This window comes from Ostrea edulis, chromosome 8, assembly GCF_947568905.1.
Source record: "Ostrea edulis chromosome 8, xbOstEdul1.1, whole genome shotgun sequence".
Taxonomy (NCBI): Eukaryota; Metazoa; Mollusca; class Bivalvia; order Ostreida; family Ostreidae; genus Ostrea; species Ostrea edulis.
The window spans coordinates 32800995-32873083 of record NC_079171.1 but is presented as its reverse complement, the minus strand read 5'-3'; the positions used below and the strand labels follow the sequence as shown (position 1 = coordinate 32873083).

The following is a 72089-nucleotide window of genomic DNA, read 5'->3' as shown; positions in this document are numbered from 1 at the left end:
TTGTGTTGGCATCCCAACACAGTTATAGCTCGTTGTTATTTTCTTCTTATTCTTATTATTCCTCTTCTTTAGTAAGAAATTTGTCCGACCGATTTTGTGAACGTGCTTCGAAAGATCCACTTCAAACTTTGTGAGCTGATAGGGGATCACTAGGAGGGGTGCATTCAACATTTCAAAATGGCCGCTGTTTCAAGATGGCGGCCAAAAAACGTCAAAAACTCAAGGTTGTCGGATTTCAACTAAATTCTATTTCTAGGGTAATTTAGTGACCCCAAGTCCATTTCCACCATCAAATTTTTTTTTGAGCCGCCATTTTCAAAATGGCCGCCATATACCGAAATATTTGAAAGTGTTAAAAACTCTACAACATTTGCGTTCTGGGGTAAATGGAGGGTCCACAATTCATTTCTAGCATCAGTATTTCCTTCCAATCAATTTTCAAATGTTTCAAAATGGCCGTCATTGAAGAAAATGGCGGCCAAAAATCAAGACCGTCGGATTTCAACCAAATTCAGTTTTTATGGTTTTTTGATAATCCTGAGTGCATATCTGGCATCAAAAAGCATTTCTGACATGGGGAGGTGTTCGGAGACATTTGTGTTGGCATCCCAACACAGTTATAGCTCGTTATTATTATTTTCTTCTTCTTATTTTTCCTCTTATTTAGTGAGAAATTTGTCCGCACGATTATATGAACACTCTTCGACTGATCGACTTCAAACTTTCTGAGCTGATAGGGGGCCACTAGGAGGGGTGCGATCAGCTGTTCAAATTTTCAAAATGGCCGCCATTTCAAGATGGCGGCCAAAAAACGTCAAAAACTCAAGGTTGTCGGATTTCAACCAAATTCTATTTCTAGGGTAATTTAGTGACCCCAAGTCCATTTCCACCATCAAAATATTTTTTGAGCCGCCATTTTCAAAATGGCCGCCATATACCGAAACATTTGAAAGTGTTAAAATCTCTACAACATTTGGGTTCTGGCGTAAATGGAGGGTCCACAATTCATTTCTAGCATCAGTATTTCCTTCCAATCTATTTTCAAATGTTTCAAAATGGCCGCCATTGAAGTAAATGGCGGCCAAAAATCAAGTCCATCGGATTTCAACCAAATTCAGTTTCTAGAGTTCTTTGAGGATCCTGAGTGCATATCTGGCATCAAGAACCATTTCTGACATGGGGAGGTGTTCGGAGACATTTGTGTTGGCATCCCAACACAGTTATAGCTCGTTATTATTATTTTTCTCCGGACTTTTTTGTCCGGGAGTGTTCTCAGAAACTACAAAAGGGATCAATATGAAACTTCCCAGGATGATAGTATAGCGTTTGTAGATGTGCAGAACGATATTCATTTTGCATGCACATGCATGCACGCGCGCGCACGTGCATTGCAATTTTGGTACAAAAATGAAATATCAGAATATTGAAGGGATCGATATGAAACCTTAATAGGATGATAGTATAGCATTTGTAGATGTGAAAAATGATATTTACATGTATTTTGTCTGCACGCGCGTGCATCCAAATTTTTGTACACTAACTTTGGAATCAGTCTAACTTTTTTGTTGTTCATTCAAATGGCTTGATATTCATATCATAGGTAGATATTAAGACCCTTAACTGATTTGCATCGTCAAAATTACCAATTTGCACGCGCATGCACGTGTGCTTCTTTTTGATTGGATAATACTAAAACGTTTGTTACTATCTTATTTATAAAGCGAATGACTTGATATTCACAGTATAGGTAGATAATAGGTGTATCTATATATTATTGTAATAAAACATGCCAACGCACACACGCATGCGCGTGCATCATTTTTCAAATGTTCAATTTTTAAAGGACGATAACGTTTTTGTTTTTCATCAAATTCTGATGATATTAGGGGTTTGGATGTGTCTTGGTACTCCTTACAAATTGCTTGGTTAAAATTACTGCTCAGCACGTGCATGCACGTGTGCTGAATTCTGATTGGACTATTTTAAAATCGCTATAACTTCCTTATATTTGATGGAAACGTTATGAAATTCATACTGTGGGTATATGATAGAAATGCCTGTTGAATGACATCAACAAAACTACGGAATCAAACACGCGTGCCCGTGTATGCACGTGCAATGCTTTCTTTCTTTTCTTGGTACTGAAATGACAATATTGAACGCACTACATGTAATTAAAGGCTAAAATAAAAAGATTTTTTGCTATAAAATTACAATGACATCAGTTTTGAATTGGGGGAGGTTTGTGGAACATATGTAACGGTCCCCGTTACAATTAGAACTAGTTTTGTTTAGTTTTAACGGCCTTTTTCATTGTATACGGAATGTATTATTGTTGTTTATAATTGTTTGCTTTGAAAAAGAGAAAAAAGTCGAGGCTAAATGTGACGTCACAATGCACAGTTTACGTCGCCTTGCGTTTTATTTCCCGCGTTCAATGAATAGGCGGATCATGTAAAACTGTTGTCCCCATATAAACTCCTTTAATATTGAGATGTTACTGGGTGTTTAGCGCAAGGAAATTTCATTCAAAATATATATTTTTAAATGAATCATAATCTACCGTACTTAACGGAATTATGATTCCACTTGGGACACTCCAATGACCGTTACGTACATGCTTCGCTCGGTTTAACGGTCACACCGTATACATATAACTCCGTTTACCTGATCAGGATATGGGGCTCACGGCGGGTGTGACCGGTCAACAGGGGATGCTTACTACTCCTAGGCACCTGATCCCACCTCTGGTGTGTCCAGGGGTCCGTGTTTTCCCAACTATCTATTTTATATTGCTTGTAGGAGTTATGAGATTGATCACTGTTCATTATATTCACCTTGCATACATATTAATAATTAGGCAGATAAATATTGTTTAAATTGAACCTGATCAAAGCATGAACATTACAAAGTATGTAGATACATGAAGCTCGCCTAAACGGTAGCACCGTCAACATATTATGTCTCCGAACACAAAGTGTAGGAGACATATTGTTTTTGCTCCGTTTCTTATTATTGTTATTATGTCTCCGAACACAAAGTGTCGGAGACATATTGTTTTTGCTCCGCTTTTTATTATTCTTATTATTATTTCTCCGAACACAGTGTCGGAGACATATTGTTTTTGCTCCGTTTCTTATTATGTTTCCAAACACAAAGTGCCAGAGACATATTGTTTTTGCTCCGTTTCTTATTATTCTTATTATGTGTCCGAATTATGTCTCCGAACACAAAGTGTCGGAGACATATTGTTTTTGCTCCGTTTCTTATTATTAAGGTCTTCCGTCTCAACGGAAGACTTTATAGTGATTCCTATGTTTCTTTTCCTCTATTATTATTGTTAAGGTCTTCCGTCTCAACCGAAGACCTTATAGTGATTCTTATGTTTCTTTTCCTCTATTATTATTATTATTAAGGTCTTCCGTTCTTCACGGAAGACCTTATAGTGATGCTACTGTTTCTTATTAAGGTCTTCCGTTCTTCACGGAAGACCTTATAGTGATTCTACTGTTTCTTATTAAGATCTTCCGTTCTTCACGGAAGACCTTATAGTGATTCTACTGTTTCTTATTATTATTAAGGTCTTTCGTTCTTCACGGAAGACCTTATAGTGATTCTACTGTTTCTTACTATTATTATTTTTTTTTTACCAAATGTTGTGCAGGAGTATTCTCGAAAACTGTACAGTGGTTTTCAGTGAAACTTTCAGGAAAAATGCATTATATTATGAACTTTGTTTATCACAAAAAAAAATTGCGAAAATTCCATTTCGGTTCCAAGTTATGGACAATATCCTGATTTTCAAATGGAACTTTGTCCGCGAGTGATCTACAGGAAGGGCTAAAGATATGAACTGGAGACTTATTAGAGATGATAGAACATGACTTATAGATTTGCCGAATCACTACCGGAAGCGAATTTATAAACTGGATTTTTTCAACTTTTTTGTTTTTTAATGTTTTTCTTTGATAAAGGTAAGATAAATAGAGACTCTTTATAGAATGCTGAATATGATATTTGTTTTTAAATTGATCAAACCAAACTCTAGATATTCGTAATTTTCATTTTGAAGCGATGGTCCTCGCTAGCCTAATGGTTAGCGTAGTGGATTTTCATGCGGGCGACCCGGGTTCAATCCCCAGATTATTGAAGTGATTTGTGCATATCCTGAATACACGGTGGACGGGGCTTTCTTATTAATCATAACATCACTTGATTCATTCACGCTTGGCTGAACAAAGCTGTCCCAGAAAGCAGTCCCGAGGACTGCTTTCTAGAGCAGTCCCACTGTTTGAGAGAGCAGTCCCCAGGAGTGCTTTCTGGGACTGCTTGGGTCTCAGGTTGGGTCTGGTTGGTACTGTACACGATAAAGCTAGAAGCCACCATAGGCTGTGTGTGAAATATAGAGACTATTTTGAGAAACTGTGAAGCTCGACACTGTGGTGTTGAGTTTGACGTAAGGATGTTCCGTGGCGAAAGAACATAATGTTTTTAAAATTACATATCACGGATACTATTTGATCAAATGGAATGAAAGCACCCCAGGTCGATAAAATAAGTTATTTCAAATCCCATAATGTGTTTAAATATTTTTCCAAAAATTATATGTACGAGAGACATTGTCTACATATTTTTTTTTAATGACCATCGTATGGAATTGATAAAGGCATCTTGTCATCATTTATTTTTCAGTGAATTCATCGTATTACTTGTAAATGCAATATAGAGAAATACTTACAAAAGGTAACTTCCAGTAATAATTCTCCAAACACAATCCAAAATCCAGGTTTAAACACCTTTTGAATCAAATCCGAACCAAAATCAGAGTCTCCGGTGTACAGAACAGCAAAGTGCGAAATGCTGTAGCACACGCAAATCAACAACACGATTGAAAGGAATGCAAAGGTGTCCATAAACTGAAAGGAAAAATGAAAATGTGAAGATAACGAAAACTGATCAATCTCACAACTCCTATAAGCAATAAAAAGTATAGTTTGAACAAACACGGACTCTGGATATACCAGAGGTGGGATCAAGTGCCTTGGAGGAAGCATCCTCTGTTGACCGGTCACGCCCGCCATGAGTCCTATAAATTGATCGACGGAGTAATCCGTAGTCAAAATCACTGTAGCCAAGAACGACCTAACGGTTGGTATGAAACACGTCTGACAGCATTTGACCCAATGATAGGTTGAACTGGCAAACTACATTGTTATAACAACCATAGAATTCGGAAAATGCTGAATATAAAGAAAACTGTTGAAACCCCTGTAATATAAACTTTTCGTCAGTATCATGTCTCTATTTTTTTTAAAAACTGATCATACGCAAAATAGGGGGTTGTTTGGTTGGATATTGTTTAACGTCCTGCTCGAGAATTTTTCACTCACGTATGGAGGTGAATGGAGTAAATCCGTAGTCAGGTAAGCGGTACGTTAAACTCGCCAATCCGTACTCAGAATCAGTATGCCAAGAACGACCTAACAGCTAGTATGGTTATTAGTGAGGGTTCACAGGGGGGGTGACCGATCATCAGGGGATGCTTGCTCATCCTAGGCATCTCAGTGAGATGCAGGATTCCACCTCTGGTGTTTCCAGGGGTCTGTGTTTGTCCTGTTTTCGATTTTCTGGTTTATGAGATTTATCATTGTACGTTATCTTTACATCAACGAAAATTTGTATGTGCAATCATATTTTTGTTATATGAAGTCCATGTTTCCTCAACTCTCCATTTTGTATTTCTTATATGAGTTATGAAATTGATCACTGTTCGTTGTCTTCAACTTACATAAAAAAATGTTATGTAGGAAATCATTGCAGCTCTACTTAAAAGTCTCATGAGGATCATTGGATAGTGGAACTCGGACGTAAATCAACTATTACAATGTTGTATGCTTGAGAGAATGGTGAATAAACTTTTTTTGGTCTCGTACTTACCATTTTTTTTATCATCACAAGCTTTGATCCGATAATTTCTGATATCATCAGTAAATTGAGGAATCTGACACACATCAATATGAACGTCAAAATTAGAAAACACCTGGAGGCGATGTTATATCCCTCACCACTGCCCAATCTAACCAGCATACCACAGAGGTACGTGAGCATTATCACCCAATCTAACCTATTCCATCCGTCAGCAAAGTAATAACGGGTCTTCCCTCTCAAATGTGAAATGATAATCTGTAAATAAAAATATATTTAAGCATCACTATTTTGTCACTTTAGAGTGAAATAATAATGATCATGTAACAAACATGTACATGTGGTTTTAATTATTAATTTGTTTGGCACGTTTGCACTTCATATAGGAATCGTCGTTTTATGCTCCCCGAAATAAAATAGGTAGCAGACATAATTACCTTCATCTCTCTTAAACCTTTCATCAGAAATTAGCACAATTCATCAAAACTGTTTCTCGAAATGTTTTGGACGAAGGTCCTACAATTTGATTTTGGAAAGGCCAAGGCTACTCAGAACATAAAAATTCCATGGTTCAATGGGTTTTTTTTATTTGAAAGTTCCCATCTCCTAAACCGTTCTTGAGAAATTGATCGCAAATATTCCTTGGAATAGGGGCATTTGAACAAAGGTCATGTTTGAAAAGTCAAGGTCACTCAGAACATATACCTTATACAAGAGGGTCATATGCCTTATCGGGTACCTGAGTACTAGTTAAAAGTATCATTAGTCCCAAGGACTATGAAATCTATAAAAAAAATCCTGTTCTAAATTTTAATATTCAGCAACAGTATATAAATCAAGATGGTTCCTTAAAACTTTCAATGCACTCAAAAGTGCATACACTGATGAAAGGTTTTAAATGATATAATGCATGTACTAAACGGTATGACTTAATTGGATCCATCCTAGAATCAAAACTCCGGGGTTGCGAAATTCACCATTTTTTGTACATCCTTTTCTGCTTTTCCTAAATATGCATTTGCATTTTATACGGTAATAGCAAGTTAAAGAACTCCTTCAGATCATTATCATAATTTTGGCACCATCCTGAAACCAAACACCTACCCCCTAGGATCGTGAAATTCATAATTTGGCTAAGGAGTACCTACATTATGTAAAACTTGTACGGTATTACTTTTGATGCAACAGATGCGTATTTCGACAAATAACGTCTCTTTAGTGATGCTCAACCGAAATTTATGAAATCCGAAATAGCAATAAACGTTAAGAGCTATCATCTAAATATTCATTTAGTTTCAATTAAGTATCAATAACATTATTATGATTACAGCAGATACCATTTATACATGCTGAACATATACACAGTTTGGCCCCACTCTGGAGTCAGAATCTCTGAACCCGTGGATCTTGAAGTTTACAATTTTAGTAGAGGAGGTCCTGTTCTACGTCACTATGCATTTAGTTCTTGTTTAAGATATACAGGTCTAGAAAAGACGATTTTTAAATGGTAATTTTTGGTAGTTTTTTCCGATCCTAAGGGTCCAGGGGTGCTGGAGTCCTGAAATTGACAATTTATGCCCCCCCCCCCCCCGGGCCCAAAGAAGCTTCATACAAAATATGGGGGAAAATGGAATAGTAGTTATTAAGAAGTTAAAATAAAAGATTGTTCACATATTTTATAACTGACCATTTTCGCCCACCCTGATATAAAAAAACACCTTACCCCTGAGGCCATCAAAACTACAATTTTGGTAAAGGACTGTCTGCTCTTTCTAGATATCCATTTAGTTTCAATTTAGTATCAATAACACTAAGGTAGATGTTATTTAAGTGTTTACCAAAAACACTATACAGTAAGTTTGGCCCTGCCCAGGGTCAAAACCCGTAACCCGGGAATCATGAACTGTACTATTTTGGTATAAGCCTTCCTCCTTTCCATCAATATGTATACACATATGCGATTGTTGAGAAGAATATTTTTGAAAATTGGTCAAGATTTAGCAGCTTTTGCCCTACCCCTAAGGTTCTGGGTGAGCAAACATTCTGAAATGGACAATTTATGTCACCCTTGTCCCAAAGATGCTTCATATCAAATTTGAAGAGAATTGGAATTTTAGTTATCAAGAAGTTAAAAATGTCTATTGTTCACACATTTAATAACTGTCTATTTTGGCCCTGGGTTCCTCAAATTGACATTTTTGGTAAATGAATACCTGCTCTTTCTAGGTATCTGTTTAGTTTCAAATTAGTATCAATAACATGCAGGGCCGGATCCAGGAATTCTGGTTAGGGGGCGGGGAATTTTTTTCCAGAGGCAGGGGGTCGGGGGGGTCACCCTAAGGTCACAAGTTGGTCCAGGTCAAAGGCATGGTGGGGGTCCAGGGTGCGAACCCCCCGGAACATCCTGAATTTTAGTAATTTTAAGAGTAAAATTTTACCATATGATTAGCCTTCATAGGTGAAGTTGCATTCCCTCTTAAAAAGAAAAACACACCTTTATCAACACTACTCAAATGAGGCAAAATTTATCATCAGTAAATTTCTTTCTAGTCAAACTTACTTGCTCGTCATTGACCTGTGATTTGAGTCCATCTATTTGTATTTCTTGGAATTGAATCCCCCTACACTAGCACTTGATCGATCTCTTAGCTACTTTTCACAATCTCCAAGCCCACTCATTTACAGCTTTTATTTGCTTGTGTACATAAGGTTTTAGGGAGATCCTGAGACAGTTTTATACTTGTAAATGTGTTCGTTTTCACTACTTGTTTCTCACGTTCCAGTCATTTTCATCCCTATACTCGGTTCTAATTTTAAATCTTTAAAAAGCTGATTTAAAAGTTACCCCCAGTAGGTCAGGGGTATGGGGTTTTAAATGGTGCAACATCCTGTATTCTAAGCATTTTCTGGCACTTCTTTTTCACCTTTCATATCATTTCGACGCAAAGTCTCGTTAAAATTGAATAACTTAAAGTTTTTTGTCCGCAAAAAGGGGGAGGTCCGGATCCGCCCTTGCACCTTTTCATCACTTGTTACGCCTCAACAGATATTTCTTGTTTTTGAAATACGAAGTATATTTTCAACAACAAAAATTATAATAACCAATAAAACAGCAATGCATGATTTTAGGGAGGGAGGGAGTGGCTGCAAAGAATCAAATCAAGGTACAATTCTCAAGAAACACATTTTAGTACTTCTATTGAAAAAAATATAATCAACTTGGAATCTTTACACAGTTATTCATTTATGTGTTTACAATATTAGAGCAAGATATAATGCTTAATTCTCCTACTTATGTAAAATATGGAGTAAGGGATTTTATGTATTTTGACATTCACCTTTTAGAATCAATTATTATACATACGATTTGATTGTCCCACATTTTATAGTACGCACTGATTTGTAACCTACACTTTAAAAATTTTAAGAGGGGGGGGGGTGCACCCCCCCCCCACTAAATCCGCCAGTGACATGATTGATTGATTATGGTTTTACGGCGGCAGTATCAATAGCACGAAATAAAATGTTATTTACCTGTTTTACACACAAACACTATATATAAGAAGTTCGGCCCCGCCCTGGGGTCAGAACCCCTACCCCGGACCGGATATCATGAAATTTACAAGTTTGGTAGAAGCCTCCCTGCTCTACATCACTATGTATTTAGTTTCTGTTACACATTTGCGGTTGTAGAGAAGATATTTGACAATTGGTCAATATTTGAGTTTTTGCACCGCCCCTAAGGTCCGGGGGTGGAGGAGTCCTGAAATTTACAATCTATGTCCACGTTGTCCCAAAGATGCTTCATATCAAATTTAAAAAGAATTGGAATAGCAGTTATCAAGAAGTTTAAAATGTTCAATAGTTAACGCACGATGGATGGCCATCAATTGCAACAGGTCACGTGAGTTTACTCAGGAGACGTAATAAGTAAAGTTCATTATTTGACAAGTTTTTATACGACAGTCAAAAGTGGGACTTATATAGATATGGCGTCGTCCGGTTGTCTGTCTGGACCTTGTAAGCAAAATGCAAAGTGAACTGTAAGCTCTAGGATTTTACAATTTGGTATATTTGATCATCATGATAAGGAAGACGCCTATCGGTTTTTTTAAGGTACAGGGTCAATGGTGAAGGTCGTATCAGTTACAAGTGAAATTTTGTAGGCAGAATACAGACCAAACTAATGGCGCTTAGATCTTGCAAATTGGTAGATTTAATCACCATGAAAAGAGGATGTGCGATACCTTTTGTTTATTGTTTTTCAAAGTCAGAGCCTTTTGTTCTTCAACTCAAAGGTTTAGGTTGTGGCATCGCTTAGTAGGAAAACTTTGTAAGCAGGATACAGACCGAATCGTCTCTTGGAGAGGTCAATGTCACTCACAACAATAACTTGTTGTGAGGAAAAGGTGTCTCATTTCAACAGTTTTTAAAAAGGTATCGCATAAATTACTATCAGGGAAATGGCTTTCAGACAGAAGATTGATTGAATATTGTTTAACGTTCCACTCGATAATATTTCACTCATATAGATACGTCACCACTAGTCTACCAGTGAAGGGCTTCAAAATGTAAGCCTATGCTCGGCGCTTATGGCTAATGAGCAGGGAGGGATCTTTATCATGCCACACCTGCTGTGACCCAGGACCTCGGTTTTTGCGGTCTCATCCGAAGGACCGCCCTATTTAGTCGCCTATTACGACAAGCAAAGGGTACTGAGGACCTATTCTAACCCGGATCCCCAAGGGACGAGGACACTCAGTGTCATTTTGTAAAGGTCAACGTCAGTCAGCATATACCTCATGTATGAAAAATCCTTATATTCAACAATATTTCAGAAATTATTTATTTCTGTGCCAGTCATTCGCCATAGGAAGTAATTCATATCTCTTTAAATTGGGTCAGGCATTTTGAGGACCATCCATCAGTTTTACTGGTATTCTTGTATTACAAAAGTAAATAGAAATAATCAAATATCTTATAAATACATGTTTATATCTCTCTGCCGCAAAGGATTGAATTTCAATTGTCTTCACCTGCTTTGTTTCATCCAAGAAATAACTTGAGAACCAGGCAATTAAAAACCAATCCACTCGTGCAATTCCATCGGAAAAATCACAGAGTAGCATGTATGTCAACGCAGTCAAAATCATGACCAAACCAACCTGTAATGATAAAAGTGATCTAAGACAATTTAATGACAATATATTTTTAAACTAAAAGTAGTCATAAACAGCAAAGTATTGAACCTTTGAATTTCTTCAACACATGCAAATATTTTCAAATGATGTCTGATGTCGTTTCCATTGCAATCGTGTAAAATCATTGTATTTTAGTCTAGCTTTGCTGAAAGCAAAATACTGGATGTGGGCACGGAAATCGTCAGACCCATTTCATTGCCTCTTTTAGACACATGTTTCCATATGAAAAACTATACATGCAGCTGCTAATTTTGTTTATCACAAGTTGCATTCGTAACAACAACTGTCTTTCTTTTTCTAATATTAGAAAAACCCACGTACCACGATTAAATTCATTTGCATACAAGAATAAGTCCTATGGAGATCCGGGTTAGAATTGGTCCTCAATACCCCTTGCTTATCGTAAGAGGCGATCAAATGGGACCACAGGAGCTAAGCCCGTTTTGGGCCCGAACTCTGTGATACCATAAATATAGAAAGGGGCCTAACTCTGACCAAGATAAAAAACTAACCACTCACTTTAAATGCCTAAAAAATCTTAAACTAGGTACGCTATGCATTTTCCTTGCACAGATTAATGTTTTAACTACTTGCATACCAAATTTCAAGTCACAGGTTTTTAAAATAACAAAGATATACGTCATCGTTCTCTCGATTCCACTTGTTTATTTTTACTAGGAAATTTATCGGTCCAGGTCACAGAGTCGTTTCTCGCCTATGACAGCAGCAAAATTCAGAGTAGAGTGGAAGATTTCGGACCTGTCAATTAAAATTTCACATCAATTATACGTTACTAATGTTCTTCATGTAGACGTTACACGACTTATTTTTCCTCAGCAGCATCAACTGTTGACAAGATCTGTCATTTTAATGAAAACACTAAATACCCGAAATATCTAAAACTTTAAAGAATGGGAAATGGGTAATAATAATCTAAATGAAATAGAATAAACAAAAACAAAATATTTAAAAAGCCAAAAAATAATGTTAAATTTCCCTCCCTAGGTGCAGTATAACAATAATGATGTTTTGATCAGTTTTACTTACGAAGTTGTAACAAGACAAGGGACTTTATAAAATTTGTAGTGGCCCAGAAATTTATCTCGGATTGGTTTATATTTCATTGGACCTTTCTTGCTTCCGGAGCAATACATGTTCCTTTTTAGCTCTTCTGAGCCAAAGGCTCAAAGAGCTAATGCTATGGCCATTTGTGCGGTGTGCGGTGTGCGTAAACTTTTTAGAAAAAGGGCTATAACTCAAGAACCCCTTGGCCAATTTTTTTCAAATTTGTTTCAGGGTATCATTGGCCCAAGGGCTTTCATACATACTAAATAGAGGGATGTGACCCTTTAACAAGGGGAGATAATCAGGAAAATACAAAAAAAAAATAGTGGTTGCTAAAAAATCTTCTTCTCAAGAACCACAGGGCAGATTATCACCAAACTTACACATAAGGATGAGGATATGTTGTAGATTAAAAATTTTTCAAGGCATTACCCTGGGGCAAAGGGCGTGGTCTCAAGGTCACTTCAAAGTTTACCTAAATTTAAATTTTTTTTAAATTCCTTAAATCTTAGATATTTTAGTCATTATAAGGACTAGGATCATCAAATTTTGACAGTTGATGCATCTTAGGACCTTGTGTCAAGTTGTCTCAAAAGTAGGTCACGGTGACCTACTTTTTGAATTTTGCAGGTATTTATTTTAAAATTAATTTTGATGCATATCTTGGACACTTTGAAGCCTATGATCATCAAAACTTGTCAGTTGGTGGATCATGGGACCTTGAAATGCGTCAACTGAAAAATAGGTCACCGTGACCTACTTTCTGAATTTTATGGCTTATCATTTATAGATATATTTTAAGTTGTTATTTCAAATACCGAGAGGTTTAGAATCATCAAATCTTGTAAGTTGATGCTTCTTGAGGCCTTGAAACATATTTATAAAAAAGTAGGTCACAGTGACCTACTTTTTGAATTTTACAGATATTCAAATTTCACATTTTCAATTTTAGATGCATATTTTGGGCACTGTAAAACCTAGGATCATCAAACTTTGTCAGTTGATGCGTCTTCAGTCTTCGGTTTGTGTCGACCAAAAAGGAGGTCACCGTGACCTACTTTTGGTATTTGACAGCTAAATTACTATATTTCAGACACTATTTGACCTACAATCATCAAACTTTGTCAGTTGATGCATCTTGAGTCTTCGGAGTGTATTGACCAAAAAGTAGGTCACTGTGACCTACTTTTGGCATTTGACAGTTATATTTATATATTTCAGTCACTAATTGACCTACAATCATCAAACTTTGACAGTTGATGCATCTTGAGTCAACGGAGTGTGTCGACCAAAAAGTAGGTCACCTTGACCTACTTTTGGAATTTGACGGCTATATTTATATATTTCAAATACGATTTGACCTACAGTCATCAAACTTTGTCAGTTGATGGGTCTTGCATGTTCGAAGGGTTTCGACCAAAAAGTAGGTCAACTTGACCTACTTTTGGAATTGGACACCTATATTTATATATTTCAGATACTATTTGACCTACAGTCATCAAACTTTGTCAGTTGTAGGGTCTTGCATGTTTGAAGGGTGTTGACGAAAAAAATAGGTCACCTTGACCTACTTTTGGAATTTGACGGCTATATTTATATATTTCAGATACTATTTGACCTACAGTCATCAAACTTTGTCAGTTGATGGGTCTTGCATGTTCGGAGTTCGCTGACCAAAAAGTAGGTCACCATGACCTACGATTGGAATTTGACAGCTATATTTCAATATTAAGATACTAATTGGCTTAAAATCATCAAACTTTGTCAGTTGATATTTCTTGGGTTCTCAAAATGTGTAGACCAAAAAGTAGGTCACATTGACCTACTTTTTTTGAATTCTTAGGATTTAACTAAAGATTTAGAATACTAAGAGGCTAAGAATAGAAATGGTGGGGTTGTACAATTTATCAGAAGAGCGATTCTAGGCCCTTGGGCCTCTTGTTTCTATGTTGAATTTGGTGTCTGTGCTCCCTAAAACGTGAGTACATTTCGTCTTAACCTTTATTTTCGGATGTTTAGATAGTTATTGATCTGTGTTATATAAGTCTAAATTGGGAAATTTGTTTATTTTGTGCATTTTGAAAATGTTTATCTTTCGTGTAAATATATGGCGGACCTACAGTGTAATAATTTGCTTGTAATATTTAGATATAATTTGATGTGAGCGAGTACTTGTGTAGTGAATTACTATATTGCATTTCTGCTATATCTTCTTGAATTTGTGCTTTTAGGTTTCCACCCTTGGATATATGAGGTTTGTGGATGAATAAATTCTGTTGTACATTTGGAAGAATTGTCAGCTCATTTACAAGCATCTACAAAATCATATATGGTTCGGATTAAAGTTATGGGAACTAAGTCCTAGTCACATAATTGGTTTAATTAGAAGATAGATCATAATAAAAGTAATTGTAAAAAGGCAGCAATTTTCTCAAGGCTAGTATGTCTTCGGCAGAGCTAACAATATTTACAGTCAGCCCTGCATATTTAGCTAATTTTACGACGAGTTTCATACACTGGTATATGCATGACTTCAAAATGTAGGAGCTCGGTCGTTTGGGATACATGTAATAACCCCCCCCCCCCGCCCCTCGAAAGGAGTCACGATAGATGCATTAAACAATCAAAACGGATAGTATAGGCACCCCCTGTCAAATTAATCTATGAAATATTGTCTTGTATCGAAGTAACAAATTGTAAGTGGTTTGTAGTTTTCTTTGAATTATCACAGTTGATAATTCGGACATTTTGTACTTATAAAATTAAATTTCTGATACAATGAGAAAGTTTCCTTTTACGCACACGTTAATTTTTCTCGGCTCGCTATGACGATCGATCCGTTGATAATGACATTGTAAAGATAAAGGACTGATAGGTGAACGAACGATGAGCGCACGGTGAACACTATTGTTTTTGTGAACGATAAACGCAACACTGAAATGAGAGCGCAAGGTGAGTAAACGGAAATGATCAAGAACATTTCAGGGATGCTATCGCATCATAAAAGCCGGGCTTTCAGCACTTTGATTAAGTAATGTCGCCAGAGTCAGTAAAACTAAAAAAATTAGCGAATTGAAATTAATTTTGATTTCACTATTGATTAAATTTGTATTAACAAAAATAATATCTAGACATATTCAAATAACATTTTACCATCTCTGTCAATGCGTGTGATTTTGTTTGACCATTACGTTACCGGTATCAAATTAAGCAAAAAATCCATTAATATCTTACTCGTCACTTCTCCATCTAATTTATGATATTTCCACCTTCATTCACACAAATTCCTTTGTTCATTTATATTTATCACCATATTGTGTTTATTTTTCAAATGCTAAAAGTAATACTGAAGACACATAATGGCAATCTGTTTCTATACAAACCAAATTCAGAAAAACTTTCATGACAGGAATCCGATATTGTCTGTAGAGCCTATAAATATATAATATACATTTGTTAAATACTCAGCACATAAACATAAAATAGGCTGATAAAATATTCAGCCTGTAAACATAAAATAGATTTGTTAAATACTCAGCCTGTAAACATAAAATAGATTTGTTAAATCCTCAGCCTGTAAACATAAAATAGATTTGTTAAATACTCAGCCTGTAAACATAAAATAGATTTGTCAAAACTCACACTTTAAACATAAAATAGATTTGTTAAAACTCACGCTTTAAACATAAAATAGATTTGTTAAAACTCACACTTTAAACATAATATAGATTTGTTAAAACTCGCACTTCAAACATAAAATAGATTTGTTAAAACTCGCACTTTAAACATAAAATAGATTTGTTAAATACTCAGCCTTTAAATATAAAGTAAGTTTGTTAAAAACTCAGCCTGTAAACAAAACAGATTTCTCCAAATATTCAGCTATTTCTCCATTTACCAACAGAATGAAAGGTGAAGATAACGAACAGATATCAATCTCATAACTGTAAGCAATACAAAATAGACAGTTTGGCAAACACGGACCCCTGGAAACATCAGAGGTGGCAGCAGGTGCCCAGGAGGACCAAGCATCCCCTGCCGATCAGCCACACCCACTGTGAGCCCCACATCCCGATCAGGCAAACGGAGTCATCCGTAGTCAAAAGAATGAAATGTATCATCTCAAGATCAATACCATTATTGATATCACAAATTCTTATGAAAAGTTTCGGGTGTTGCTAAAACGCGGAACGGAAAACGAAACGGACGACAGAACAGAACGGAACATATTGTATGCAATAATTTATGAGGAGGTCAGCAATTTGCAAAATAAAAGGTTTATCATGAACAAGGGAAGCAGAAATTACAGAGAGAACGGGAAGTCATCCACAGAAACCACAGTTTCATGGATTTCATGCATGTACTAATGCATATATATTTTAAAATCATTACCATGCAAAAGGGTATCAGTGGCAGAGTGGTTAGAACATCGAGCTCAAAATCACACTGCCGCTCACCTCTGGTCGGCACAGGTTCGAAACCCGCTTGCACCGGTAAGTGAGAAAGTTTCCCAGATTACTTTCGAAAGGTCGGGGGTCTCTCAGGTACATTGTATCTGGGTTCTCTCTTCCACCAATAAAAACTGGGCGCCATCATATTACTAAAAAAATGTTGAGTGTGGCGAAAAACAGCAAAAATCAAATCAAATCTTACCATGCAAAATATGAATAAAGTAAAAAAAAAAAAATTTTTAAATTTTATATCCAATGAATACTAACCCGAAAAGTCCTCCCCCCTCCCCCCCCCCCCCCCCCCCCAACATTGTAAAAGATAAAACAATTTTCCCCAAACATAGTTTTCTTAAATCGAACTTGCATTTATTGGTAATTTAGTTCTACAATTGGTATAATACATGAATGTATTTATGCATCACATCAAATTTTAAAGCGAAGGACTCCAGTGTGTATAAAAGGTTTGCGCCAAGGTTGGAGAGAGAGAGTCCACAACAAACGTGTCACTGAAAGACTCTTTATTTCCCCGAACACAGGCAATAAACAAACTAACTGCGAATTAGTGTTGAACCCGAAGAGATACAGCGGGAAAGAAAGACTGAAACAGAACCAATGAAAACTAAGGTGAAGTTTACGGTCCATAGTATGAAAAATTTACAGATATGAAATAACTAAGACTAACAGACAGTTTATGCCTGAATGGAATTAAAAAGTAATGTCATTTCTAATCTAAATATTATCATACAAGTATTTGGTTTAGAAATAAACTGTCATTAAGCAGGGAGGGATCTTTATCGTGCCACACCTGCTATGACACAGGACCTCGGTTTTTGCGGTCTCATCCGAAGGACCGCCCCATTTAGTCGCCTCTTACGACAAGCAAGGGGGTACTGAGGATCTATTTTAATCCGGATCCCCAGGGGAACCCTTTGACTAAATATCATGGCAATATCTGTATCCGTAATAAAAAAAAATCTCAGAAAATGTCTGACCTATTTTTAGTCCAAAAGTAGGTCAAGGATGACCAGTCCTGCTGAAATGCAAACTGAACTTGTATTCCTCTGAGAATAAGCCTCTGAATAAATATCAGGGCAATATCTGTACGTAATGAAAAATGTCCGGGAAACTGATATAGTTTTTTTTCCATAAAGTAGGTCATTGATGGACCAATCCAGCTGAAATGCAAACTGAACTTGTATTCCTCCGAGAAGAAGCCTATGACTAAATAGCAGGGCCATATCAGGGCAATAGTCAAGGATGGACCAGTCCCGTGGGGATCCGGGTTAGAATAGGTCCTCAGTATCCCTTGCTTGTCGTAGAAGGCGACTAAATGGGGCGGTCCTTCGGGGAAGACCGCAAAAACCAAGGTCCCGTGTCACAGCATGTGTACCACGATAAAGATTCCTCCCTACTCAATGGTCATAAGCGCTGAGCATAGGCCTACATTTTCCAGCCCTTCACTGGCAGTGGTGACGTATACATATGAGTGAAATATTCTCGATAGGGACGTTAAACAATATTCAATCAATCAATCAATAGACCAACCCAGCTGAAATGCAAACTGAACTTGTATTCCTCCGAGAAGAATCCTATGACTAAATAGCAGGGCCATATCTGTATCCACAATCAAACACAGCACGGAAAAATATTTGACGTACGTTGAGTCCTAATGTAGGCCATGGACGGACTAATCCAACTGAAATGCAAACCGAACTGGTTTTTGCTCTGAAAGGAAGCTTATGTGTAAATTTCAGGCCAATATCTGTATCTGTAACGAAAAAAGTCAGGAAAATGTTTCACCTACTTCTAGCCCTAAAGTAGGTCAAGGATGGACCAATCGAGCTGAAATGCACACTCACTCTTACAATTCTTGAGGAAGATATTGTGACCTAATTTCAAAGTTGTACAAGCATCCGTTATTGAAAAAGTCCGGAAAACATGACCCAGGACGGATGGACGACCAGCCAACCGGACAGCGCCATAACATAATACGTCCCGTTTAATGACAGGCGTATAAAAATTGTAGAGTTTGGCGCAAAACAATTAATCAATCATAAACCTATACAATTATTATCAGAGATGTGTACAGGTCAAGTCTAACTAGAAAATCACACTGGTGTAACGATCTAATTTCAGTATATACGGAACAATAGGGTATCTGAGTCGACAGGGGATGCTTACTCCTTCTAGGTACCTGGTCCCACCGCTGGTGTATCCAGTGTCCAGGTCCAACTCTCTATTTTATATAGCTTATAGGGGTTATGAGATTGATCACTGTTCGTTATATTCACCTTTCATTGGAACAAAATGAAAAAAAATGTGTACGCATTGAAGAAATCGTTACATGTGAACTCTTTTCTGTAAGGTGGTCAGTATGTTCTTACCACTTCAGTGGCTTACTCGTTCTGTTGAACATCAAAAGTGGCAACAGAAGGGGGTGAAACAGCGTCAAGACGAAGAACAGGACACCCTAAAACAGAAAAGTCGTCACTACATTTTATATCTTATTACGTCACTTTAAGGATGCTTCGACTCATATCATGGCGACACCAGTTTAAGGTGAACATCTCTACAATTTAACGCAAGTGCATTTGTTATGTGGTATTTTTTACGTTTAGTCCTTTGTTTGTCTCACTTCTCTACAAGAACTGTTCATTCATCTGGAAACGTCTGTGAATGTAGAGGAAGTGTCGCAAATAGTTTGCAAGGATTTTTGCTTTATTAGGTCACTCGAGTATTAGGTAACTCAGGTGACATATTCTAATTGGTTGTCGTCCGTCGTTGTCGGTCATGCATTAACAATCGAACATTTCCAACTTCTTGATTACTGTTATTCTAATTCTTTTAAAATTGGATATGAAGCACCTTTAGGACAAGGGAGACATAAAATGTAAATTTTAGGACTCCTGAACCCATAGGGGCATAGGAGCTGGGTATACACTTCCAAAAATTGACAATTTTTCAAAAATCTTCTCTGTAACCGCAGGTGTAAGAAAAACTAAATGCACAGTGATGTAAAGCAGAAACGCCTCTACCAAAACTGTTAATCTCTTGATCCCTGGGGAATGGGTTCTAACCCCAGGGCGAGGTCAAACTTGATGTACATGTATAGTGTTTATGTGTAAAACACTTAAATGACATCTTCTTTAGTGTTAATGATGCTAAATTAAAATCAAATAGATATTTTGAAAGAGCAGGTAATCCTTTACAGAAATTATAAATTTGATGGACTAGGGAAAGGGATTTTACGTATTAGGGTGGGACCTTAATAAATGTGTGAACAATTAAATATTTCTACATTCTTCTTCACAAGTACTGTTCCAATTCTTTTTTCAAATTTGGTATGAAGTATCTTTGGGACAAGAGGGGGATATAAATTGTACAATTCAGGACTCCTACACCACTGGGGCCTTAGGGGCGGGACAAAAAGTGACTATTTTAAAAAAAACCCTTCTCTACAACCGCATATCATCAAGAAAAAACGGTGACCTCCCAAGTACCAACCTGACGGAAAATCAGTCCCAGAGCAGTCCTGGGGACTGTTTTCTGGGACTGCTCTGCGACAGTCCCAGTACACAAACCGAAAAGCAGTCCAGTCCCAACAGTCACAGTAGGCGGGGTTAGAATAACTAGTGGGATGAGCTAAGCCGACAGTGAGATTACATGTATCAATAAACATTGTCGATAATCGCTGGAGCGCGTCAGTACGGCAGTAGAAATCGAAGATAAGTGACTTACAATGTATTTAAAGAGAAAAACAATACATTATACATGAAAACAACACATATTCAAAATACTGGTGTGACACTTTTTCTTGCAATTATGACAAAAGGATAGCTTATGAATACACGTGAAAAAAGACACATGCAGAGTTTATAAGTCTGATAACCACAATTTCACAACGTAAAATCAATACGGAATATCGGAACCATTATTTCGTCTCCGATTCCTTCCCGGTTTTAATATTTAGTATGTCCAACGAGATCACGTTTTCTGCGTGAACTTGGGCAACCTTTTCAGTAAAAAAGCACATGTAACTTACTTACTATCAGATGTAATGAGTTTAAGGACAGTTTAGCGTTGTATTTGAAAGTTGAGGGGTGGAGAACAAAAGAAGAAAAAAAAACGGCACCCGTTATAATATGAAAAATCATAGCAAGAAAAGCAGTTCTGCCATACTCCTAAATCTTAAAGAGGGTGGGGGTGGGGGTATCCTTTAGTACATGTATGAGTTCCATCAATTTAACATTGCATTTACACTCTACCATTCACCGCTACTATTAACTATATCAAGTGACCAGCTAATAAATCGATCTTTGTATGTAATAATAAAAAATGTATGTGATAATTTAACGCGATGTCAGGAAAAGGGTGGTGGTGGTCTGGAGATCTTTTGTTTTATCTCCGCTGCCAAACTTCAGTAATTTAATCCAATATCTCATGTTTTGGTACCAGGGCATTCATTTGGAACATTCTGAAAAATAATCTTTAAACCAGGAAGATATTTTTGTATCAGAAATGAGTTGTCTTTAGCCATCACCAATTTGTATGTACAAGAGTTGCCCAAGTGACGCATAGTTTTCCCAACTTCTTTTTCTGAAGAGTTCCAAAAATTTCTAGTTCCGATATCCCGTATTGACGTCCATGTTCTGTCATGCAATTGTACTGTTGTTATTCATTATTTATTTTTTAATCTTTCATACATGTGAAGTGTATATTTGGTTCTGAAAATTATGTAGCATAATTATATATATTTCTTGACCGGGTTATTGAAATAAATGTGTTTAAAGTCGCCTAAATGATTTATTCACTTATCGTCTATATTAAACTAGCAAAGACTGCTTTCCACTTACGTGTACACGTATTTTTAATTTGTAAATGATTGGTTAGATGTGGGTTAGTTATTGCCAGAATTGGAAAATTGTTTAATTTCACTACAAGATTTTGACAGGTTTAGATAATTATGAAGATTCCAATCAAAGTGTATATACAGGGGACGCTTACTCCTCCTAGTTCGTCAATACAACCTCGCATTGGGTCAAATGCTGTCTGACGTGTTTCATACCGATTGTTAAGCCGTTCTTGGCACACTGATTTTGACTGCGGATAACTCCGTTTACCTGATCAGGATATAGGGCTCACAGGGCCGTAAATTACATGGAGGCGGAGGAGGCAGCTGCCTCCTCCAACTTTTGAACCAAAAAAAATTAAAATTTAAAGTTCATTAGAATTTATGTTGTTTCCAATAACTAAGAACATGTACCTCCCTTAAAAAGCATTCCAAATCTTTCTTTTAGAATGAGTTAGTCAAGTAACATCTTAGAAGGCCCTAGAATCAAGGATTTTGCACGAAACGTGTTCAGTGTGCACAAAATGTGCTCAGCGTATGGGGGCCTGGGCGCCCCCCAGACCCCCGCCTAATTTCCTGCCTCCTCCAAATTGAAGGTTAATTTACGGCCCTGGGCTCACGGCGGGTGTGACCGGTCAACAGGGGATGCTTACTCCTCCTAGGCACCTGATCCCACCTCTGGTGTGTCCAGGGGTCCGTGTTTGCCCAACTATCTATTTTGTATTGCTTGTAGGATTTATGAGATTGATCACTGTTCGTTATCTTCACCTTGCATATATGTACATGTAGTTTTAACCTGTCAATCATAACATCAAGCGATTCATTCACGCTTGGCTGAACAAAGCAGTCCCGGGGACTGTTGGGACCGCTTTCTAGAGCAGTCCCGGGGGAGTCCCACTTTTTGAGAGAGCAACCCCCAGGACTGCTTTCTGGGACTGCCTGGTGTCAGGTTGGTACTGTAACTTAATCACTTGGATATAGCGACGACTGTAATTTCTATTGTCAAGGTTATTGAATCAAATAACCACATCCTGGGATGGGAATCCTAGTGTCAGGGGGTAGAATTCTAAAAACTTCAGGAGATGCTTAATGTGGATGCATTCGCCAAAGTTTAAGGTCCGTAACTCTTTCAAAAATAGGTCAATAAAACCCAAACTAAACTTCATCCGTAAGTCATTGGCATAAGTTCATGAATACATTTTCAATTCAATAGCCGCAAAAATAACAAAAGAAATAGGAAAAGCCTTTTGGACGGACGAACGCACAAGGGAGTCATTGCAAGACATCTGCCAATAGGCAATGTTGTTGTATGTATTGTTTTGTGGAGTGTGATTTTCATAGTAATGGATACGATCAATTTCATAGCGTGATATTTTGAATTGCGCAATATAACACATCTCATAACCAATGATTTTCATTTGAAGCATATTTATTCAAAAACTTCTACATGAGTAGAAAAAAAATATGTTGCTGTGGCCTTCAATTGGACATTCAGATTTGTCTATTATCAATGGTAACTTTCATTCATATGTCGACTAAATGGGGCGGTCCTTCGAATGAGACCGGAAAAACCGAGGTCCCATGACAAAGAAGATGTGGCATGATAAAGATCCCTCCCTGTTCAATGGCCATACGCGCCGAGCATAGGCCTAAATTTTGCAGCCCCTCACCGGCAGTGGTGTCGTGACGTCTCCATACGAGTGAAATATTCTTGAGAGGGACGTAAAACAATATTCATTCAATCAATCGATTCGATGAAAAGTAAAGATACCGAACAGTGATCAAAGCAATACAAAATAGATAGTTGGGTAAACACGGACCCCTGGGCATACCAGAGTTCGGATCAGTTGCCTAGGAAGAGTAAGTTGATGGTACAGGGGTTTCAACAGTACCGATTGAGATCAGCATTGCTAAGTCTATGGTCTTTGTGACGATCTAGTTCGTCAATACAATATATCATTGGGTCAAATGCTATCATATTTCACACCGATTGTTAGGCTGTTTTTGGCACATTGATTTTGACTACGGATAACTCCGTTTACCCGATCAGGATATAGGGCTCACGAGAGGTGTGACCGGTCGACAGGGGATGCTTACTACTCCTAGGCACCAGATGCCACCTCTGGTGTGTCCAGGGGTCGGTATTTGCCCAATATTTATTTTGTATTGCGTATACTATAGTAGTTATGAAATTGATCACTGTTTGTTTCCTTTCATGTAGTGCTTTATTTCATGTTAGGTTCAAGTTACATTACTTTCTTAGACCGCTCTTGGCACACTGATTTTGACTACGAATTACTCCGTTTACCTAATCAAGATATAGGGCTCACGGAGGTTGTGACCGGTCGACTGGGGATGCTTACTCCTCTTAGGCACCTGATCCCGCCCCTGGTATATCCAGGAGTCCGTGTTTGCTGAACTCTCTATTTTGTATTGGTTATAGGAGTTATTAGATTGATCACTGTTCTTTATCTGCATTCACCTTTAATCTTAATAACTGGCGGTAAATTCAGGCACAATGTTTTTTTTTTTTTCATGTTTCGAGAATATCAGATCACGCAATTATAATGCAAGAAACAGAAAGCTGGGGATCTGAGGTTGTTACTGAGATTTATTGTAGGTGTAAGACGAAAGTTATTGAAATTGTGATCTGTTTTTACAGAGATTCCATGTGTAATTTTAGAGCGCTATATATAATCTATTTTTTCTTCTGCAATTCAGTAATTATATATACTATGTACTATGTAATATTTAAAAAAAAAACCCAACTAAATATTGTACGTGAGCATTTATCTCACTATAGTCAATACAACATCGATAATCAATTAGGACACCACTTTTCTAGATGTATTGCATGAAAGGTAAGAAAAGAAGATTTATTCACCCAATAGAAATCATATTCCCTGAGGGTAAACTCAGGTGACCTATTGCAATCGGTTATCGACCGTCGTTGATATGAAGCTTCGTTGGGACAAGGGGGACATCAATTGTAAATTTCAGGTCTACAGCACCCCTGGAGTCTTAAGGGCGGGAGAAAAACTGCCCAAAATTGACAAATTTTCATAAACCTTCTCAGGAACCGCACATGTGTAAGAAAAACTAAATACTTGGTGATGGAAAGCAGGAAGGCCTCTACTAAAATTTCATGATACCCGGGGTAGGGTTTCTAACCCCAGGGTGGGGGCAAACTTGGTATATAGTGTTTGTTTAAAAAGAGTAGGTAGTCCTTTACCACATTTGTAAATTTGATGATCTGAGGGGTAGGGGTTTTGGTATCAGGGTGGGGCCAAAATGGTCAGTTTTTAAAGGTGTGAACAATAGACATATTTAACTTCTTAATAACTATCATTCCAATTGGTATGAAGCATTTTTGGAACAAGGGTGACATGAATTGTAAATTTCAGGATTACTGCACCCCTCGGGCCTTAGGGGCGGGGCGAAACCTGCCCAAAATTTACCAACTTTTATAAATCTTCTTTTCAAGAACAGCACACATGTACGAAAAACTAAATGCATGGTAATGTAGAGCAAGAAGGCCTCTACCGAAATTGTAAATTTCATGATCCCCGGGGTATGGGTTCTGACCCCAGGGTGGGGCCAAACTTGTTACATAGTGTTTATGTGTAATAAAACATTTTAATAACATCTTCTTTAGTGCTATATACTGTATAAAATCTAAATGCATACTTAGGAATAGCAGAAAAGGATGTACGAAAAAATGGTGAATTTCAAAACCCAGGGTTGTGACTTTAGGATGAGTCCAAATTAGTCAAATCTTTTCATGTTTTAATGTTTATACAATTATTATTTAAAGCCTTTCAACAGTGTATGCACTTTTGAAGGCAGTGAAGTTTTAAGAGCACATCTTGTTTTATACTGTTGCTGAACATTAGAATTTAGCTTCGATATTCAGAAAAGGATTTTTTTTCTAGATTTCATGGCCCATGGACGTAGTGATACTTTTTAACTAGTATTCAGTTCACGGAGAAGGTCTTTGGGTCTCTTGTTTTCTTTGGGGAATACATCTTCATATCTCCCGAGTATTCATGCAATATATTGTTTAATATACCGAAGCAAGGGAAGACTACAACAATGCAAATGACATTTTGGAGTCATCCCATATATACATTGTATGTAGCTGAGATCATACTAACGGTAACACCAATTTCAAACTAGTTCTAATTGTAACGGGGACCGTTACATATGTTCCACAAACCTCCCCCAATTAAAAAGTGATGTCCTTGTGAATCTATAGCAAAAAATCATGTTATTTTAACCTCTAATTACATGTAGTACGCTCAATATGGTCATTTCAGTACCAAGAAATGAGAGAAAGCGTTGCACGTGCATACACGCGCAAACATGTATGATTCCGAATTTCTGTTAATGTCGTTCAACTGGCAATTGTATCATATACCCAAAATATGAATTTCAAAACGTTTCCACCAAATATAAGGAAGTTATAGCGATTTTAAAATCGTCCAATCAGAATTCAACACACGTACATGCACGTGCTGAGCAGTAATTCTAACCACATCAATTTGTAAAGAGTACCAAGACACATCTAAACCACTAATATCAATAGAATTTGATGAAAAACAAAAACGTTATCGTCCTTTAAAAATTGAACATTTGAAAAACGTTGCACGCGAAAATGCGTGTGCGTTGGCATTTTTTTGTTACACCAATATATAGGAACACATATTGTCAACGTATGCTGTGAATATCATCCCATTCGCTTCATAAATAAGATAGTTACAAACGTTTTAGTATTATCCAATCAAAATGAAGCGCACTTGCATGCGCGTGCAAATTGGTAATTTTAACCATGCAAATCAGTTAAGGTTCTCAGTATCTACCTATGATATGAATATCAAGACTTGATTTTTGGCCGCCATTTTCTTCAATGGCGGCGATTTTGAAACATTCGGAAATACATAGGAAGGGAATACTGATGCTAGAAAAGAACTGTGGACCCTCAATTGACCCCAAAACCTAAATGCTGTAGAATCTTAACACTTTCAAATATTTCGGTATATGGCGGTCATTTTGAAAATGGCGGCTCAAAAAAAAAGTTGATGGTGGAAATGGACTCAGGGTCACAATATTACTTTAGAAATAAAATTTGGTTGAAAGCCGATAACTGAGATTTTTTTTTAACGTTTTTGTCCGCCATTTTGAAACGGCGGTCATTTTGAAAATTTGGAAAGTTGATTGCACCCCTCCTTATGACCCCCTATCAGCTCACAAAGTTTGAAGTTGATAAGTTGAAGCGCTTTCATGTAATCGCACGGACAAATTTCTCACTAAAGAAGAGAAATAATAAGAAGAAAAGAATAATAAGAACAAGCTCTGCCAACACAAATGTCTCCGAACACCTCCCCATGTCAAAAATGCTTTTTGATGCCAGATATGCACTCAAGATCCTCCAAAAACCCTAGAAACTTAATTTGGCTGAAATCCGACGGACCTGTTTTTTGGTCGCCATTTTCTTCAATGGCGGCGATTTTGAAACATTTGAAAATAGATTGGAAGGAAATACTGATGCTAGAAATGAACTGTGGACCCTCCATTTAACCCAGAAACCAAATGTTGTAGATATTTTAACATTTTCAAATATTTTGGTATATGGCGGCCATTTCGAAGATGGTGGCTCAAGAAATTTTTGATGGTGGAAATGAACTTGGGGTCACTAAATTACCCTAGAAATAGAATTTGGTTGAAATCCGACAACCTTGAGTTTTCAACGTTTTTGTCCGCCATCTTGAAACGGCGGCCATTTTGAAAAGTTGAATGCACCTCTCCTAATGACCCCCTATCAGCTCACAAAGTTTGAAGTGCATCTGTCGAAGCACTGTCACAAAATCGCGCTGCACTCAGGATCCTCCAAAAACCCTAGAAACTAAATTTGGTTGAAATCCGACGGACTTGTTTTTTGGCCGCCATTTTCTTCAATGGTGGCCATTTTGAAACATTTGAAAATAGATTGAAAGGAAATACTGATGCTAGAAATGAACTATGGACCCTTCATTAACCCCAGAACCCAAATGTTGCAGATATTTTAACACTTTGAAATATATTGGTATATGGCGGGAATTTTGAAAATGGCGGCTCAAAAACAGTTTTTGATGGTGGAAATGGACTTGGGGTCACTAAATTACCCTAGAAATAGAATTTGGTTGAAATCAGACAACCTTGAGTTTTTGAAGTTTTTTGGCCGCCATCTTGAAACGGCGGTCATTTTGAAAATTTGAATAGTTGAATGCACCCATCCTAGTGACCCCCTATCAGCTCACAAAGTTTGAAGTGGATCTGTCGAAGCACTTTCACAAAATAGGTCGGGCAAATTTCTCACTAAAGAAGAGGAATAATAAGAATAATAAGAAGAAAATAATAATAAGAATAATAAGAAACGGAGCAAAAACAATATGTCTCCGACACTTTGTGTTCGGAGACATAATAAGAACCGGAGCAAAAACAATATGTCTCCGACACTTTGTGTTCGGAGACATAATAATAAGAAACGGAGCAAAAACAATATGTCTCCGACACTTTGTGTTCGGAGACATAACTAGAAACTTGTTGCCATGGCAACAAGAATGTCTTCCATTCTTTCCGTGTCCAGTAGATAACCTTAAATTTTTCATTTGTTATAAAGTGGGGAAAAAATATTCGAGTAATCTGGGGATTGAACCCGGGTCGCCCGCATGAAAATCCACTACGCTAACCATTAGGCTAGCGAGGACCTCGCTTCAAAATGAAAATTACGGATATCTAGAGTTTGGTTTAATCAATTTAAAAACAAATATCATATTCAGCATTTTATAAGGATTCTCTATTTATCTTACCTTTATCAAAGAAAAACATTAAAAAACAAAAAATCCATTTTTTAAATTCGCTTCCGGTAGCGACCGGAAGTGATGACGACGTACGAAATAGCGATTCTGCAAATCTATAAGTCATGTTCTATTATCTCTAATAAGTCTCCAGTTCATATCTTTAACCCTTCCTGTAGATCACTCGCGGACAAAGTTCCATTTGAAAATCAGAAAATTGTCCATAACTTGGAACCGAAATGGAATTTTCCCAATTTTTTTTTTTTGGTGATAAACAAAGTACATAATATAATGCATTTTTCCTGAAAATTTCACTGAAAACCACTGTATAGTTTTCGAGAAAACTCCTGCACAAAATTTGGTCAAAATAATAATAATGATAAGAATAAGAAACAGTAGAATCACTATAAGGTCTTCCGTGAAGAACGGAATACCTTAATGAGAAACAGTAGAATCACTATAAGGTCTTCCGTGAAGAACAGAATACCTTAATAAGAAACAGTAGAATCACTATAAGGTCTTCCGTGAAAAACGGAAGACCTTAATAATAAGAAACAGTAGAATCACTATAAGGTCTTCCGTGAAGAACGAAAGACCTTAATAATAATAATAAGAAGAAACAGTAGAATCACTATAAGGTCTTCCGTGAAGAACGGAAGACCTTAATAAGAAACGGAGCAAAAACAATTTGTGTTCGGAGACATAATAAGCATAAGAAACGGAGCAAAAACAATATGTCTCCGACACTTTGTGTTCGGAGACATAATAAGAAACGGAGCAAAAACAACATGTCTCCAACACTTTGTGTTCGGAGACATAATAATAAGAAACGGAGCAAAAACAATATGTCTCCGACACTTTGTGTTCGGAGACATAATAAACAGTAGAATCACTATAAGGTCTTCCGTCTGGAACGGAATACCTTAACTAGACATTCATTACCAGTAATGAGTAGTTCTTCCGTTTGATCACTTCCGGTAAAAAGCTTTCTGTTCCTACGAAAACCATTCAAATATATGAGAGAATGTACCTTAACAATAAATGAGAAGTGTATTATCGAATTTTGTACTCATTTCTCGTAACTTCGGGTGACGACCAGAAGTACTATTCAGATGTGTTTTCCTATAAATGACAGCGACTCTTTACTGTCTATATTCCCTCAAAATTTTACGTCTCTATCTGAAAGAGTTCTCAACAAAAAGAAGTAGACTAAAGAAAGAGAAAGCAGTAGGTTACTACCGACCGGAAGTCAATTTTGAAAAACAAAATTGTCAATACTTTAGAAGTTGATACTATTCTTAAGACATGTGAAAATCATATCAAACATTTCAAATATAAGCGAGATTTATGGGGACAAAGAGACGAAAAGTAAAAAAGTAGTCGTTTTTACTACCGACGGGGTCAATATTCTTTTGGCTTTTTGAAAGAGACTTAATAAACTACTATAGGTTTCAATTTAAAAGAAAATTTTTGAAATTTACGATTATTTCAATCACTTTCCGTGACGACAGGAAGTGACGGTCGACATGTTCAACACCCTATTGGATGCTTACAAACAGAGATTGATCATCCCTGAAAATATGATGAATCTATCTTTTACTCTTTCCAAGAAAAATGCTGGACAAAATCTCATTTGAGAAATAGAAAATCGGCAATATTTTCCTACCGGAAATGAATTTTGGAAAAACAAAAATAACCACAGCAAATTCGTTTCAAGAGACATTAGTCCTGAAATTTTCAAGAAAATCTACCTAGCCATCTCAGAGAAATTACTCGAAGAAATCGGAAAATCGCCATTTTTTTCAAATATTTCCGGTAGAGAGCGGAAGGGAAGGACGAAAAAATTGAAAGTATGTGTAGAATGGACTAATGCTAGTTGATTAACCCCATACGTTTCAAGCGTCTATATATATTCATTATTGAGAAACTGAAAAAACAAGGTTTGAATTTGTCCACCCCAATCTCACGACCGGAAGTGAATTTTTGAAAAATATATACTATTACTCTAGACATTTATAGTGTCTACAACATATATTAAATACAAGTCAAACACTTGTTTAGTAAACGAGATTTAAAGCATTGAAAAAGGAGAATTTGAAAAGTTTTCCTTAATTACCGGAAGTCGACGTTTCGACTTCCGGTGGGGTCAACGGTTTTCAATACTCTAAAAGAAACTTGATAAAGTGGTAAAGGTTTCGATTCAACAACTACAATTTTAATTTTTTTGATTCATTTTATCACTTCCAGTGACGACCGGAAGTGACGGCCGACATTTTGAACCTCCAACTGCACGCCTACAAAGTGAGATCTATCAACTCTGAAAATTTGGTGACTCTATCTTTTATCGTTTCTGAGAAAACCGCTAAACAAAGAAAACAGCTATTAAGCCATATTTTCCGACCAGAAGTGAACTTTGAAAAAAAGAAAAATCACTGTTTGAGGTATTTTCATTCTCTACCTTCCTGAAATTCTCTAGAAAATCCATCCAGCCATCTCTGAGAAATGAAGGGGGGAAAATAATAAAAATAATAACTAGACACTCATTACTAGTAATGAGTAGGTCTTCCGTTTGAACACTTCCGGTACACAGTTTTCTGTTCTTACGAGAAGCATTCAAATATATCAGAGAATGTGCCTTTTCAAGAAATGAGAGGTGTGTTAATGAAGTTTGCACACATTTCTCGTAACTTCCGGTGACGGCCGGAAGTAATATTCAGATGTGTTTTCCCATAAACCACAGCAACTCTCTATTGTCTATATTCCCTGAAAGTTTCACGTCTCTATTTGAAAGAATTCTCAAGGGAAAGAAGCAGACTAAAGAAAGAAAAAGTAGTGGCTTACTACCGACCGGATGTGAATTTTGAAAAATAAAATTGTCTTAACTCTAGATGTTGATACTGTTCTTAAGATATTTGAAAATCATATCAAACACTTGAAATATCAACGAGATTTATGGGGGACACAAAGACGAGTATCTTATCGAGAAACCGGAAGTAGCCGTTTTGACTATCGACGGGATCAACATTCTTTGAATACTTTGAAAGAGACTTAATAAACTAGTGTAGGTTTCAATTTAAAAGAAAAAGTTTGAAATTAGTGATTCTTTGAATCCCTTCCGGTTACGACCGGAAGTGATAACGAAAAACAAATTAATGTGCATGCACTATACAATCGAGAGATCTATAATACCAGAAAGTTTCATTTGTTCCTCTTTAGTCGTTTTTTGAGATTACCTCCGGACAAGATGATTTTTTGAAAAATGGAAATCGGACATATCTTACGAACTGAAGTAGATTTTGTAAAAATGAAAGATCGTGTCTAAGGGAACTACAATTCTCTATCATCTTCATAATTGTCAAGAAAATCCATTTAGCCATCTCTGAGAAATCGTGTTGAAAAAATTTGAATATAGTAAATTTTTCAACCACTTTCTGTTGAAACCGGAAGTGACGTACACTCATATACAAAATATGTATAAGATGGACTATTGCTAATCTATAGCCCCTGCAAGTTTCAAGTGAATATCTATACTCGTTCCGGAGATATCAGGGAAACAAAGTCTGAATTTGTCCACAACATATCTAACGACCGGAAGTGAATTTTACAAAATATTTGACGTTACTCTAGACATTTACAGTGACTATAATATATGGAAAAACTCAACTCATTAACTTGTTTCATGACCGAGATCTATGGCACTGAAAAGTGAGAGAATGAATAGACTTTCTTTGACATAACAGGGAGTTGGAGATTCAACTTCCGGTGGGGTCCATATTTTTTGAGAATTAGAAAGAGACCTAATAAACCGATATAGGTTTCAATTTGAAAGAAAACAGTTTGAAATTTATGATTCATTTAATCACTTCCGGTGACGACCGGAAGTGACGGCAACAAAAAATATTACGTGCATGCACCATAAAAAAAGGGATATATCATCCCTGAAAGTTTCATTCGATTATATTTAGTCGTTTTCAAGTTTACCTCCGGACAAAGTTGCTTTCAAAAACCGAAAAATCGGACGTATCTCACAAACGGAAGTAAATTTTGAAAAAATTAAAATTAAAAAAAATGTCCTCGAGGTACCATCGTTCTCCATAATCTGTGAAAGTTACATGAAAATCCATGCAACCGTCTCGGAGACGAAAGGAAAAAAAATAATAACGAGCTATCACTGTGTTGGGATGCCAACACAAATGTCTCCGAACACCTCTCCATGTCAGAAATGCTTTATGATGCCAGATATGCACTCAGGATCCTCAAAAAACCCTAGAAACTAAATTTGGTTGAAATCCAACGGACTTGTTTTTTGGCCGCCATTTTCTTCAATGGCGGCCATTTTGAAACATCTGAAAATGCTTACTCCTCCTAGGCACCTGATCCCACCTCTGGTGTGTCCAGGGGTCCGTGTTTTCCCAACTATCTATTTTGTATTGCTTGTAGGAGTTATGAGATTGATCACTGTTCGTTATCTTCACCTTGCATTGGAAGGAAATACTGATGCTAGAAATGAACTGTGGACCCTCCATTTACCCCAGAACCCAAATGTTGTAGAGATTTTAACACTTTAAAATATTTCGGTATATGGCGGCCATTTTGAAAATGTCGGCTCAAAAAAAATATTTTGATGGTGGAAATGGACTTGGGGTCACTAAATTACCCTAGAAATAGAATTTGGTTGAAATCCGACAACCTTGAGTTTTTGACGTTTTTTTGTCCGCCATCTTGAAACGGCGGCCATTTTGAAAATTCGAAAAGTTAATTGGAACTCTCCTAATGACCCCCTATCAGCTCACAAAGTTTGAATTGGATCTGTCGAAGCACTTTGACAAAATCGCGCGGATAAATTTCTCATTAAAGAAGAGGAATAATAAGAATAAAAAGAAAACTACAAATGATCTCGTTGCAAGCAACGAATAGGTCTTCCGTCGAATTTCTGACGAGATAGGACCTTGACTGGAAGAATTCAATTAGTGAATTAGTGAAGAACGACTAAACATGAAAGAAATAAACACGTACATGTAAGACGTGATTTATCAATTGTAAACAATTTCGGTTTTGTTTCATTCACTTTCGAGTATATCGTGAGTCCATAAAACGACTAAAAATTCCAATTGAACCACGTAGGAACGCACACTAAAAATTTCCATAAAAAATACTTTTGGACAACTTCCGGTTTCGAACAACCAACTTCTGGTGGAAATGATATGACTTATTACACTCTATTAAATAATTTTATGAGGATTAGAATTTAAACAATGAAATATTACATATTTTATGGTACTTCCAGCGGATGACGAAAGTGACATCAAGAAAGTTGAAACACGTATGCCACATCTACAAGTCACTATCTAACTTTCCTGAAAGCTTCAAGACTCAATCTTTGAGTATTGATGAGAAAACACTTGGAGAGAAAAACCCGGATATCGTACATATTTAACTGACGGAAGTGAATTTCGAAAAAAACAATGATTCACTATACTCTGAAGATGGATAATGTCAATTATATATGTGAAAATCACAAAAACACTTGCATTATAAGCGAGAGATATGATAGCAAAGAAAAACCATTTTCCCGAAGTTTTTCTCTAAAAACCGGAAGTTGCTGGTTAAACTTCCGGTAAGTTTAACATTTTCAGAAACGCCGCAAGAGACCTAATTAATCTATGCAAGTTTTGTTTCAAAAGCATAATTTTGAAATTTGGCGTTTCTTTCGTTCACTTCCAGTAACGGTCGGAAGTGACGGATGACAATGATAAACCTTTATTTCCGTTGAGACGGAAGACCTTAATAATAAAAGAGGAAAAGAAACAACAGAATAACAAGAAGGTCTTCCGTCGAAACGGAAGACCTTAATAATAGAGGAAAAGAAACATAAGAATCACTATAAGGTCTTCCGTTGAGACGGAAGACCTTAATAAACAGTAGAATCACTATAAGGTCTTCCGTCTGGAACGGAAGACCTTAATAATAAGAAACAGAGTAAAAACAATATGATCCTAAACTTTGTTTGGGGAATATAAATATGCATTACAATATGGACTGTATGAAAAATATATCTAATACCTTTCCACTCTTTACATGGTTACTGTCAACCTTGATATGTTATTATATTATGTGTGTGAATGTATGAATGTTATCAGATACTAAAATTTGCAAATAATAAATACTTACTAGTTTAAAAGAGATATTTTCTTGCTTGTACCACATCTGATTGATGACTTTTTTGACGATTTCGTCGTTTAGATAATCACTGTTTTTTGTCTTTATGGCGTCTGACATGTAACCGTGATTCAGGAGAAGTCTGCCTGCGTGATCAATGTGTTGTCCTGATATCGTCACATCTCTAGTTCTTCTCGTGTTGCCCTTCATATCGTTCTCATGAATGCCACTCGTTATTCGCAGTGCCTGTTTGGTGCACATTCTTTCGAAAACATACAAACTTTCCAATAGTTTTGTCTTTGATATCTTTACAAATTGTAACTTGGATGAATTGTCTAAGCAAAATAAGACTAATATCATTCCTTCCATTTTCCATAGTTTTAAAAAAAGAAACATTAAGGGATCAGCTTTAAAGTGGAAATTACAGTATGTAACAGTCACCTTCATGTATAAGTGCTTCAACCAAGTAGCAGTGTTGTGAACATATGATGGTAAATTAAACTTGCCACACATCAAATATCAAAGGTTTGTGTCGAAAGACAAAAACAAAATAATGACCCCGGCAGACCTTCGATGAGAAGTTGGAGAAGAAGATGAATTCACACTAAAACAATTTGCCACCTATATAGGGGATGTTGCTAAAAGGGGGAACGGAAAACGGAACTGCATTTAAGAATTGGAATGATTAATGTAGCTAAGATAACACCAAACATCGAAAGGAAATACTTTATTATGATTAAAATGAAACGTTTGGGAATTTGTTTGCAAGCGATAAAACTTTTGCATCATAAATTGAGTAAGCGAAGGTAAACGTTTGTATAAGAATTTACAAAGAGTTTTACAAGCATTTTAAAATGTCAGCTTTGACAGATGTGTTGCAAGCAGCGAAATCTATGGGTAGAGAATGCAAAGAACACAGGTACTTTAAATGCCCCCCCCCCCCCCCGGGTGGCAAAACATCATTCACGCACATTGTCATTTGTAAATATATACAGTTGTACATGTAAGTATACACACAATACCGTGTATGTGTATACTTACAACAGGGGGTATGGTATGTATATAACAACAAACCTTGATCTTATTAAGTCAGCAAGTGAAACATCTTGTGTTTGATATATTATCCTTGACTAACAGGGACTTTGTGACCGCAGCACTCCAGTCCTAAATAGGGAGGACTTCTAACAGTTTATTTCTAAACTAAATACACTGTACTTATATCTTAATATTAAGATTAATGAGATGACCTTTTAATTCCATTCAAGCATAAATTGTCTGTAAACCTTTTAGCTATTTCATATAGATCTGTTAATTCCTCATACTATGGATCGTAAACTTCACCATAGTTTTCATTGGTTCACTTTCAGTCTTTCTTTCCAGCTGTATATCTTCTGGTTCAACGCTAATCGCAGGGTATCGGTAAATATACAAACTTTCACATACATTCATCCCAAATGAGGCAAACCTTTTATATACACCGGACTCGTTCGCTTTAAAATCTAATGCGATACATACATACATGTATTATACCAGATGTACAACAAAGTACAAATACAAGCATGTTTGATCTATGAAGGCCAAGTTTGGGGGAAAATTTTGAAAAAAAAAAATATATATATATTTTAGAATGTTGTTGGGGGGGGGGGGGGGGTAATTTATTGGATATAAAGTTTGAAAACTCAAGTCTTCAAGTCTTTTTCAGCATGAGTATTTTTTTCTGTGTTGATATTTTTCATGGTATACGTTATGATGATCTTAAAATGCATGTGCATTTAGTATGAAGTAGATGGAACGGTGGATTCTTCGGATGACTTCCCGCTCTCTTTCTCTCTGAGTAATTTCTGCTTCCTTTGTTCATGATAAAACTTTTATTTTGTAAAATGATGACCTTCTCATAAATTATTACATGACATATTTCCCGTTCCGTCCCATCTTCCGTTTCGCGTTTTAGCAACACACCTTTATAGGAAGGGGAGGCATGATAGCCATTTCTTTACGAATGCAAGCTGCAATGCGCACAATAATACAAAGCTACTCAATAAATATACCACGGTAGTACGTTTACTGTAACGGCAGAGATTCCCAAAAGTAAAATGTTGCAGTTCATGCCCTGGTGTATTTCAAAATTATTTCTAAAATACAATGCCTTTCATACTCATACATGCAATTGTTCCCTGTTTAGTTACCAAGTGTAATAAACTCATACATCTACCATGTACGCCTCCTCCCCAAAGTAAATCGTGATGTTCATATATTCGCTATGAACATGGAATACGACCATCTTCTAGCTTTGATACACATGCCTATGGAGTTTGATAATGTGCGGCAACATTTAACATATCAACGAAAGTCGAGTGATATTTGACCTTTTGACACTTGCGTCTTTCCCAGAATAAAGTATACTGCCACCAAACTTAATCTCGATTTGTATGATACAAAGAATGTTGATGACGTTAGATGGACAAATCACAATGAGTTTTAACCTCAAAGTAAACCATAATATGCGGCAACAGAATGTTTGGAAACTAATATCAACCCCAGAAAACATAACAGCGTTATAAATCAAGTTCAGATCGTTACAACTATTGAAGTAGACTAAAGAAATACATGATACATACGTTTTCATCTGTAAGACCTTGTCCTTTTGCAGTAGACTCGTTTTCCAATCATCAGCCGTCTCTTGTAGAATAACACATCCAATCAAAAGATGGGGAATTCGGACCTATACCGATACAATTATCAACATATTTCAATCAACCGTTACGAAAATCTAACTTGATCTTTAGTTTGCCACTCTGGAACTACACTATAAGTTTCAAATGAATCATTACGAGCATAATGGATGCTATTAAAAATGGGACAGGGGGACAGAAAGAGCATAAAGCTATAATCCCTTTCAATTTTACCAAGCGGTAGGGGACTGATATACTGGACATATGACATGCAGACATGAAACCCGGATAGTAGTGAGTTACAAACTATGTATCATATAAATAAACATTGTAAATTAAAAGATTGATTGTATATTGTTTAACGTCCCTCTCGAGAATCTTTCACTCATATGGATACGTCATCATTATTGGCAAAGGGTTGCGATTTAAGCAGGGAGGAATCTGTATCGTGTCACAACTGCTGTGACACAGGACCTTGGTTTTGCGGTCTCGTCCGAACGACCACCCTAGCTAGTCACTTCTTACGACAAGCAAGGGGTACTGCGGACCTATTCTAACCCGGATCCTCACGGGACGTTAATTAAAAAGCTTTTTTTCGTACTAATATCCATGAAAGGGTTCTTAAGTGCAGAAAAGTTTTTAAGGTTTGATATAAAATCACTAAGGGCCTAAATCCCCTTCAAGGTTACCTGTATCTCATGGTAAATATCTACCCAGCAAGAAGTTCATAAGCAGATTATATTTTCTTTAGTCTGGTATAGTTTGGGTCTGCAGGGCTACTAGTACACAAAATATGACGGATGTAGAGCAAAGGGTTCTGAATATATTGAGCGGACCATGCGTTAGGATTGCAATCAATATCTTTTGCAGAGAGGGTGTACAAATAGATTACCAGTTTCTGCAAATTTCAGATACTTACATGCACTACTTCGTTTGAAAAAAAATTAAGTAACATTACGCTTACGCAGCCTATTTCTATAAGTTGCTTAGCGCCATCATAGTATCCCTTTTTCAGAAGTGCAAAAAACATCAAACCAAGAATGTTGGAATCTTTCACATCTAATCCAACTTCTGGAATAAATCGTACGGTTTGAATAAGTTTTATGTTGGTGAATAACTTCAAATACATGTTCAATATTGTTCTCTGTTTGCAACTGTCATTAGTGTACATTAAATTGCCAATATTTAAAGCAAGGGATACTTAATTACTCTGATTGTCTGTCGTGCTTCACACCGAATGTTGGGCTACTTTTTGGCACTCAGTTCTGACTTTTTCGTTTATCTGATTCCATCTCTGGTATATCAAGGGGCCCATGTCTGCCCAACTCTCTATTTTGTATTGCTTACAGGAGTTATGAGATTGATCACTGTTCGTTTTTTCTTCTTCACTTTTTATGGAATTAACCGATAGTATAAATTCGAATTTATTGAATGGAAGGGTTATATGGAACTACAGATGAAAAATCTTTATGGGGTATTTTGAGTAACATTTCTATGGTTAGTAATTTTGATGTGCATGCATCATCAGGTAGTACAGATTTGAATTTATTAAAATCATAACCCGGAAGGCTTGGATGGGGCCACAATAGGAGATCGAATGTTTACATGGAAAAGTATCAGGAATTTGTTTTTAAAAAGAAAGAAATATATTCTGATGACAAGCAGTGTCACTAACACTCTAAAATTGATACTATCATTCAGATATATGAAAATCATATCACACACCTGAAATATAAGCGAGATATACATGTGTATTGGGACACAAAAGATGAAATTTTAAGAGTATCTTATTGAGAAACCGGAAGTTGTCGTTTTGACGTCTGACGGGGTCGACATTTTTGACACTTCAGAAGAGACCTAATAAACTGGTATGCGTTTCAATTTAAAAGAAAAAAAGTTTGAAATTTCTTTTATCACTTCAGGTGACGACCGGAAGTGACGTCAATAAACTAAAGTACAAGAAAGCATTAAACAATTGATAGATCTATTATCCCTGAAAGTTTCACTCGATTATTTGTAGTAGTCTCTGAGGTTACCTCTGATATCTTTTAAAAAACGGAAATCGGACATGTCTCACGAACGGAAGTGGTGAGTTTTATCAAAATGAAAAAAAATAATTATCTAAGGGTATTACAATTTTTTATCATCTCTGAAAATTGCAAGAAAATCCACCAAGCCATCTCTGAGAAACTCATTCTACAAAATCTGAATATCATACATTTTCCAACCACTTCCTGTCTGAACCGGAATCGACGGGCTAACAGATAGAAACAGCTATCAATCTCATACTCGCCGTGAGCACTATATCAAGTAAACGGAGAAATCTGTAGTCAAAATCAGTGTGCCACGACCGACTTTACCATCGGTAAATTGGTTAAAAATATAAAGAAACCTGTTTTCCCGTCGGCCTCGTCAGCAACCATATGGAAATCTAAAAATAAAAAATCATAAATATACATATAATGTCTTAATTGATTCATGACATGCACTTAATTCTGTGAAATATTCATATACAGAGCCTGGGGCATACTGCTGCCCTATTCCCACATCAAATCGTTTCTTTCCCAGACCAAAACGTTCCGTTCTCATTTAAAACCGTTCGTCTCAAACCGTTTGTTCCCACATTCGTCATTCGAAGTCGTGCGTCAATTTGTTATTGTAGGTCAACCTGGCGCTTAGTCGAGATGGATTGATTTATTGAATATTGTTTAACGTCCCTTTCGAGAATATTTTACTCATATGGAGACGTCACCACTGTCAGTGAAGGGCTGCAAAATTTAGGCCTATGCTCGGCGCTTATGGCCATTGAGCAGGGAAGGATCTTTATCGTGCCACACCTGCTGTGACACGGGACCTCGGTTGCTGTGGTCTCATCCGAAGGACCTCTCCATTTAATCGCCTCTTACGACAAGCAAGGGGGTACTGGGACCTATTTTAACCCGGATCCCCACTGGATAGTCGAGATGGAAGACTATCGCTGTTGATTCGTTACAATATTCTAAAGCTGTACAAGGGTGGATATTTCTGTAATTCAAATCCGTATAAATTTACAGAGAATTTGCAAGTTCATCACGACACGACAGGGCATGTTTTATTTTGTGGGTAAAAGGCAAATTTGCTTTTACCAATATTGTAAACGGAAATGGACTTTCTAAATAAGAAAACTTGTGAACATAATAAATAACAATAATGTTGCTGTCAATGAAAAGAAGTTCTTAATTTGGGAATTCTTACTTTATTCATCCAGTTGTTATATTTTGTCGATGCGGAAACAAATTGGCAAAGTGTGAGATCCACGTTAGGTACTTTTATTTTAATATGAATTTGACATGTCCGTGTTGGAAAATTAAAATGAATTACATACTTAAAATTTCAACTGGTGTCAGCTTCATGTACTAGTGTACAGGAGAGTGGAAATGAAGTCCACACTATATGTACCCGGCGCATGTGACATTAGGTCCCTTGATATCCCTTTATAGATTTTAGCAAGTGTCTTCAAAGTCGTTTTAACGGTAGTGTACCGAATGAGGACCACCAGGTGTACCATCAATCAGCATATCAAGCAGCAACTTGTTCGCACGTTTCATTGCTTTGTGGCCTTCTTTGTGCGCCACCTTCTTGATATCATTGTTTTTAGATGGGAATCAATTTGTGTAATTTACATGTTTATTCACTCATTTGCAAACGTAGTCATTAGTAAACGGTTGTTAACTGTTTTAAAGTTGTCGCAGTCAATTACTTTTAATAGTTTTTTGTTTTGTTTGAACTTGGTTTATTACTTCGTTATCTTCACCTTTCATTAGTTTGAACATGATTAATAAATTACAGGTTCACTTATAGTGGTGTTTAAATTTCATTAAACGCTTCAAGGATTATCCAGTAACAAAAACTGAGTCACATGATACAAGATGTTGTGCTCACATATGGGTTTTTCTATTTCGAAATTGCGGAATATTTTTTTTTCCACTGACGATTTCTCAGAGATGGCTGGATGGATTTTCTTGAATTTTTCAGGGATGATAGAGGATAAAAATACCTCCAGACTTTTTTTCTTCATTTTTTTGAATTTACTTCCGTTCGTCAGATATGTCCGATTTCCGTTTTTTTTTTTCAAAAATATTTTGTCCGCGCGAGATCTCAGAAACAGTAAAAGATTAAGATACCAAACTTACACGAGTGATAGACCTTAAGGAGTAGGCGAGCCAGTTTGGGTTAAGCACGTCCGCCATCACTTCCTGTCGTCAACGGAAGTGATAAAAGAAATCGAAAATTTCAACTTTTCTTTTTTTTTTATATAAAACCTTGCATCACTTTATTGCATCTCTTTTGCAGTTTCGAAATATGTAAGTCCCACAGGAAACAAAAACGACAACTTCCGGTTATAAGAGAAAATCGAAATAAATTGGACATTTGTATTTCCCATAAATCTCGCTTGTGAATGAAGTATTTTAAATAATTTTCAAATATGTTACTGACACTGACAATATCTAAAGTAACGTCAACTATCTTTGTAAAATCTACTTCCGGTCGCGCGATTTCCTGTCCTCGAAATGAGATTTTGTTTATAAAATTACTCAGCAACATTTAAAGATTAAGGCACCAAACGTTCTGGATAGATATATCATGACAAGTAGGTTTGAGGAATATGGTTAACTCCGTCAGCCGTCACTTGCGGACCTCACCGGAAGTGATCAAAGAAATCGAAAATTTCAGATTTTTTTCTTTTGACGCAGAACGAACATTAGCTTTCTGTTTCATTCTTGTTCTTTTGAAATATGTTGATCCTACCGGAAGCAAAAACGGCAACTTCCGGTTTTAAAAGAAAACTGGAAAAATTGAGTTTTTGACTCTGACTGAAATCTCGCTTGTATATGGAGTATTACAAATGATTTTCTTGTATGTTATTGACATTGCAAATGTTTAGAGTAACTTAAAATATTTTGGTGAAATCTACTTCCGGTCGCGAGATTAGCAGTCTTTAAATGAGAATTTGTTCAAGCTAATATTCTGCAAATGTGAACGAATGAAGTCTCAAGTTTTCAAGACTGATAGTCAGTCATCAGTGTGTTTCCATCATGTGAGAATCGTGCGTAGCCGTCACTTCCGGTCGTGACAGGAAGCGATATAAAAATATGCTTTTTTGAAGTTTTTTTTGTTTTGACAGATATTGGGGCTATTATGGATGATGATTAGGTCTTGTTCATGTAAAATATGTCCACCGGAAGTGCCGACCGAAAAACTGGAAGTTGTCTCAAATATGGGTATTTTTGAAGAAAAGTTAGAAGTATGATTAGTTGAGAATTATTAAGGTGTAGAATGAAATATTTATTCAATTGGAGCTCTTCCGGTCATGACCGAAAGTGAATAAAGACAACAGGAAAATAATTCGGAAAATAAGACTTTTCACTTTTTGAATAGAGTTTCCCCCTTTTTTTTGTCGACACGATTTCTCAGAGATGGCTGGGTATTTTTTTCCAGTCATTAATTATATCCGATTATGTTCCAATGCATTTCACAAAACTGGAACCGAATTTGACTAAAGCAATTTGAACTGCAGTTTATTTCCAACACTGATGACCTTAATATCAACGGATAATGTGTGAAGAAAATGAACATTCAATCGACAGGAAGTAGTATAATGGAAGACCTACTCATTACTAGTAATGATTTTCTAGTTATTATTATTTTCCTGCCGTAAAAAAATCGTCTTAAGACTTATCGAAAAACTTTATAGTCCATTATATAGTACTTCTTGAGAAACGAATACATTTCACCCTGCGTAATTGAACTTTGACCCCTTACGGAGTTATTGGACCTTTCGTAGAAATCATTGTTATCGCTATTACTTTTTAACCGTAAATGATGGGAGGATGAAACCTTTCATAAAGCATAGAGGGTAATTAGTAGAATCGAATAATTTCAAATGAAGGGATTCGTTGTCCCTTAAAGGGAGTTAATGCCTCTTTTAAGTTTTGTGATTTATTCGTAAAACATGTCAAACTTGAGAACGGTTTGTCGTAGAGACATGAGACCAACTGGAATACGATCTTTGACCTTGAAAATTAAGTCAAGGTCACCAGCAAAGGAAAAAATAGTACTTTTTATACTCTCTTTCCTGCTTAAGATAGCGTTGACATATTATATGGGTAAGTATTGACTTCTTGATTTGTTCCGATAGTATGCATTATAACTTTGAACTTTGACCCTTCTGTCAATTTCAGAGACTCGCGCTGAAAACCTTGTTATCGCTACTCCTACTTAACGGAAAGTCATAGAGACATGAAACCTTCGCTAATGAATTCACAGAAAAAGTATCTTGCATAGAAATATTAATCGAAGGGATACGAAAACCCTTAAGCATAGTTATTGACCCTGAAAGTCTCTAATATCATTATCTAAGCCTATAACTTTTACATTGATATAGTGAAGAGACATGTCCCAGTTGCATTAAGACCGATGAAATTGACCTTCAAGATGATGTCAAAGGTCAAGGTCATCATTTTATTTTTATTTTCAAGGTCTTTCATAGTATTTTTAGCATTGAGAAGCTAACCGAAAACCCCTAAGCAATAACCAATATTTATTGATAGACCAATGTACAATGTAGACGAGAATTGTGCGTGTATCATAATATTCAAAATGATTTAGAATTTTAAATTATACAGAAATAATATTTCAAAAATAACTGAACAGGCCTGGATTTCTCGAAAAAAAATCTCAAATCTTAAACTCAGTTTCAACTTAAGTCTGAGGTTTTATCTCAGTTGAGATTTTTCCTCAATTACATTTCTCAAAACGATCTTAGTTAAATCTCAGCTGAGTTAATCTTATTACTCAGCTGAGTTTATTCCTCACGACACTGTCAAAAAACGTAGCTTCCGCACAGCTGTATCTTTCGTAAACAAATCGTCTGCTTGTCTTCTGCCGCGTATAACGTCAAGATGGAGGACTTTCCTAAAGCACGTAAACCAAATTGGACCGAAAGAAAGCGTTTGGCCTTGGTGGAGGCGGTCCGATGCAGAGATGACCGCCTTTTCGGCAAAATGAAGGGGCCAGGGGGAGTGAAGAACTCTCGTGTGAAGGAATCGGCGTGGGAGGAAGTCGCCCAATTCGTCAATGCGTAAGTACTGTGTAATATTTTTCCTATCAACAAAATCTGTGTACCTTTTATTGAAAAGGAGTTCATCCTCGGAACATTGCACAAACGCATTATGTTTTAAATAAATAAATAATTTAATCGGATGAAATTAATCTTAATCAAAATCTAAAATTTCTTAACTATTTTTGACATCCATATATTCATTATCAAAGTCGAGTGTTTGTTGATACATGCTACTGAGACGAATTGTATTGGTACCGATCTGCTCATTTTGTTTACCGGAAGCGAGACCATCGTATCATACGAGTTTGGGATTACCCCGAATGCGAATCTACACCTTGCTTCGATTGCAATGGAAGTATATTTTCATATCCCCTATATAAACTCGATTTCTATTTTTAACAAATATTTTCATCTCACTATGATTAAGACGAACGTGTTTTACACATACCCTATAGGCCACACCAATTTGTAAAATAGTTCTTCGAATTTTCAAACAAAAAAAGTGAGGCGAGAGGGCGAAATTATTTTACAAATATTATTTTTAATTTTGGAGATAAAAATTATGAGGCGAGCGAATACAAGAAATATAAATATTTTTAATTGAATTAAGTGTGATTTTAAAAAGCGGGCGCCTAAAAATAAAGATCTAAAATCATCGGATATCATTTGTTTACCACATAAACTTAATATTTTTCAACTTTGTTGATATAGTTTACAATAAATTAGAAGTATTTCAGGTTTCAAAGACTTATTTTCTTTATACCTAATACATGTACTTTGCAACGTTAACTGATAAGGTCTTTTTGAAGAATTTTATTTAAGTTTCATCTCTACAAACTTTCGATTCAGAGATATGCATATTGCTAGGGACACATCCAGTTTTGACATTCATTGCAAATGCAATATCCATTGCATCGCTTTGAGCATTTTTTTTGAATTTTGATATGACATCACCAAACCTTTTGTGAATTTGTCGTTAACTGTCGGTCGGGTTTAAAATAGTCATCGATCAGTACCCCTTGCTTGTTGTAAGAGGCGAATAAATGGGGCGGTCCTTCAGATAGGACTGCAAAAACTGAGATCCTTGTCACAGCAGGTGTGGCACGATAAAGATCCCTCAGTGCCATAAGCGCTGAGCATAGGCCTAACTTTTGCAGCCCTTCACCAGCAATGGTAACGTCTTCATGTGAGTGAAATGTTCTCAAGAGAGACTTCAGTCAATATATAGGCTAATCAAACAATCAATCATACGCTATCAATGTTCTCTAAATAGTGGCATCGAATAGCGCTTCAAAAGTTTCATCGGCTTCCAGCATAAGGAACAACTTCCAATCCAGTGTTATGAAGTATCGTACATATTAAGATATACATCATGAATAACTTTACCGTATTACACTGTTAGGAAATTTCTCGAGAGCCCACATTTCTGTCATTTGTCAGCATATACATCAAGGTTATTTGTGCGCTTGTTGTAAAAACTTAAAAAAATATTTACGGATATTTTTGAACACGCGGGCGGATATTATTTTTTGATAATATTATAATTTAGATTTGTTACAACTAGAAGCGGCGAATCCGACGAACTAGATTACAAATTGGCATGGTCTTATTACTTGTTACATGTACCAGTGCATTTCCGAATTTGAATAGTTCGAGTTTTGATTACTGAGGAAGTAGTCGTAATATACTACAGACGCTTGTGTTATAAACTTCGCAAGCTATGCTATATATGTATACGTGTACCATAGCATGCGAGGTTTTTGAGATAAGTACTTGTGTATTATATATATACACATGAACCGTTAATTTTGTAATCGTCATGATTGTAGGGGATCTATACTAGGCCTATACCATCCCCAAATAAAATGTTGTGTTTTTTTTTTAGTTATTTAGGGGGTAGCATAGTATAAGTTACCGGTTCCTGCAATATCTATACCCAGCCTTAATGAACATCAAATGCATTTATGTGTGTGTACATATATGTAGATATACACAAACACACCGTCTGTATGTCGCTGTTAGAATTTATTTTTTTATATTTTTTTTTTTTTTTTTTTACAAAAATGGAATTTAATGTGCATTTATGAATATCTACATGCATCTGAAAAATGCCAGATTATACCTAAAAAAAATATATCAGATTTTTAAAAAATGATTTTACGATATAACTAACATTTAATTGAAATCAAAATTTAAAATCCATTTTAAACTCTTGTGAATGGCTACATATACTTACAACACACATGAATTATTCACTTATGTGCTATACAGCTAATATTTTCAGGAGATGTATTGTACCGAACCTTATTATGGGAAATGAATGATTTCTCATTCCCAATAAAATATGGTTTTCAGGATATTTTACAGATAATTGTGTAGTCATACTTTATGAGTTTATCCTTTGTTCTTTTCATTCTAAATTAAATTTGATTACATTCTATTAAAAATATATGATATGGTAATATTTACTAAAATGATCCATTAAATGAACAGTCTATAGATTTTTTAAAGAGCATTTCATTCTATTTCACCTTTGAAATAATACAATGTATGTGTATTATGTAGACAATCTGAAACCAGTCAAAGGGGGACTGAAGAGGTGAAGAAGCAGTATTCAAACCTAAAACAAAGGGGTATGGCATGGGGGTGGGGGTTGTAATCGCATTAAGCCCATCTTTTATGGTATGTTCAACTTTCCAACTAGTACTTCAACATGATAACATTCATCGATTTTGTATCATATACAATAATGACATAGATCACGTTGATGTTTAATTGTTTTTCTCCATCTTTTTCGTCAATGCACAAAATGTAGTTCATAAGGCCTATTATAGATGTTCCTGCTTTCTCTTCCGTATTATGGAGTACATTGAGGAGAGAGGAGGGGGTGCAATCTGGTGTAATTTCAATTTGGGGAGATGGGGAGACATTTGTTAAAGAAAACAAAGTATGCTTATATTAACATTTAATCATCGTATCTATAAAAAAATTCCTTAAAATTGTTACTAGTATAGATGTTCATATAATATACATGTATGTTTGCATGTCTCCACAATTGTTGCTAAATATCAGATGTGCATCACTCTTTCATTTTTTATAGTATACTGATGTGAAAAATAAATTTCAGCAAAGGAGAAAGCGGATGCCATCAGGAGACCGGCAACTGGTGGATGACGAAAGCCTCCCTCGCCCACTCCAGTGGAGGCAGAAATTATTGATGGAATGGGGGACAGGCCTACATTGTGTGGTCTGTCTGGAGGACATGACACAGAGGAAGGTATATAGTGTACATGAATTTTCAAAATGTAACCTATTATGTGTTGTATACATGGTACATACACCTTTCACAACCAACTAGCTCTATTACATGTATACATTGATTGATATAATTTTGCTCTTATTTTAGCAAATTGTGTTGCAGGGTATACCCAAGAAATACAGACAAACAATTAAATTGTATCAGTTAGTAAGGCCAAGTATTAAAAAAAAAATATTTGATGTACATTACCCCAATGTATAATATTCATTCATGCCAAATAATTAAGGACTTTGTGGGGGGAAATCTTGACATCTTCTGATGCCAAAATAAAAGTTAATTTTCATATTTGACAATTAATGAATTATCCATGTCCATGATGTATTGAATGATTCTCATTTATTAAGCCAAACTCCTAATTTTCATATTTAACAATTATTCATGTCCATGATGTATTGAATGATTCTCATTTAGCAAACCAAACTTTTTCTCTTGATATAAAATGTCCAACCTTGAAAGTTGTATGTTGGAGTACATGTACATGTGCATCAAACAAATACTTTTAATTTTGGCCCAATTTATATGCAACTCTTAACTGACATAATTCTTGTAATTGTCTTTTCAATTCTTGTGTCTTTTCTAAAGTTTTCTACATGTCACCACCACCCCCCCCCAAATATGCATTGAAAAACAGTCCACATTTCACTTTACAACATATGTACAATGTACCTTTAATCATACATTATTAAACAAACTTGAAACTTGTACCATTAATATGGTTTGTCGCATGAACTCGTAATGTTTAAATTGTTTTATTTTATTTGGATGTTATATTTTATGCTCTGATTAATCTTATCATGTTTTACATTTTACATTGTTAAAGCGCTTAGAGTAATTACAAATTATATAATGCGCTATGTAAATGACGCACATTATTATTATTAATATAAAAACAGTATTATAAAGATACAGTTGTTCAACAGAAAATACATAATGATTTTGTCGAGATGGAACGAAGTTTATTTACACTAACACTATTTTTCATTGCAGTGATACTTTGCTCTGTGCCAAATGATGTGCCACAGCAACATGCTTCCTCATCTGAGATTGCCTCCACATGTATGTGAATATGAAATAATTCATAAAGGTTTCATTGTTACATGTACATGTATTTAATGTTAGCTCACCTGTTAGTTCAATGGAAGGGCCATGCCCCTTACAAAGGGGAGATAATTACAGAAATGCAAAAATGGGTTGGGGTAATTAAAATCATCTTAAGAACCACTGGGTTGGAAAAATTAAAATTTACATGACGAAGCAGTACTGCTTCCTTACATAATGCCGATTCAATTTTGTTAAAATCATGGTCCATGGTTGTAGGTCGCCCCGACCTACAATAGGGGGTCAAAGTTTTACATGCGAATATATAGGGACATTCTTTAGAAATCTTTTTCTCTTGAACCACTGGGCTAGAAAAGTTATACATATACAAAAGACATTAACTGAAATCATTCAATGTAGAATTGTGTTTTGCAACCATTCTGCTGCAGAACCTGATATTAATTGAAATCTTGTACTTCTATTTCATGATTTATGTACTACAATTTGTAAATGATTGTAGCCAGTTCCAGTGCAACAGTGAACTGTCAGGTCATTGACTTGGGTCCATTGCCAACACCATCCACATCAAAGAGACGGAAGACGATGGAGGATGAAGAGATCTTAACCCTTCGGACAGAAAGGGAGGCTTACCAAACAAAGACAGGAAATTATAGAATGAAAATCAAAGTTTTGCAATCTAAAATGGACAAGGCATGTTCAGAGCAGTAGGCATTTTGTTTTTACTCTGTTTCCCCCTCTTCTTTTTCTCCCCAATACTTTTTTGTCTGGGAGTGTTCTCAGAAAGTGCTCAAGCACATGAAGTAGTAAAAATGTATTGCATGTCTTTTGTAAATCTTCTCAAGAACCACTATTCCCATTTTCAATCAAAAGTGGCATAAATCATCCTACATTGAAGGGGAATGAATTTCATTCCAATGAAGGGCCCTGCTCCCTCAAGAGAAGGCAAAATTAAGTTAGGATCATTTGAAAATCTTCTCAAGAACCACTGGCCCAGAAAAGTTGAAATTTTTATGAATGCTTCCCGACATAGTGTAGATTCGAGTTTGTTCAGATCATGGTATTTTTGGGTAGTGTGGGACCAAAATAGTGTATCAATGTTTTTCAATGGTAATGTATAGGATTAATCTTATAAAAATCTTCTCAAGAAAAGCAGGGTCATTAATCATATTGATATGTGACAAGACCTGTCTTTTGGTACCAAAGCTTGTGAGTGATGTGGCCTATGGGCATCTTGTTCTATGAAATCTTTTGAAAGTTATATCTTGGATATATATTAACAGTTTCAATTGATTGACATGGTCAAAATGATCAATCTGCATGCACATGTGCTTTGCTTTGATTGGCAGATATTTAGAAAATCGATAAATTCCCTTATGAAATAAAAATTGGAATGATATAGACATCATAGGTTCAAACAATAAAAACTGTATATGTAAAATGATTTGTTGTGTTGAAGCACAATGGCATCACTTCTTTAGTAGTGATGAGAGATTGGGGAACATCCATAACGATCTCCGTTACAATTAGAACTAGTTATTTTTTGTTTCTGTTGTGATTCACAGGGTTGGTATATATTCTATGTACATGTATGTGTAGAACAGTAAAATAATATTCGAGAGTAAGAATTTACAAGTACATTACAAATACTATTTAGGATTTCTTCATCTTCCATACTTTTTCCATCTCTTTGATGTAGGTGTTGGCATTGCTAGATCATTTTCCTATTAACATCTATGGGTTTCAGTAGGACTATATGTGTGTAAAACTTTGCCTATTTATGTATAAGCAGAATGTTATTGTACAGCATATTAAATGTTTTTTATCTACAGTATCAAAATGTTGTTATCTGGAAAAATGTATGGTGCTATTATTTTTACAAAATTTGAAATAGACAAGGTATGTAGTATGGCTGGGAAGATATACTTGATTTGTATGAATTAATGTAAAATATTATGTATACTTTGTTTTGATGCATTCCAACATTTCATTTTGTGATGCATTAATGAGTATTTATATTCAATGAATATTTCAAAGGGACATGGACAAAATTTGAGCCGAGAATTTTCAAATTTTATTTTCCCATTGCTTTACTAAGGTACAGTGTATTTTTAATGGTCAACCAAAATTTGAGTGTCAGTTGTTGAGTTACAAGTTAGATACAGCACTCACAATTATTTGTTATGTAAACAAGGCCCGAACCATGTTTTCGTATACTTATAGATTGCTAAGTATATTGAATTTATTTTATTATCGAGTGAGAGAATTTTTCATCATAAAAAATGTGTTTTAAACAAAATGAGATGTGACAAACTCCAGAAACTGTTTAATTGTGTTCCGAATTAACTTGTAATATGAAAAATCTGCTTTAACCAAAACTTTTACAAGTATATTTAACTTATATGAACAAAACATGACACAAGCTTGTTTACACAACAAGGACTTGTGACCTCTGTATCTCCCATGTACCTCGACAAATGACATTCGAATTTTTGCTGACCATTAGAAATACCTTTAAAGTTAAGCAATGTAAACATTAAAACTGGAAAAATAAAAGTTTGAAATTTTTCAGCTAAAATCGTGTCCATGCCCTTTTAATAGTCATCATTTAAGAAAACATTTAACCTATCTTTTTTGCTGTATATCGTCCAAACCTTTAGTACCGTATAAGTTTTACATTAGTAATATATAACCTGTTTTATTTCAAGAAAAAAAATGCCTGACAAATATAATCCCTAACATGATTGCCATCTCTTTGGTCCCCAACATCAAAACTAACATCCTCCTGGTTTACAAATAATTCGTCTACATCTAAGATATCATTTCCTTCAATACCAATGTTGTGCAAGACTGGACAGGCCAAAGTGATACTGCATGCCTTGTCTGGAGTTGTGCGTAGGCCAGTGGACAAACATGAAAATCGTTTCTTAAGAATTCCGAAAGTCTGTTCAATGAGAACTCTTGTTTTAGCATGGCAGTTGTTGAATTTGACTTCTGCTGGAGTAGAGGGAACAGGAAATGGCGTCATAAGATGGGGCTTGCAGGGGTATCCCGAGTCACCAAGAAGGAAACCTTTGTATTGTCCTGTTGATATAGAAAAAATATTGTACAGTCTAATGTATTGGTACACTATACTATCCCAAAGCCTATAAAATTCTTAATTGATGATATATACCATTTTCAAAGGCAACAGAGATACGACTGTCTGTAAATATTCTACTGTCGTGCACACTTCCTGGCCATTTCGCAACACAGTTTAGGATCCTATACTTAGCATCACATAGCATCTGAAATCATTATTTTATAAAGAATTAATTCAAATTATCATTGCAAAAACAAGTTTTAACTGTCAGTTTATTGGACAATAATTTATGTCATATTTGTTTGGTAATAGTCTCCTATGCGATTACATTCAAACTAGATGTATGAACTTGCATGCAAAATGTTTGAACCATCATATAGGTTATATCCTGAGATGTATATAGGAAGTTTTTGAATACCGGGGTATTTGTGTATAATGAATCCAATGTTGTATTGCATCATCTTCGCTAGCCAAGTGTCCGATTTACTTACTCTCATGAGAGTAAGAGAATCAGACACTTGGCTAGCGAAGATGGTATTTTATGGACATTACTGTAGCGTTTCGGTGTGTTCCTGTATTAGCAATATGGTGATAAAGTTGATATGTTAAATGCCACCAGGTAATATGTGTTATGTTTCGCTCATGTGAACTGCTGGTTGGTGTGATCTTTTCAGTCTATCTTTGTTGTCTTCATCATTGTTGTCATCTTTGACATTCCATATTTTAATCCATTGATTGAATGTTTGTTGTTTTTGGAATATTTAGCCATTGTACAGTAGTATTTATTAAGCATAAAACTTCAAGTTATGAAAACATGTTATATTGTGTAAATTAAGACTTGTTTAACTAGTTACCCATCTTCACAGATGAGCAATGTCGCCCATAGGCCCTGTTGTTTCTGTTGTGGCATAAATGAAATTATTAATACATTATCAAAAATCATACCATACTGTGTTGTGTTGTGAAATCGAATATGATTCATGAATATGCTAAGGTTAAATGCAGAGAATACCTGCACATTAAGAGAATGATATCCTTTCCTATTCACATAGTCTGGTTCATTCTGTGATGGTGCTTGCAGCTTGATGAAGGTCCCATCAACACATCCCAGAACATTTGGGAAACCTAGATATATAATATTTTGATAACTTATGATCATTTGTTAATATTGATCAGACTATAGTAGAAATATACATGAAATGGTGTATTACTTCATGTGTGGAAAGAGTTATATCTAGTAATTTTAAAAGATTTCAAAATTTAAATTATATTAAAGTACAATTCTTGGGTATTGAAATTATGATTTATATAATCTGGCTCATTGATGAAAGGTGCTTTTATTTTGATGTAGGTGCCATTAACGCAGCCTAATACATTAGGAAACCCTATGACAAATTGATAGAGATTAAATTGTGTACAGATAATGACGGCATTATGCGTTACCAATCTTTAGACTTTCATATATATACGTTTCTAACCACACTCCCATTGAAAATTTTAAGTCTAGATCCACCTATACATTGAAATAAACGAATACTTCCGCAAATATCTGCTTTATTTATGTGTCCGAAATGGTGTATTATTTCACGTGTGGAAACGAGTTATATCTAGTAATTTTAAAAGATTTCAAAATTTAAACTATATTACAGTACAATTCTTGGGTATGGAAATTATGATTTATATAATATGGCTCATTGATGGAAGGTGCTTTTATTTTGATGTAGGTGCCATTAACGCAGCCTAATACATTAGGAAACCCTATGTCAAATTGATAAAGATTAAATTGTGTACAAATAATGACGGCATTATGCGTTTCTAACCACACTCCCCTTGAAAATTGTAAGTCTAGATCCACCCATACATTGGAATAAACGAATACTTCCGCAAATATCTGCTTTATTTATGTGTCAGAATCAAATCAAACTTTTTTCTTATAATCGATTGTACCACGATAATACATGTATATCACAAGTGAAGCAATGTTTTCATTCCTAATACGTATGTATGTACGTTTGTTGTTCAATACGAAAAATTTGCGGTACGATATAACCTGAGTTGCAGAATTATTTCCCTTGACTTGTCGATGTTGGAAGTTTAAATTACCTGCAATGGCAAAAAATTCTTGTTTCACTTGTACCATTCTTGGACCTGTCGGCATGTTGATAAATTGTCTTGCCACCCAGCACAAACCACGGCACACGTCTCTCACTGCTCTGCATATGGAAGGTGGGGAAAGAGAGGCAAAGGTGTCCGAAATAAGCGAGTAAAACCCACCAGTCGCTAAAAACCTCAGTGTTACGAGGACTTGAAGAAGGGGTGGTAGAGCGCAACTCCTCAGAGTTTCGCGTGTAAGAGAAGGGGCGAGCAAACCAGTGATGTAAAGAACTGTATCAGGCCTAAATCGGTACCTCTTAAACACCTTTACTTCACACAAATTTTCTAATGGATTTTCGCGATCCACGAGTCTGTTATATGCTATAAGCTGACGATGCCGGCGACGACGACGTTGTGATCTGTTTTTGATCGCCATATCTGAGATGTAAGATAAGATTTGAGACTACTAAGAAGGTATCTCAAGATTTAATCTCAGCGGAGTTATAAATCGATCTTAGATTTTTTTGAGAAATCCAAATATTTGAGTTTTCTCAGATTTGAGATTCTTCTCAGAAATTTGAGTAAAATATCAGACTTAAGTCTGAGTTTGGACTTAAGATTTTTTCGAGAAATCCAGGCCAGGTTTACAAACATGAGACGCTGGGTTTTGTTGCAGAATGCGATACACATACTCAGGTAGGTACTGTTTGTACACTTACAGACTCACAGAGGGATAGCACGAATGCTAATTTCACATGACGCGTGTACTCCGTGTCTATTCACCCGTATGATAATACACCGTTTCTATAGCAACTCAGTTATCAATTCACACCCGCACTTTAAAGCATTACAGTTGAACAGCATATCAAGTAAATAATTAATTTTAATATTCCAACAGATGTGATGTTGTAAGGTATAGATATGTAAATCCTAGGTCTACATACAGAAATACTGTAGGGACGATTGAGTATAACTTAGGGAACAATGATATATTCTTATAAAGAGGAATGTAAAATAGAGGATTCTCAGTGACAATACACTGGCACACATATCGTCATACCCTTGTCTGATTCGGCTGGTCCGAAAACAAAAATGATAATCTCATTTTTCAATCTACCTTTTTCTTTCCGTTTCCATTTCGGAACACGATATGCTGATTTGGTCTTTGATTCCAAATCTTTCCAAAGACCTTCCTTGAAATCGTCAGTCATTTTCTGAAATATAGCTATATCATTGTATACAAAACGATTTCCAACAAGTTTCGATAGTTTATCTTCAATAAAATGAATTAACTTTATGAAGAAACAGCAGTTTTATACGTACTTCTTCGAAAATAAACTCGATTGATCGTTGGTTGGAAAATTTTTCTATAAAAGTTTTGGGCATTTTCCATTTTCCTGTTCTTAGTAGATACATCGACAATGCGTTTGGGTAAATATGACTGTTTTCTCCCTGTAGGAAAACATTAAGGAAAACATGATCATATTGGTACTTAACTGTACATCAAAACATGCTGCTGTACATCAAACTTTATAACACTGTATACTTACGAATATATTCTTTTCTTCACCGTTCTTGAATACTATAAATAAAACAAAGACAATACATTATTGCTAGCGCCTTCGGATGATGGAATATATGTTAGTGTTTGTACAGGTAATGCGCATGTTTAGATGTTATAGTGCAGCGTTCCGGGAATATCTAAATTATTTAATTCTTTACATATTTGTGACGTCATCGCATGGAATTAAAATTTTTGATCATGATTTATTTCTCAATTATGTCCAATACAGTGGGAAAGCTTTGTATAGTGTTATGAATGGAAGAGCAATATATCACAAATATGAACATCATAGTAAATATACAAGTTCCTAATATTTTAGGAATTTAACAGTCGTGATTTACAACTAGAATAAGTCCAAAAATATATATTAACCTATGCGTCCATTTTTTGTGCATTAAGTCTAATAACATAAGCATCATGACGTTATATTGAAGGCGAAGATAACGAACAGTAGTTTCCATGCTGAAGAACAACACTAAGTTTAAGCGACTGTAAAACGAAAACTAGAAAAGTTATTGTTATAAAATAAACTGTTCTATAACCTATTAAACTTAGAGCATCAATTGTAAAAGTCTCACCTATTTTGGCAAAAGGGTAAATTTTGGTACTTTGTGGCTCTAGTTCTTTGATCATTAATTCAAGCATATCTTATAAGCTCTCCTTTCCCAGAGATAGATGAGGTTCTATCATTGGGTCAAATGCTTTCTGATGTGTTTCATACCGATTATTAAACCGTTCTTGGCACACTGAGTTTGATTGCGGATAACTCCATTTACTTGAGCAAGTTCTAGGGCTCACGACGGATGTGACCGGTCGACCGGGGATGCTTACCCCTCCTAGTCTCCTGGTCCCACAAATGGTATATTCAGGGGCCTGTGCTTGCCCAACTCTTTATTTTGTATTGCTTATAGAAGTTATGAGATTGATCACTGTTCGTTATATTCACCTTTCGTTCGGTGTATGTGGCGGTAACATTCTTATCTTTTTTTTAAGGATAAGTTGGCTACATTATTATACGATTATACGGACAGAGTTAAAGCAGCGATATACATGGAAATGTTACTCTACCTCCAATCAAGAAATTGCAAATCAACGCAGCCATATGGTCAAACTCATTAGGCATATCGCTGAGCGTACTAATTTCTGGTTCGACGTCATCTGTTTCATAATATCCGACGTCACATACTTTCCAACATGCCTTAATGACCTTCCATGGATTCTTCAACTCGATCTTATGCTCCTTAACAAGGTAGAATTCTTCAATACTTTGTATTGTTAAAATTTTCACATCCTTGGCTTTTTGCTACAGAAAACATTTACATACATATGATGATATTGGGGTCAGTCGACATGGATATAATGTCTTTTCTAGTGAAAGGCTAATAACCAAAGTAACCTTTTTGTATAGTACCCTTAAAATTATGTATAAATTTATTTTGCATGTACCATGTTTCCCTCCCAATCACAATGCATAGTAGACACAAGATATGGATAACATTCCTTCCAAATCGTGCCGCCAGTTCCTTAAACTAAAAGCAGCACAAGCTGTAACTGACGGCAAATGAATTGAAAATTAAAAGAAAAATATTTAACATATTTGATTGAATATATATAACTTCATAGAATCGGGGTTATTCTGAAGTAATAAACCCATCCAATTAGCAGAAAATGTCTGTTCATGAATCATTGTAATCCTGTCAGTAATTCCTGCTCGTAATCTCCGAGGTGCTTTGACCTCGGGGGTCACCAGTTCGGAAAAGAGCGAAAGAGAGGCACTGAGCACGGGTCAGATTTGTAAACAATTTAACATGCCAATATTATAGAAAATTCAATCTCAAAATTACCTTTGAGTTGCACATTTGCGTAATCATTGCTTTCGTACACTTATAGTGCTTCCTGTCTTTCATGCAACGATTTGATATTTTAAAACAAACGACACATGTCGTTACTCACGTTAGTTTCCGGATGTAACCTCGGTCTCAGCAACCCAATTATGTTCGACAATCACCGTTCCTCATTCTCTATCCAGAGTTCCGTGCGCTCCTCGCACTACACCTCTGTCAACGGCTTTTTTACAGAAATCTTGTAAAAGTTTCTAATATCCAACATATATGTTTTGCACTAAATAATTAATCATATCATGAAATGTTTTCTTTTTGGTGCAATTAAATTCATGCTTACTGTAAATTAATTAAAATCGCCGGTTTCTGATCCTAAATTTGGAACAACTTTGTAATATGCGTATGTATGCAGGACATTCACGTGGTGACGATTTAAATGTAAACATGGAATCAAAAGTAAGAAAGGCTGTAAAAATACGAAAAAACTTGTAAAATAAGAGACAAGCAGCTTAACTTATTATTATTACTTATTAAAGTGCCAGTGGGCTATGAAAAGAGCCTGATGTATCACCTGTTGCCAGACCCTTTAAACGGAAAGGAAACCGAGAATGATTGTTTATATCATGTGATTATATTGTCACGTGATTCCAAGCGTCGACAGATGTGTATGTGAAGCTTGCGTAACACACCCTCTGGTTAGAGAATGCATCGTTCCCATGTCCGTGTATACGACGCAATGGCGGTTTAAACGAAACGTTCATTGTAGGTATACTCTCAAAACAATATTCCCTTGTTTATTTTGCTGATTTTTTCCCTCAGATCTTGGGGATTATATTAGTTACACCGATATATGTATGTGTTGGTTAGTGCGTAATTGGATTGTTGAAAAATTACCCTTAGTTACAGCTTTCATTCCTTTAAACTCACCAAGTTAACAAAGGAATAGATGTCTTCAACATAAAAGTGTTCATAAAAAAAGTTCAGTCTTGTATTCCAGCATATTTCAAGTGCAAGTCTACACCCCGTATTTTCGACAAATATACTTCTACTATTGCATCGTAACTTCTTTTTATAAAATTACAAACTAACTTTAGGGTGTCTAATCAGGGGGCCTCCGCGGCCGAGTGGTTAAAACATCGCGTTCAAAATCACACGGTCTCTCACCTCTGTCGGCGCGGGTTCGAATCCTGCTCGCGCCGGGAAGTTAGAAAGTTTCCCAGTTTACTTTCGGAAGGTCGATGGTCTCTTCTCAGATACATTGTATCCGGGTTCTCTCTTCCACCAATAAAAACTGAGCGCCACCAGTTAACTGACAAATTGTTGAGTGTAGCGGAAAACATCAATCAACCTATGTGTTATTGTTCCTTTTCTTCTTTCAACTATAGTCCACCTGGACATGTCCTTACGATTGATGTTGCTATACAAGTTTACTGGTATTTAGGATTTCAAATATTTTGGTTCAGCATCACTGAAGAGACATTATTTGTCGAAATGCGCATCTGGTGCATCAAAATTGGTACTGTACTAGTTTTATATTATGACCCCTGGGTCGAGGCGTCTGCTGGTGGACTGTTAGTCCCCGAGGGTCTCTACAGCTCAGTAGCTTAGTACTTCGTTACTAGCTTGAAAATACGGATGTATATTTAATCGCTGATAAAATTCAGAAATTCATTTCATAATTAAGCTTAAGATTATCTCCATCATGCATAGGTCTTATCCTTGGATGAATTTGACTATACTTTTTGGCACTCTGTTTTCCCTTAAAATAGCTCTTATGTCCTAAAAGTTTACTGGTATTTCGGATTTCAAATATTTCGGTTGAGCATTACTGAAGCGACATTATTTTTCGAAATGCGCATCTGGTGCATCAAAATTGGTACCGTACAAGTTTTATATTATGACCCCTGGGTCGAGGCCTCTCTGCTGGTGGACTTAGTTCCCGAGGGCCTCTACAACCCAGTAGCTAAGTACTTCCGATACTAGGTTGAAAATACGGATATATATTTAATCGCTGTGATATAATTTCGAAATTCATTTGAAAATTAAGGATTATCTCCCTCATGTAAAGCTCTTATCCTTGGACGAATTTGACTCCACTTTTTGGCACTCTGATTTCACTAAAATAGCTCTTAGGGCCTGCAAATTTATTGTTATTTCAGATTTCAAACATTTCGGTTGAGCATCACTGAAAAGGTATTATTTGTCGAAATGCACATCTGGTGCATCAATATTGGTACCGTACAAGTTTTCTACAGGGGAATCATTTATAATTCGTGGTGGCTCAATTTTCGTGTGTATGTGTTACAAATGTTTAAATCCACGAAATTACGTCCCCATGAACCAGTAAAAATTCAGCAATCCACGAAAATTGGCCCCCATGAATTTAAATGATTCTACAGTAGTTGAAAATGAGGATCTGAAATCAATTATTTTAAAAGGTCCTAAATTCAGAGAAACTTTGTCTTTGAACTGGCGATAGAACTAGATTATCAACTATATCAACATCCGGAGTGGTGACATGTCCAGCTGAACTATAGTTGAAAGAAGACGAAGAACAAGAACACATATGTAAACGGTATCTATTCCTTTGTTAGTAAAGTAGAGTTTAAATAACTGGCGGCATGATTCAGAAGTAATATCACCCATAATAAGTTTACCCAACTCAGCAGACGAAAACCATTCTAAATAAAACTTAACTTATTGTAAATTTCAATGCGGTCATATTCAAATAGCAATAAAAATCTTAGAATATTCCTTGTTTCATGACCCTTCATCTCCGTAGCCGAGTGGTTAGAGCATCGCGCTCAAAATCACACGGCCTCTCACCTCCGTCGGCGCGGGTTCAATAATCAATCAATCATCTCCGGGACATCATCACAGGGCATTGTGAGGTAATGTTTAAATGTTTTGATGACGTTATATATCATGGTACGCCTGTATCGACAAAAATGTCAGATATAGACATCCTATATGATATTTTTGATTTAACCTCAACTCCAGAAGCTAAATTTCAGGATTCCTGCACCCATAGGACCGGTGCAAAAATTGACAAATTTTAAGAAATCGTCGTCTCTACAACCGCAAAGGTGTAAGAAAACCTCCTTGCATAGTGATGTAAAGCTGGAAGGCCTCTACCAAAATTGTAGATTTCATGATCCCCTGGGTAGGGGTTCTGACCCCAGGATGGGGTCAAACTTGGGATATCGTGTTTGTGTAAACACTTAAATAGCATCTTCTTTAGTGTTATTTATACTAAATTGATTGATTGATTGATATTTAAAAAGTGCAGGTAGTCAATCACTGAAATTTGATGATCCCATTGGTAGGGGTATTGGTATTAAGGTTGGGCCAAAATGGTCAGCTATTAAATGTGTGAACAATAGAACTGTTTAACTTCTTCTTTATAAATATCATTCCAATTCTTTTCAAATGTTGTATGAAGTAACCCTTGGACGAAGGGAGACATAGATTGTAAATTTCAGGATTCCTGCACCCCTGGGGCTTTAGGGGCGGAGCAAAAACTGCCCAAAATTAACAAATTTAAAAAAAAGAATATTCGTCTATACGACCACACATGTGTAAGAACGACTAATGCATAGTGATGTACAACATGAAGGCCTGTACCAAAATTGTAAATTTCATGACCCCCAGAGCGGGGCCAAACTTACTATAAAGTGTTTATATATAAAACACTTAAATATTTTCTTTCTATTAATACCAAATTGAAACTAAATGGATATTTAGAAAGAGCATCTAGTCTTTTACCAAAATAGTAAACTTGATGATCCCCGGGGCATGGGTTCTGACCCCAAAATGGGGTCAAACTTAATTTATAGTATTTATATTTAAGTTTGCTGATACTGTATAAAATCTAAACGCAAACTTAGGAATAACAGAAAAGGATGTACACAAATGGTGACTTTCACAACCCACGGATTTGACTCGAGGATGGGTCCATATTAGTGTTTTAATGTTTGAATGTTAATACACCTATTATATCATGTAAAGCCTTTCCTCAGTGTGTGCACTTTAGTGGGAATTGAAGTTTTAAGAACACATCTTGTTTTATACTGTTGACGAACATCAGAATTTAGCAAGATATTCAGAACAGGTTTTTGTTTCTTCTAGATTCCATTGCCCTGGAGAGTAGTGATGCTTTTTCACTAGTATTCTGGAGACCGATAAGAGCTATGGGCCTTTTTTTCTTCCCTAGAATCCTGAATTTAACGAAAACTGAATCATCGGTAATAATGTTAATTGTTCGCGTAATCTCTATGTGATGAAAGTTTTTGTGAGCTAAAATAACTACAGTACAAGTATTGAATAATACTACCCAATTTAGAAACATTTCTCTACTTTAATATACATTTAATTTTTCTACCTTTTCTGTTTACTTCTTTTGATATGAAACATAAATAACCTTGAAACAGATGACTGGAATTCTATTCTTGCCAGCTACGTGAAGAGCGTCCGTGTGGGTAACTCCTTTGGATAGTGAAATAAAAGTCGGCAAGGGAACTCTGCCACTTAAATCTGCATAACAAAGACAACAGATTTACTGTAATAATGAAAACAGCATGCAAAATATTGCATGTTAAAGTATCAGCGTCTGTATTATGAAATCTACTGTACTTTCATCGTTCAGTCTGTATTACGTTTTACGCGCTTTGTATACCAAGTACTTCGTTGCTAGCTTGAAAATATGGATGTATCTTTAATTGTTGTGATAAAATTCATTTCCAAATCAAGGATCATCTCCCTCGTGCATAGCTCTTATCCTTAGATGAATTTGACACTCTTGTTTTCCCCCAAAATAGCTCTAGCAAGTTTATCATTATTTCGGATTTCATTAAAGTTACGGGTCGGCCCATATTGTCGTTATGGTGCTCTAATTTGACAATACAACCTGTGGTCGGGTCAAACGCTGTTTGACGTGTTTGATACCTATTGTTATGTCGTTCTTGGCACACTGATTTTGACAACGAATAATTCAGTTTACCTGGTCAAGATATAAGACTCACGGCGGATGTGACCAGTCGACAGGGGATGCTCACTCCTCCTAGACACCGTATCCCACCTCTGGTAGATCCAGGGGTCCGTGTTTGCCCAACACTCTATTTTGTATTGCTAATATGAGTTATTAGATTGATCACTTGTTCGTTATATTCACCTTTCATGTGCGTTTTCATACACATTGTAATTACAATGACGGGTCACAGGACTGTCATTTTCTATTAAAAATTATGTGCATAGTGAATTGGATCTGCCTTCAATTTCTGCTTCGAGTTCCCCCTTGCATTTTTTTTTTTTTACACATAAACATACTACATTCAGATGTATTGAAAATATATTACAACCTCTGGGTCGAGGTCTCTGCTGGTGGACTGTTAGTCCCCGATGGTATATACAGCCCAGTAGCTAAGTACTTCGCTACTAGCTTGAAAATACGGATGGATATTTAAATGCTGGGATAAAATTTAGAAATTCATTTCAAAATTAAGGATTATCTCCCTCATGCATAGCTCTATCCTTGGACGAGTTTGGCTCCAGTTTTCCTATTAGCTCTTGCATCTGGTGCATCAAAATTGGTACCGCATAAGTTTTACATGATATTAGATGAAACCCTAATTAGTTACTATTGCATATTGGAAGGACTATTTAATGTGTGTTTGAATTGTTCCGCACATTAATTAAATGAACGATATCTTTAATTCAAATGAATTGAAGAAAATTATTTGAATAATGGCGTGGATTAGTTGTTACATTTATTAATACGGTATACAGTAAATAAAACTTGATTATTAGGAATCACCTGGAGCTCCAAATTAAATGTTCTTCATGTAACTTAAATTATCTCTCTCTGTATTGAAAATTAAATAATGATTTTACGAATGCCATCGTAATCCGTTATTTCGAATAGTTGACCAAAGACAAAATGAACGGTCGTTCATAATTTCAATATTGTAACTCAATATTGCAAATGTGTTTATAATGTTAGTTTTTGTCCAGTGCGACAATTTAAGGGCAAAACTATGAATACACATCGTTTCCTCTCGTCAAATGCAATAATCGAATAAGTAATGTACTGTATGAATGACAAACAGAAAAGACGCTATACTGTAAACCGTGGCCTGATTTATTGGACATTGTCAGGTAGTGTATAACCTAATATAGGTAAAATGTTCAAATTCTAAGGCGTAAAGGTCCCAGAATAGTTCTGGAACATTCGATATCTGACATTATGGACATTTTCCCAATTATTTCTTACTATTTTGTGTCACAACAAAACATGTTCAACCAAAATAAAAAACACACAACTTTTTTGTGTTTATTAATGCGTTTATACATATCAGTAACTGTTAATAGATTATTACAAAAGGTCACAACAGTGACTTCTACAATCACGTAAAAAATAAGATAGAAAATATCAGATAAATATCAGATTTAAAAATTCATGAGTCAGATCGCTGGTCTCGGGAGGGGGTTGTCCTTCATTTAATGAGATATATCGGTAAAGTAATTATAAATCTTCATAATGTGATAGTTATGGGCCTAGTGAACACTAGTATAAGTATAACTAACACTGAACACCTACACAATTTTGTGCTGATCATGTTGTAAACCAATCGCATCTTATCGGCCTTCCGGAAATTATAGGCCCAAAAATGTGCGATTGGTATGACATTGCCTAGCTTCGTTCTGGAAATTTCCATAAGGCTGATTCAAGACTTAAATCACGGATTGAAGAAACAATTATCAAAACTTATTTCTTCTGTGAGATAAAAATCAAGCATCGATGAACAATGGATTTACTTCAGATCTAATTATAGTAAATTGTTGTTTAAAAAGAAAGAATATAAAAATTGCCTTAGATCCGCCACTTTACTTTCATTTTTTTTTTCATTTTTGCTCTTTCATGAAAGTTGAAGATAACGAACAGTTATCTCATAACTCCTATAAGCAAACATATGGTACATGTAGTTTATCGAAAACGAAAGTATTCGTAATCATTCAATTAATTTTACGGTATTTCTTGATCAAATAAGATTCTATTATAGCTTATGGCCTTTACCTCACATATGAAACAATAGTAAAGGTGCAAGCAGTAACTCTGGATCAAGCGTTTTGGGGTTTATTGGCAAAATTGTAAAAGTTGTATTGGCCGAATTTCATCAATTTCTTTCCCGCCTTGTAAAAGCGGTATTAAATCATCACACGTACGTATTTATGAGTCTGTACGGCATGCCATACGTTACCCAACCTGTTTTAACCAGAATTATTTGATTTTAAATCGGTATTTACAAACAACATTCATTCGGCCATTTCAAGGCACAGTCACGTGACCAGTTAAAACTTTCAGATCGTCGGTGATCTTATCTGTGTAAAGCTGGGTATTTTGTTACACACGTATCGTGTCATAAGTTTAAGACAAATAAAAATATAAAATACTTCATCGTAATTCGTTGTTTTATGCTCTTTCAGCCTCAAAATTAGACTGTTGCCTCTTATTTTTAGACCTCATGTTGGGATTCCCCTGACCTTCGTGGGGCTATTCATAGACGCAAATTCATGCTACTATTTACTTTTTAGATAATTGTTTCCAAGCATGTACTTAAGGGAAAGTTAATAACTTTAAAGGTAATTAATGAAAGGTGAAGATAACAAACAGTGATCAATCTCATAACTCCTACAAGCAATACAAAATAGATAGTTGGGGAAACACGGACCCCTGGACACACCAGAGGTGGGATCAGGTGCTTTAAAGTAATTATGTACAAACTAATATACGAACATCGGATCATACAGCTTTAATTCATAACTATAGATATTTTTGTAGATATAATCATTTCTTTGTGTGATTAAAAGTGAAGAAAAATGCATGACACAAAAATGTATAGACCAATGTTCACGATAATGATGGCCTTGAAGGGTAATATCGATCATTCTGTTAAAGAACAATATATGCATTCCAGGAAATTGAAAACTGCAAATTGGTCAATGAAGTTATTCCATGACTTTAAACATTTTTCCAATCGATCTTGCGTTAATCATATTGTGGTAAGCCAAAGGAACTCGGAGAATACATACTTAAATAGGAAATTAGCTTAATTACTTTTGAATCCGCTTCAGATAATTTACGCCAAGTGTATAACTTATATAGCTTGCTATAAAATAGCTATTAGTTCAGTTGAATATCTATAATCCCTTTAGGTCAATGTCCGAGAAATCACTGTCACCAAAATTGTAAGACAAAATGATAATCAAAACACCCTTAATAATAATAGACAATAAATGAAAATAATGAAAAACGAGCGAGAAAGTACCTTTATGAAAGGTGAAGATAACGAATAGTCTTCAATCTCATAACTCCTATAAGCAATGCAAAATATAGAGTGGGGCAAACACCGACCCCTGGATATACCAGAAGTGGAGTCATATGCCTAAGAGGAGCAAATTAAAAACTTATACAGTACCAATTTTGATGCACCAGATGCGCATTTCAACAAATAATGTCTCTTCAGTGATGCTCAACCGAAATGTTTGAAATCCGAAATAAAAATAAACTTGCTAGAGCTATTTTAGGCGAAAACAGAGTGCCAAAAAGTGGAGTCAAATTCCTCTAAGGATAAGAACGATGCATAAGGGAGATAATCCTTAATTTTGAAAGGAAATTCTAAATTTTATCACAGCGATTAAATATACATCCGTATTTTCATAAGTTCGTCATTCTCAGACACATATTAAAGGGAAAGGCAACCCAAAATATTTTTACATGATAAATTATAGGATTAATCATGTGATAAAGATTTGTCATACAATTTTGTTGATATATAGCCTAGATAAGCTTCAGGACTAATTTGAAAACGTCAAAAATTCAAATTCCCGCGATCTAATAAGGCTGCCATGATGTGTAACCCTTGGTATTCAAGACCAGAAAAATCAATAATTTTGACGCCACAACGTCTGTTCCGGATTTGATGAGATTCTAAGATCATCCACAGGTGCTTGGGTTCAGGACCCCCCCCCCCCCCCCTCTCCGAATAAGCTACATGAGTTGATTTAATTATTTTTTTCTTGAAAATATTTCTAATGCATATCAACAACGTCTTGCATACCCATAACGTCTTAAATAATTCAAAATAAGCCCTTTTAAAAAAAAAAAAAAAAGAAGAAGAACACCTCACTGGTTATTATAACAGAACTTATAATAACCAGTGAGAGTATTTTTTTTTTTTTACAAAAAGGGCTTATTTTGAATTACATGTATTTTGGACTTTATGGGTATGCAAGACGTTGTTGATATGCATTAGAAATATTTTCAACAACAAAATTAATTAAATCAACTCATGTAGCTTATTCGGAGGGGGGGGGGGTTGACCCCAAGCACCTGCGAGATCGTCAAAGATGTGCATGTGGTGGATCTTACGAATAAATAGGTTGATACCTTCCTGGTAAGCAATTCATTACTATAATGGGAAGGGGAGATGTGAAAAGTTTTTTTTTTTCGAAATTCCCGCCTCAACCAAGTCATTTAAATTGAAAAGACTACGTAAACTGTGGATCCATAATTTGCGTAATGACAAGTTCAGGTTCAAGAAACGTTTACCGTCTGACTGCTCTGCGACTTCACTGAATGTCTTATTTTCTTAATTTCTTCTTGCGAAAGAGCGGGCTCAAATCTATACGGCTCCAAACTTAAATGTTCGTGACTTGTCATGTGTAGTGCTGCTGATGAAATAAACCGGAATAGACGGTGTGACGTCATAAATTAAACTAACATGGCCACTCTCTTAGCGTCGCGTAATTCAAGACACATGATAGATTAATATTAATTTAATTGTTAAGCAAGGATATTTGTTGTTAAAGACTGTCAATTACGATATCAGTAAGTAATACGTTATTCATAAAAGCAACTATGTGGTTAGCGTTGCCTTTCCCTTTAAGCAAGATACATTCTTTAACTGACCCATTTTTATAGCAGAATCAAATGAAAGATTAATCTGATAAATTTAATCCATTTTCGTCTCTTTCCTGCTTTAAAATGTAGAATTTTGTAAGTTAATAGTTATTAATTTTTTGTTTGGCACTTGGGTAAAATATTCCTCGTATTCTTGTAGACATCTATGTGGACTCCAACGACAACTGCCTTCTCCCTCCCCTCCTTTTCAAAACGATGTATTAATATTCTGCAAATGCAGTTTTACTTTTTTAGTTTCTTTTTAAATTCTTAGATAATCTATAGTTTGATAAGGCTTATTAGCCTTTATTTGAGTTTCGTTTTCCCCATTGATGCTGGATATGTATTTCTTGAAGATTAATTATGTGGAAATCCGAAAATTATCATACTCTATGTTTCCTCGCCTCTGGTGTGTCCAGGGGTCCGTGTTTGCCCAACTATCTATTTTGTATTGCTTTTTGGAGTTATGAGATTGATCACTGTTCGTTATCTTCACCTTGCATCAAAGTACTTGATGAATAATATTTGTGAGTTACAAGTGAATATATACTAACACAGTACACAAAGGCATTATTAGAAAATGTGCTATGCACTTACTAATACTCAATGGTGGAAAATACTTGCTACACTAAATACAAATACATGCGTAAAACTACCCGATGTATTTGCACAAAGACAAGAGTAGACAATGTTTATACACCTACATATAATGCATACTCGTATATACAAATTGCACACAAATATGAGTAGGAAATGATTCCTTGATACACTTATCACACAGACTAAACAAACATATTTATTTTTATTCGGCACATATACATAAATAAAAATAGACATATGAATACCACGGATAAGTCAAGGAAGCTCGAAAAAGCGTTTTAATCCAATCAGGTCCTTTGATGCACGGATGTTGGCACTGATGGGTCGATATGAGTAGGGACTATTTCAAACACTTACAGACAAACATGCGTAGAAAATACTTTGCATAGTTACAAATAGATGCGAGTAGAAAATACTTTAAAAACTTACAAATACAATTACACAAAGACATGAAAAGAATATACTTTATAGACTTACACTGAGAGATGCGTAGAAAATACTTCTGTTCATCCTCTCCAGCCTCCGTGTCTCCTCGGATGAATTTTTGGACGCCCATCGCTATCAATTTCTGACAAATCATCACAAAATAAAATCTTTTTTAGAAAAAAGAAACAGGTGTATACATAAAAATTTAGTACTTTGTTTGTAATATTGAGCTACGGAGGCAAGGTAGCTGGGGAAATTTGTATATCATGTCAGAGTATGCTAACATTATTTTCTAAAACCAACGAGACGTCTATGCCATATCTCGATGATATTCTTTAGTTATCATGTCAAGTTTGAAGGTCACTTGTATGATATACTTCATATGGACTATCCCATGAGGATTCGAGTTACAAGCCTTTCCTATTAATTGATACTTTGACCTTCAAAAACAATAAGACATATTCCCCTCATGGTGATTAAATATCCATAGTTGCAAGGTCCTAGGCCAAATAGTTCGGTCTGTATCTTTTCCTATTAGCTGATACTACGACCGTGACCTTTGACCTTGAAAAACAATTGGCATCTTCCTCTCATCATGATGATGAAATGTACCAAGTTGTAAGATCCTGGAGCTTACGGTTCATATTACTTGCAAGGTCCAGACAGACAGACGGACGATGCTATAACATAGTACGCCCCGTCTTTGACAAGCGTATAAAAAATACTTCTGTGTTAAACGTTAATGTTTTCAATTTTACATCAAATCGAGAAACAAGAGGCCCATGGGCCACATCGCTCACCTGAGTCACCTTGGTCCATATCAGAAGACTTTCCAAATATATTTGCATGTAAAACCGTAGTCCCTATTATGGCCCCAACCTATCCATGGAGGCCATGATTTTTGCAAACTTGAATTTACACATGTCAGAAAGCTTTCATGTAAATGTGAACTTCTTTGGCCCAATGGTTCTTGAGAAGAAGATTTTTTAAGATATGTCCTATATAGTACGACCCCCCTTGTGGCCCCATCCTACCCCCAGGGGCCATGATTAAAAAAAAATTGAATCTGCACTGTGTCAGAAAGTTTCATATAAATATCAGCTTTTCTGGCTCAGTGGTTCTTGAGAGGAAGATCTTTAAAGATTATCCCTATATATTTGTATGTAAAACTTTGATCCCCTATTGTGGCCCCATCCTACATCAGGGGGCCATGATTTGAACAAACTTAACTCTGCACTATGCTAGGAAGCTCTCATGTAAATATCAGCTTTTGTGGCTCAGTGTTTCTTGAGAAAAGGTTTTTATAGGTTTCCTCTATATATTTGTATGTAAAACTTCGATACCCTATTGTGGCCCCATCCTACCCCATGGGGCCATGATTTGAATAAACTTAACTCTGCACTATGTTAGGAAGCTTTCATGTAAATGTCAGCTTTTCTGGCTCAGTGGTTCTTGACAAGAAGATTTTTTCTATATATTTGTATGTAAAACTTTGATCCCCGTTGTGGCCCCATCCTACCCCCGGGGGCCATGATTTTAACAAACATAAATCTGCATCATATCAGGAAGCTTTCATATAAATCTCAGCTTTTCTGTCTCAGTGGTTCTTGAGAAGAAATTTTTTAAAGATTTTTCCTATATATTTCTATGTAAAACTTTGATCCCCTATTGTGGCCAAATCCGATCCCCGGGGCCATGATTTTAACAATTTAGAATCTGCACTACCTAATAAAGCTTATCTATAAATGTCATCTTTTCTGACCCAGTGGTTCTTGAGAAGATTTTTTAATGACCTTACTCTATTTTTACCTTTTCTTGATTATCTCCCCTTGGAAGGTGGTATGGCCCTTTATTTTCACAATTTAGAATTCCCTTTACCTAAAGATGTTTTGTGCCAACTTTGGTTGAAATTTGCCCAGTGGTTTTTGAGAAGAAGTCAAAAATGTTAAATGTTGACAGACGGACGGACGCCGGAATACGGGTGATCAGAATAGCTCACTTGAGCTTTTTGCTCGGGTGAGCTAAAAACAAATTAGATACACAATACCTTTATTGTGTCATTTGTTGTGTCTTTATGGATGACGACTTTTTCGTCTAAAAACAATACCTTCTCTACTGCAACTTGACTTGGCAAGTGAGATTTACCTGTTAAATAACACCGTAAATAAATCATCAACCACGAACAAATTATGCGAAATTCCTCTCAGTGAATAGCAAATTGATTGATATTTTCCACCCAATCTCTTAGTTAATCTGGTGGCGCCCAGTTTTTATTGGCGGAAGAGAGAAACCCAGATACAATGTACCTGAGAAGAGACCACCGACCTACCGAAAGTAAACTGGGAAACTTTCTCACTTACCGACGCGAGCGGGATTCGAACCCGCGCCGACAGAGGTGAGAGGCCGTGTGATTTTGAGCGAGATGCTCTAACCACTCAACCACGGAGGTCCCGTGAATACCATTAAGGTTGGTGAAATATGAATGTGATGTAGTCCTGTTTATATCGTTTAACATGTAGATTTCATTCGATACCCGAGAGCATGTTATTATTCTTGGGTCTCTGTGTTATGTTACATCTTTATAAGTAAGCTGTAATGAATGAGTGTCAGTAAGCATCACCTGTTGACTGGCCACACGGAATAATCCTAGTCAAAATGAGTATTCGAAGAACAGTCTAACGATTGGTATGAAATACGCCACAGAATAATCCACCTAATGATATCTTGAATTAAAGGTGAAGATATCGGACAATGATCAATATCATAACTCATGTAAGGAAATTTGTAAATAAGATCATTTTCAAAATCATAGTGTTTGCGAAATATTGACTTGAAAAAGAATATTGTTAAAACCCCTGTAACATCAACGTTTTTGTAAGAAACCGGTATCGATTAAAGAATTATAAAGGCATATATTGTGTCCTAACTTTAAATGTTGCCTTGCATGGTTTCTATCTCTGGTGTTATAATAATTTACAAATATCAATAGTTACTAGAAGTAAAACTTGAGCATTGACGAAGTTTCGCCGAGTCAAGTGAACTATAAACTTAAGAGACGTTCTCTCAATCTGTGTTCACTATCGACACTTTTCCCCGCCAATAAATGTCTGTTCTGTAATGAAGAAACTCAAGTACAAGGAAAAAACACAAACTTGTTAAATGTATGACAAAAACTGTAGAAGCCTTTTAAAAAACTCTACATACAATAAAAGTGACTATAGCACAATGAATTAGTGTTTTGATTGTATATTGTTTAACGTGCTGCTCTCGAATTTTTCACTCAAATAGAAGTGTCACCATTGATGATGAAGGGCTGCAAAATTTAGGCATATATGCTCGGCGCTTACGGCCATTGAGCAGGGAGGGATCTTTATCATGCCACAACTGCTGTGAAACGAAACCTCGGTTTTTCCGATCTCATCCAAAGGACTGCCCCATTTAGTCACCTATTACGATAAGCAAAGGGGTACCGAGGACCTATTCTAACCTGGATTCCCACGGGACAATGGTTTTCTTGCCCCCATTATTCGCCACTTACGAAAAGCAAAAGGTACTGAGGACTTATCCCTTCTAACCCAGATACCCACGGGACAACTATAAGTAAAGTTCAGTATATTGATTTGGTTGCTGAAGGCGGGAATGTGTTATCCAACCTGTAGAAAAACGTACACAAGTCCGATGATCTAAACAAGTCAGAACCTAAAATTATATAATTCTTGAGCAACATGGAAATGCATTTGACTTTTTCCCAATATATGGAGGTATATGTCGTGTAGAATTATGTGGTTGAAATGCAAGGTGAAGAAAACGAACAGTGATCAATATCATAACTCCTATAAGCAATACAAAATAGATAGTTGGGCAAACACGGACCCCTGGACACACCAGA

The 72089-nt window shown here is 35.9% G+C and overlaps 2 protein-coding genes, 1 long non-coding RNA gene and 1 pseudogene across 3 annotated transcripts; 1 reads left to right on the top strand and 3 right to left on the bottom strand.

Annotated features, from left to right (window-relative positions):
* Nucleotides 1–44099: 44099 nt before the first annotated feature.
* On the top strand, nt 44100–49346 carry LOC125662057 (uncharacterized; annotated as a pseudogene).
* A 1987-nt stretch (nt 49347–51333) lies between these two features.
* LOC125662054 (putative nuclease HARBI1) lies at nt 51334–54247 on the bottom strand. The gene is made up of 4 exons (XM_056147565.1): nt 53821–54247; nt 52730–52842; nt 51811–51922; nt 51334–51719 (listed from the first exon to the last, which is right to left on the bottom strand). The coding sequence occupies exons 1-4, from the start codon at nt 54245–54247 to the stop codon at nt 51334–51336; spliced, it is 1038 nt and encodes a 345-aa protein (XP_056003540.1).
* A 584-nt stretch (nt 54248–54831) lies between these two features.
* LOC130049561 (uncharacterized) lies at nt 54832–55467 on the bottom strand. The gene is made up of 3 exons (XR_008798110.1): nt 55362–55467; nt 55135–55263; nt 54832–55025 (listed from the first exon to the last, which is right to left on the bottom strand). It is a non-coding gene; the product is annotated as an uncharacterized LOC130049561 (long non-coding RNA).
* Nucleotides 55468–55856: 389 nt separating this feature from the next.
* On the bottom strand, nt 55857–70646 carry LOC130049668 (uncharacterized). Its single transcript, XM_056147564.1, has 5 exons — nt 70248–70646; nt 68252–68342; nt 61637–61749; nt 56444–56678; nt 55857–55864 (listed from the first exon to the last, which is right to left on the bottom strand). Exons 1-5 carry the CDS (start codon nt 70371–70373, stop codon nt 55857–55859), a joined length of 573 nt encoding a protein of 190 aa, XP_056003539.1. The 5' UTR covers nt 70374–70646.
* Nucleotides 70647–72089: the final 1443 nt, after the last annotated feature.

What these genes read in the sequence shown, in the direction of transcription:
- LOC125662054 (XM_056147565.1), bottom strand. Translation starts at nt 54,247, where the DNA reads ATGGCGATCAAAAACAGATCACAACGTCGTCGTCGCCGGCATCGTCAG. An exon ending in AGAATTTTTTGCCATTGCAG is followed by an intron (nt 52,843 to 53,820) that starts GTAATTTAAACT and finishes TTATATATCTAG; the next exon opens with GTTTCCCAAATGTTCTGGGA. An exon ending in CTCTGTTGCCTTTGAAAATG is followed by an intron (nt 51,720 to 51,810) that starts GTATATATCATC and finishes CTATATCAACAG; the next exon opens with GACAATACAAAGGTTTCCTT.
- LOC130049668 (XM_056147564.1), bottom strand. Translation starts at nt 70,373, where the DNA reads ATGATTTATTTACGGTGTTATTTAACAGGTAAATCTCACTTGCCAAGT. An exon ending in CAACAAATGACACAATAAAG is followed by an intron (nt 68,343 to 70,247) that starts GTATTGTGTATC and finishes ATGATTTGTCAG; the next exon opens with AAATTGATAGCGATGGGCGT. An exon ending in TTTTCTACGCATCTCTCAGT is followed by an intron (nt 61,750 to 68,251) that starts GTAAGTCTATAA and finishes TTTGTTATGCAG; the next exon opens with ATTTAAGTGGCAGAGTTCCC.